Source organism: Pantherophis guttatus, chromosome 3, assembly GCF_059756535.1.
Source record: "Pantherophis guttatus breed Tessera chromosome 3, ASM5975653v1, whole genome shotgun sequence".
Lineage (NCBI taxonomy): Eukaryota > Metazoa > Chordata > Lepidosauria > Squamata > Colubridae > Pantherophis > Pantherophis guttatus.
In genome coordinates this window covers 22,798,736-22,870,824 of record NC_142065.1, presented here as the reverse complement: position 1 = coordinate 22,870,824, position 72,089 = coordinate 22,798,736, and the positions used below count along the sequence as shown (strand labels likewise).

The window sequence follows — 72,089 nt, the reverse complement described above, 5'->3', positions numbered from 1 at the left end:
CTGGAGTGAGAACACCGGGTTGATGTGTTCAATGATCTATCGATCTGTTTACGTGGCTGTCATTCTCAGGAATCTTCTCCAACAGCAAAGTTCAGAAACATCAATAGTCTCTTCCTATCTTGCTTTTTTAAAGTCCAACTTTTGCTTCATACAAGATCACAGGGAATACCATGACTTGCATGATTCTCATCTTTGTAGGCATAGACCAGGGGTGTTAAACTCAAGGCCCGGGGGACGGATCTGGCCCATGGGGTACTTAGATCTGGCCCATGGGGCCACCCTAGAAACAGTGAAGGACCGGCCCCTGGTGCTTCTGCCAGCAAAAACGGGCTCCTGAGCTCCATTTTTGGCTGCCAGGGTCTTCTTCAACCTACTGCCAGTGAAAACAGAGTTCTGTTTTTACTGGCAGAGGGTTGCAGGAGGCCCTAGCAGCCGAAAACGGAGTTTGGGAGCCAGTTTTCACTGGCAGAGCACTCCGACCACCACAGATGCCCCCAACACGAATGATGTAGAGCTGGCCACCCCCATCCTGGCCAGGCCCCCCGATCCCCCCGAGATCAAACACAACCCTGATGCAGCCATCAATGAAATCGAGTTTGACACCCCTGGTATAGATGTATCATGGCTTTTGAATGTCTTTTCCCAGGACTTTCATTGCTGTTCCACCAAGTGCTGGTCTTCTCCATATTTCTTGACTGCTTGTTCCTTTACTATTGATCATTAATCGTAAAAGGCAGAAACTACCTCATATTTCAATATCTTCATTGCCACTTCTAAGGTTGGCTGTTCTACCTGTTGTCATTAGTTTGGTTTTCTTGATAATTGAATTTTAGTTTCATTTCTCCCCATAGGGCTTTTTGACTTTTAGGGATAGAGCTTGTAGATCCTTTGCATTTTCTGCCATCAAAACAGTGACATCAGCATAGTGCAGATGTTTTGATGTTTTTTCCCTGCAGACCACACCTACCCAATCCAGCTTTCCTTAATACAGTATATATTCAGCATATAGGTTGTACAAATAAGGAGAGAGGATACAGTCTTATTACACTTCTTTGCCAGCCTGGAGTGGAGCACTCTGTTTCATTATCTTCTGTCCAAATTGGGGCTTCTGACTTATATATAAGTTTCTTGTGAGGACAATTAGATGTTCTGGGACTCTTATTTTTCTGCCCACATTCCACAACTTGACGTGATTGACACAATCAAAGGTTCTTCTATAATTGATGAAGCACATATGAATATCTTTTTGGTATTTGACTTTTTCAATTATTCAGTACCACAGGCTACTTCTGCTGACTGCCGGCTGCCTGGAATTTGGCAGTTCAAATCTCATCAGGCTCAAGTTTGACTCAGCCTTCCATCTTTCTGAGGTCAGTAAAATGAGGACCCAGATTGTTGGGAGGCAATATGCTGACTCTTTACAAACAGCTTAGAGAGGGCTGTAAAGCACTGTGAAGCGGTATATACCATGTTTTCCCGAAAATAAAACCCTGTCTTATATTTTGGCCTTATTGCCATGCTCTCAAAAACCCGATTAGACTTATTATCAGGGGATGTCTTATTTTCGGGAAAACAGGGTAAGTCTAAATGCTATTGCTATTGCTCTCCAGCAGTCATCAGCAATAATGTTTCATCCTTACTATAGGTCACCATATTAATTATCTAGAATGTATACAGGCACTTCAAATATATGCTGAACATATGAACGAGATGAAACATACTTAACATGTTTGGTAGACATGTACAAAAGTTAGAAAATTTTGGATTCAATGGAATTTTAAAAATTTAAAAATTAATATACAGTTGAAACCAGAGGCTTTTCTTTTGGGATTGTTGGATAAACAATTGTAAAAGTCATGGAACTTTGTTTTTTGTATATTGCAATGACAACATGATTATTGTATGCACTAAGATGGAAAGACTCTGCAGTACATGCCAAATGAAAGAAAGGTTGGTGAAAATGCTAGAATTTGCTGAGATGGCTAAATTGACTTCTTTGATCAATGGAAAGAAAACATATTTACATTTATTGCTGACTGGAAATCCCTCATAAACCTTTTGCATGAAACAGGAAAAAAATGAACCTGTGATTTATCATTTTAATTATTAGACAGGATAGATTATAGAAAGAAGAGAGTTATGCTATAACCATAAAGGGGTAAATCTATAATTGTAGTTTTAACTGCTGCAAAAAAGAATGGAATCTACTTCTCTGATTCTTCTTTCTTTCTTTTCTCTTAGTTTATTCCCTTTTCTTGCATCTTATATTTCTCCTTGATTTCTGTTTCTTACTTTATATTAGTTATTATACACATATACTCAGGGAGAGAAAGAGAGAGTGAGAGATTGAGAGAGAGCCAGAGAGATTGAGAGAGAGAGAGAGAGATTGAGAGAGAGCAAGAGAGAGATTGAGAGAGAGAGAGAGAGAGATTGAAAGAGAGCAAGAGAAAGATTGAGAGAGATAGAGATTAAGAGAGAGAGATTGAGAGAGAGAAAGAGAGAGAGCAAGAGAGAGATTGAGAAAGAGAGATTGAGAGAGAGAAAAAGAGAGAGATTGAGAGAGAGAGAGAGAGAGATTGAGAGAGAGAAAGAGAAAGATTGAGAGAGATTGAGAGAGAAATTAAGAGAGAGAGACTGAGAGAGAGCAAGAGAGATATCGAGAGAGAGAGAGACAGACAGACAGACAGACAGACAGAGAGAGACAGAGACAGAGACAGAGACAGAGACAGAGAAAGAGACAGAGACAGAGACAGAGATTGGGATGACTCCTATCTGCATTATGTTGTCCACCAGGAAGTCCTCAATGTATGACTGTAATTGATCCTGACAAATATGATAATGTCATGATGGTAAAATGGGTCATCACATGACCAGACTCAAGTTTATCACCATTTTTTGCATCAGTTATAAAGCAAATGCAGCAGTTCTAAAGTGACTGACCTGGTTATTAAGCAAACTCTTTGTCCTCTATGGCATGTTTTTTTCCCCAGGAATTGGAAGTAAACACCTGGTTTGTTTGTTTTTTGGGGGGGGGATGTACAGATAGTCCTCGAGGATAGTCCCTCACAATTGAGCCCAAAATTTATGTTGCTAAGTGAAAGATAAACATAATTTTGTTCAGTGAATCATGACAGTTGTTAAGTTAGTAACCCGGTTGTTAAATGAATCTGGTTTCCCCATTGACGTTGCTTGTCACAATGTCACAAAAGGGGATCACATGAGCCCAATATACTGCAACTGTCATAAATGTGAATCAGTTGCCAAACATCCGAATGTAAATCATGTGACCGTGGGAATGCTGCAACGGTCATAAGTGTGACAAGTGGTCATGTCACTTTTTTCAGTACCATTGTAACTTTCAACAATCATTAAGTGAACGTTGTAAATTGAGGACTGCCTGCATTTCACAATCACATGATTATGGCGTGCTGCAGATGTCCATAAATGCAGACTTGGTGCCAAGCGCCCAAAATGTGGTCACATGATGTTGTAACCTCAGAAATGATCATAAGTAGCTTTCGATGATTGCTAAACAGCCAGTTGTAAGTGGAGAATTGTCTGTATTAATATTTTATATAAGTTTGCAATTAGAATAGCCTCCCGCCGCCGCTGCTACCGGTTCGCCCGATCCTGGGTGAACCGGTAGCAACCCACCACTGAATAGTACCATAAAATTATATATCAATGGAAAGATAATGTAATCAAGAATGTAATGCAATAACTTTTATGAAGAATTTGTTATTAGAATAATAAGAAGAAGAATTAGAAGAAAAGTGAAACACGTAGAAAAAACAAGATAGACAAAAATTATCACCATATCAATTAATACTTAGTTGGGTAACTGTTAGCATGAATTATGGCCTTACAACGTCTTCCCATGCAGTGAACCAAGTCTTTTAGTTCTGCAGCTGTTATAATGTGAAACCAAGATTGAAGGATTGCTTCTATTAACTGGGTTTTATTGCTGGGTCACTTCTGATTAACAAGTTTCTTTAGTCGGCTCCATAGATTTTCAATTGAGTTAAGGCAGTAGTGGGTTGCCCCCGTTTTGGACTGGTTCGCAGGAACCGGTAGTAAAACCAGTGGGAGGCTCCGCCCACTGACCCGGATGTCATCATAGGTGATCTGTGCATGTGCAGAAGTTTCTGTGCAGGCGCAGAAGAGCCCACGCAGGTGCGATACGAATCGGTAGTAAAGGTAAGTAGAACCCATCCCTGGGTTAAGGTCTGGGCTATTCCCAGGCCATTCCAGCAGTGGAACGTGATTATCTTGAAATTCCCCCCAAAAAGTGGTGTTATTAGCCATCAAACCTCAAAAATACACTTTTCCCAAAAGGTTTCCACAATTTTAGCCACTACTGTAGCAGATACAAGGTAAGACTTTCAACATCAGTTTGAAGGTCTGTCTCCAGACACACTGGATCTGCAAGGCATGGGCTTCCTGTACTGGGAAAACACGCCTGTCCATGCAACTGTTTTCCTGTGCTGGCTGCAGAATTACTGCATCCTGGTTCAGGATGGTTGGGGAGGGCTGGGAGAGAGCAGATTCTTCCTGGGCCTTTCCCCATGTTCTTGTTTATTCATTTCTTTTCCCAGCTTTGAGCCCACAGAGCTGTCATCTGGTGCACCCTTGGAGCCTGCTTCAACACAGCAATTTGCAACCGAGGACTGATTTCTTTGGACTAATTCTTGTGGCTGCTTCCACATCAAAAGCATTTGCGGGAGTGACTCATCCATATGGTTTGCTCACATGAGTGCAGGGACAGCAACTCCCAGAATTCATCCACCGCCCCCAAGGATGATCACATGGCTAAAACCATTGGCATGTAGCGTTTCCTGTGTATGCGGCCACAGGAATGGCTCCAAACATCATGTTCCAGCTGCAGAAGTTAGAAAGGGGCTCTTTTGAACACGAGATAATTAAACATCAGCAGTAATCTCCTAATCCACAAGAGCTGGGCTGTTCCTAGTTGTTGCTGGGTTGCTGGGCAGATACTTTAAAAGAAGCCCCATCACTTAATTCATAGGGTGTCTGCTGTAAATTTGCTGCTGTCCTTTTGTATCAAGTGTAAAACTGAGTGCAGACAATTAGAACATAGAATAATAGAGTTGGGAGGGACCTCGGAGTAGAGATATTCTAATTCAATCCCCTGCACAAGCAAGAGACTTTATATCATTTCAGATAAATGGTTATCCAGTCTGTTTTGAAAACCTCCAGGGATTGAGTACCCACAACTTCTGGAGGCAAGTCATTCCGCTGATTAATTGTTTTCACTGTTAGAAAATTTCTCCTTAGTTTTAGGTTGTTTCTCTCCTTGATTAGTTTCCATCCATTGTTTCTTGTCCTGCCCTCAGGTGCTTTGGAGAATAGTTTGATTAATTCAGCAATCCCTTTGATTTCCTAGCTGTTAAATGCCATGTCTGCTCTCTAAAATAACTACAGGTAGTCCTTGATTTACCACCAGAATTATGACCAGAATTTCCATTGCTAAGGAAGATTGTTGTTAAGTGAGTCACACCTAATTTTATGACCTTCTTTGCCACTGCATTTTCTTTCTTTCTTTCTTTCTTTCTTTCTTTCTTTCTTTCTTTCTTTCTTTCTTTCTTTCTTTCTTTCTCTCTCTCTCTCTCTCTCTCTCTCTCTCTCTCTCTCTCTTTCTTTCTTTCTTTCTTTCTTTCTTTCTCCATGCCACCCATCTCATTGCTACAGCAACTCTATATTAAGCAAATCACGGCAGTTGTTAATGACTCATGGGGTCGTTAAGTGAATCTCGCTTTCCCCATTGACTTTGATCATGTGACTGTCGGGATGCTGTCACAGTCATAAGTACAAGGACTAGTCATAACTTACTTTTTTCGGTGCTGTTGTAACCTCAAACGGCTGCTAAACGAACCGTTGTAAATCGAGGACTACCTGTAAAAGAAATAGGCAAGTAAATCACTGGCCAATTGAAAAAAGAAAAGAAAAGAAAATCCAGGTTTATTTAACATATTTTATCTTACCTTCCCTGTAGACTCTAGGCAAGTTAGGATCAATACATCATATGTTGTAAAACCCCAACAATAAAATAGTTAAATAACTTCATGTTGGCCAGTCCCCAAAAGATATTGTTAGCCTTACACACTGTTCTTTCCAAAGATCTTGCAGAAAAGCATGATCTTCCCGGTTTTCCTATATGACAGCAGAGAAGGAGCTGTTCTGACCTTAGGAAGCCAGCTGTTCTGGAGTGAGCAGGCAGTGATTACGAAAGCTGGTCTCTAAGGTTAGGAACCTGTAGTATGTCCTCATAGCTTGCACGTATCATGTGGGCAAATACTACTAGGAGGCAGTGAGGACCAAAGTCATTTTTGCACATTCAGCCACATTACAGATAATCATCTATGGAGATTCTCAGTCATCCAGTCATGGTTGTCCCAAAGGTGCTTTTTTTCTCAAGAGGCAACTGGACTTTCTAGTTTTTTTCTTTGAAGACATTTCGCTTCTCATCCAAGAAGCAGAAGCTGATTATACAAATCTTTTTTTTAAATAGGGTTTTAAACAAATCATGGTAATTGTTAAGCAAAGCACTCTATCATTAAGCAATCCATTCACTTTGTTTGTTGGAAGCCTGCTGGGAAGATCTCAAAAGGTAATCACAGGACTACCTGTAATATGTTAATGTTTAATTAATGCACTCAGTACCGAATGAATGAATGAATGAATGAATGAATGAATGAATGAATGAATGAATGAATGTGCCGATGATGGATCTTGAAGGTTTTATTCTTTGCTGAAATGACTTTTGATGTTTTTCTGGTGAAACCGGTCTGTCAAGGCAACTTGGTCTACCCAAATATGGGATGGAGCATACTGCTTCTGCTTTCGCCTTTCAGCTCCAGTCCAGGAGCCTTCGCAGGCACTCACTTCTGCGACAAACTATTTTGTGTTAAATTTAAATTTACCGACAAAGAAATAAAGGGAGACTAATATAGCTATTTCAAGCTGTTTAGCTCTCTTCAGATACTTTTGAAGAATGTTGTATAATACAATGAATATGTGCTGTTACATTCCATTCCCAGCTTTTAATAGATAGATGGATGGATGGATGGATGGATGGATGGATAGATAGATAGATAGATAGATAGATAGATAGATAGATAGATAGATAGATAGAATTCTTTATTTGCCAAGTGTGATTGGACACACAAGGAATTTGTCTTGGTGCATACGCTCTTGGTGAAAAGATACATTCGTCAAGAATCATAAGGTACAACACTTAATGATAGTCATAGGGAAACAGTCAATATAAATCTTAAGGATATCAGCAACAAAGTTATAGTCATACAGTCATAAGTGGGAGGAGATGGGTGATAGGAACAATGAGAAGATTAATAGTAATGTAGACTTAGTAAATAGTTTGACAGTGTTGACGGAATTATTTGTTTAGCAGAGTGATAGCGTTCGGGAAAAAACTGTCCCTGTGTCTAGTTGTTCTGGTGTGCAGTACTCTATTGTGTCGTTTTGAGGGTAGGAATTGAAACAGTTTATGTCCAGGATGTGAGGGATCTGTAAATATTGTTACAGCCCTCTTTTTGACTAGTGCAGTATGCAGATCCTCAATGGAAGGCAGGTTGGTAGCAATTGTTTTTTCTGCAGTTCTAATTATCCTCTGAAGTCGGTGTCTGTCTTGTTGGGTTGCAGAACCAAACCAGACAGTTATAGAGGGGCAGATGACAGACTCAATAATTCCTCCGTAGAACTGGATCAGCAGCTCCTTGGGCAGTTTGAGCTTTCTGAGTTGGCACAGAAAGAACATTCTTTGTTGTGCTTTTTTGATGACGTTTTTGATGTTGGGTGTCCATTTTAGTTCTGAGATATGGTAGAACCTAGAAATTTGAAGGTCTCTACTGTTGATAATGTGTTGTCTAGTATTGTACGAGGTGGTTGTATGGGAGGGTTTCTCCTAAAGTCCACCACCATTTCTACAATTTGCACTGTATTACAATTATTACATTTCTAATAACTTTGCAGTCTCTGAAGCTCTCAAATTTGATTTTATGTTCATGTCCTTTTGCTTATTAAGATGTAAAATATTTTATAGTATTTCATTTTATGCTGCTTTGGCACACATATACTGCACAAACTTTTTTTTTAAAAAAAATCTTGCCTTGGATTCCAGATTTATTTTGCAAGAGAAAGACTGCATTTGAACGCTCCTAGATTTTCCAGCTCCTATGGTTGCCACAGCTTGATTGGTGAGTAACTGTATTAAATGAGTATATACTGAGCAGCCTAGCATGGATAAAGCTTTTTCAATATCAAGAAAAGCATAATGCATTTTGTCCATGCAAAAGATAGAGAGGCACACATCAAATTATTTGCTGGTCGATTGGTGACACTCACCTGCATTAGCTCTGCACAGCAACTGCATTTGACTTGTATGTTTATGATGTGATATTCAAGGCTTACTTCAAGTGTTATTTCATAATGGTGAGAATGGATTCAGGAATCTTTAACTCGGGATTGAGTGTAAGGCTTCCGTAACTTTAATCACAATGAGGGGAGGGGGGAGGTTAAGGTTGAAACAGGAGAGTCAAAGGAAATGGGGGGGGGGCGAATCCTATCTCACACTAGCTAGTTCACTTCACAGTTTAAGTAAACAATTCTCATATTCAAGTCATGGGGAGGGGAAGTGTGTCATATAGAGGTGCCTTTCTGCTGCTATTTAGATAGTAGCTAGATGCCTAAGGATTTTGTATGGTTCCTAAATTATTAGTGCAAAAAAAGTCTTATTTAATTTTCAGTAGGAGGTATAAAAGCTACCAATTAATCTAACTGTTATTGTTCTTCTGGGCATGAGGAAGACATTATTTAAACAAATGGTTTCTATTACTTTCAATTATTTTTTTTTTTAAAAAAAAGGTTTCTCACCACCACACCACCCTCCATGGAAGTCTTAGCCGTCTATCAGCTGAAAAGTATACTTTTACTTTGCCCAAAGAGATAAAAACAGTCATCCAAATCTTTGCTTGAGATGGATTTTGCGGTTAAAGTACACACATCAGAGAATAAAAATGTGAATGAGGAGATGGGTCAAATGCTTTTCTTTTGTGCTCCAGTTGATCAGCGTGGGTCACGATGCTCTCAGGATTTTGAAGGCCAGCAGCTGGTTGGCTTCAGACTACTTTTGAAAGCTGGGAGCAGTGGAGAAGTGCTTTGAGTCTGATAAGATGGTAAATTGACTTGAGATATCATGAATATAATCCTGACCAGACAATTTGACCAAATTAAGGACAGAGCAGAACTGACTGACAGTAGGCTAGTATCTATCATAGATATCTGAGCCAATTGTAATAATATCAGCAAATGTCTCAAATGCCTCTTAAGCAGTGCAAAGACAATTGCCCAACTAGAAAGTATTATTTGGTCAATCTTGTTGATCTAAACAGAATTGGGTCTGAATATCACCTGCTTATGAAGCCATTAGGCAATCCCAGAAGAATAAGCTACACCAAAGTTTCTCTACCTCAGCAAGTTTGAGATGTATGGACTTCATTTCCCAGAATTCTCCCGCCAACTATGCTGCCTGCAAAATTTGTCAAGTTAAAGTCCACACATCTTAAAGTTGCTGAGGTTAAGAAAACTAAGCAAGACATTCCAGAAAAAGAAATGGCAATCCACTATTGGAAAAGGCAATGGCATCCCACATTTGCATTGTTACCAAGAAAACGTCATGGATGTGTATGTGATGTTATTAGACGTCAAGTTCAACTCAAACGAGAATTTATCTATAGTGGAAGAAGATGGTTCCAACCATCTTAAGATATTTCATCTTGAATAAGTCCTATGGAGATCACCGCACTGTTATGACTCAGCTGTGCAATAGGGATTTGGTTCCACCTCCAAGCCATCAGTTTGCATCTAGTCTCACCTTGGTTTTGGTTAATGAATCTTGGGGTGCTATGAAAAGGCAAAGATACTGAAAGCTGGAAGTTTACCCATTGCTGGATTAATGAGATTTCCCAGGATGTGTTTTAGCTTCTCTGATAAGAGTTCCAGAATGTGTGATGGAGGCTGTAAGTCAGGAATGTCAAACTCACGGCCTGGATGCATCATGCGCTGGCCATGCCCACCCCCCGGTTTAGGGAAGGGGGAAAAAGTCACGATACGTCATGTGACGACAACGTGATGCTGCACGTTTGACACTCCTGCTCTGGTAATGCTGAAACCATGTGTTTGATCATTCAAAGCTGTAATTTGAAGGAATCTTTTCCAGATGGAAGAAGTGTTAAGAAAAGGTGGGAGGCTCCATGGAATTTCCCAAAATAAATTAAGAAGATGCAGAACTAAAGCTTTGGAGCTCTGGGTAAGCAGCAGACGAGCAGGTGAATCTTTCGATTTTCTCTTGAAATGGAGACTAACATTGATAAAGGGACAATTTGTCCAAGTAATTCCAGGCATATTGAAATAAGGTAACCATTGTTACTTTTTGAAAGCTTTATTGTGTTTTGAGGAAGGCCAGATCAAGAGATAGACATCACTGGGACACCAGGAATGCGACATTGCCTCTTTTTAAAGAAAAACAGTAACAGTAACAGAGTTGGAAGGGACCTTGGAGGTCATCTAGTCCAACCCCCTGCTCAGGCAGGAGACCTGTACTAGGGATTCGAACTGGCAACTTTTCTGATCAACAAGCTCAGTGTCTTAGCCACTGAGCCACCTAGTCAGGCTAAAATTAACTAAAGATTAAGCAAGGCCTGATCTGAGTTTTTTTCTCACATTTTCTATTTCCCCAGGGCTGAGCAACCATTTCACCTCAGCCACCTCTTCCACAAGGCCAGAGCTAAATTCCTCTACAGTGTGAGAAATTGGCTTGGATTCCTACATCAGACCAGTCAGCAGAGGCAACGTTCAGGGATTACAGAAATACAGATAGTCCTTGACTTACAACCGTTCAAAGTTACAATGGCCCTCAAAAAAGTGACTTGCGATTGTTTTTTCACACTTAAGACCACTGCAGCATCCCCATGGTCAAATAATCTACATTCAGATGCTTGATAACTGGTTCATATTTACGACGGTTTCAGGGACCTGGGGTTATGTGATCTTTTTTTACAACCTTCTGACAAGCAAAGTCAGAAGGTTGTAAAAGAGGATCACATAACCCCCGGATCACTGCAACCGTTGTAAAGCAAAGTCAACGGGAAAGCCAGATTCACTTAACAACTGGGTTACTAACTTAACAATTGCCATGCTTCACTTAAGAAATGTTACAAGAAAGGTCATAAAAGGGGGCAAAACTCACTTAACAAATGTCTCACTTAGCAACAGAAATTTTGGGCTCAACTGTGTTCGTAAATTGAGTTATAGTACTTTAAACAATCTAGAAGTTATGATTAAGCCATATTTTAATTGTATTGAATCATTCAATCTTTGCAAACGTACATGTCAAGCTTAATCAGAGTGGCAGGTTTTGTGTACTATTTAGTGTAATGCATTTCAGAGCATTGCAATGGTGAAATCCAATTATTTTTACTACCAGTTCTGTGGGTGGGCAGGGGAAGGATACTGCAAAATCCCTATTCCCTCCCCATTCCTGGGGGAAGGATATTGCAAAAACTCCATTCCCACCTCACTCTGGGGCCAGCTAGACGTGGTATTTGCCCGTTCTCCGAACTACTCAAAATTTCCGCTACCAGTTCTCCGAACTGCTCAAAATTTCTGCTACCGGTTCTCCAGAACCTGTCAGAACCTGCTGGATTTCACCCCTGGAGCAGTGGTATCATACATGCTATCTATGGAACACTGCTAAAACGGAAGAGCACACAATTTATATAAAGCAGGGAAAATCAAGTCCAGATTTTCCGATCGGTGTTGCGAAATGTACTGTAGGGTTACGAAATCTGGCTAGCTCAGGTTTTCTGCTAAAATTAGAGAAATGGACTAGAGTATGTAGAAAACATCCCTGGAGGGAGGGAGGAAGGAAGGAAGGAAGAAATTTTTCAAAGTGCAGACATGCAGGGATGATGTCTTGAATATGTACTAACTTGCTGGCAACACATTTGGATTAAAATATATCAAAAATAGTAGCAAGCAGAGTTGCAAGGGGCTATTGATTACCCCAAATATGTAGTTTTTCATCTATCTCTTCCAACTTCTGCAAATACAGAATGTATTACCGTTGTTCATTTTTGAAGCACTGCTGAGCATCATCTGCCTTTTGGGAAAATGTATCAAGAAATGTGAATAATATTTATGAAATATTTAAAATGAAAATAATATTTATTGTTTTTCTAATATTATAAATATTATTTATTATTTTCCACCTACTAGTAAATCTTGTCTAGTACATCCAGAAATTCAATTTCTTCTGAGGTATTAATTTATTTGGGATTCCCTGGGAATCATGATAATTTTCTTTTGTTCTGTAGGAAGTTAGCACCCATCCCTCTCCTAGGAAAATGAGATATTTTAGGAAATATTAAAAGGGCAGAATATTTCCCCTAAAAGGGAGGCAGAAACTCATCCCCCTCCCACTTTTGTCAATGAGCCATTAAGGCCTGGGCCAGTCTATTCAACATAACAAAGATCTACCTCCTTCAGGCAGAGCCATAGTAGGAATTGCCCAACGCCCTTTCATTACATCATCACCCAGCAAGATTCAACCAAACTTAACACATAGCCAACCTAAAAAGCTAGCTATGACCTCTGAGAGCAACCAATCAGGATATTCTTCCTGTGCCCCAGGAAGTTCAAAGCCAGAGAGGGTATAAATAAAACCCAAGGACTCTAAACATGTCTTTCCCTTTTTGCCCAGGACCTCAAAACCATGTGATTCTGTCCACCATTAAAAACCATCTTTCCAATCAGCCACCATGTTTCCAGTGTCTTTCTCTCCGCTTAGAACGGAACCCAGATGGACATTTCTTCCAACAATTCGATACAGGAAGAATTCATTATTATTTTTCTTTTCAGCTGGAGCACCTTCTTGTCTTCATCATAAAGGGGACTGAAATAAGTTTGGTGGAAGGAAGGACCAGCTATTGAAGTTGATGTGGAGGATACACAACGATCTTTCTAGTGGCCTCAGAGGGAAACCTCAGCAGCTGGAAGAAAACAAATCCTTGCTATCCCTCTAAATTCCGTCCTGTGGGAGAGGGAAGGATTACTTTTTCTCAGTTTTCACAGTCAAAATAAAATCTGCATCTCACTTTGAATCAGGGAGGAAACCAACTCAGTAAGAGAACTGATAAAACTGATAAGCTTGGGAAAAGGAATTAAAGGCCTGTATTTTTTCCCCCTGTTTTTACTTTTTTAAAAATAACTTTAAAAGAAGTGGTTTAACTTTCCTCTTCAGAATCAGATTGCCAGTAGCTCTAGCTCGCCTGGTGTGTTGCTCTGCCGTTAGCTTTGTAGAAATTGCTTGATGTTTTCCCCATGTATAAATGCAATCATCTGCCAATCCCTGCAGATTATAGTATAGGCAGTCCTCAATTTACAACCACAATTGGGATCAAAATCCCGTTTCCCCAGTGACTTTGCTTGCCAGAAAATATGGCCGAGAAGGTTGGAAATGGTGATCATGTTACCCCGTGACATCACAACCAGTGGTGAAATCTAAAATTTGTTACTACCGGTTCTGTGGGCATGGCTTGGTGGTGGTGGGATAATGTGACTGGGTGGGTGTGGCCAATTTTTTTTTTTTTAACTTTTAAAACCATTTTTTCTACAACCTCTTTGGCAAAGAGGTTGTAAAAAAATGCTTTCAAAAGGCTCTGACGATCCCAGCTGAGTTGCCTGATCGGCAGAGGCTTTTTTTCTTTTAAATGCCTCTGACAATCCAAGCTGAGTTGCCTGATTGTCAGAGGCATTTAAAAGAAAAAAAGGGTTTTTTCTTTTAAAAGCCTTTGACGATCCCAGCTGAGCCGCACGATCATCAGAGGCTTTTTTTTTAACTTTTAAAAGCATTTTTTAGGCTGAAGAGGTTGTAGAAAAAATGCTTTTAAAAGTAAAAAAAAAAGCCTCTGATGATTGTGCGGCTTAGCTGGGCATGGGGGGGGGCAGGGATTTTTGCTACCGGTTCTCCGAACCACCTGCCTCCATCGCTACCGGATCGGGCGATCTAGTCCGAACCGGGAGCATTTCACCCCTGATCAAAACCAACATAAGTACAGTTGCCAAGTGGGCCTGGTGGCTCAGCAGACTGAAAGCATTGTGATTAACACCAGCTGTCTGCAATTACTGCAGGTTCGAATCTCGCCAAGGCTCAAGGTTGACTCAGCCTTCCATCCTTTCTAAGGTAGGTAAATTGAGGACCCAGTTTGTGGGGGCAATAAGCTGACTTTGTATAAATATACAAAAGAATGAAGGCTATTGCTTAACGCATTGTAAGCCGCCCTGAGTCTCCGGAGAAGGGTGGCATATAAATCAAATTTTTTTTAAAAAAGTGCCTGAATTTTGATCACATGACCATAAGGATGCTGCAACGGTTGTAAGTGCAAGAACTAGTTCTAAGGCACTTTTTTTAGTGCTGTCATAAGTTTCAACAGTCACTAACCAAATTATTGATTGTAAGTTAAGGATTATCTGTAATGTTTAAAAATTTGAAATTTGCAAAGCTGGATTTTAAAACATGTCAGCTTGAAGCATTGATATGAAGAAAGGAGAGCCTATATTTTGAATTTCAACCATTCTATAATCTGCAGTCTGATGAGATCACACTAACCTAAATCCTGAGTGATGGAAACTCTTATGATCAGTACAAGACAGATAGAGAAAATAAATTCAGCATATACAGCATAATATGCATAATATGTACTGTGGAAATATTTTAGGAAATATTGAAAGGGACAGAATATTATGTTTCCCTGGATGAGGAATGGAGAAACATGTTTTAAAGACAAAGCAGCTTCCTGCCTCTCCCCCCCCCCTTTGTCAATGGGCCAGAGGCAGAAACCCAATCCCACCCCCCCACCTTTGTCAATGGACCATCATTTGCAACACAATAGGACAGGGGTGGGCAAATGTGGCCCTTTTACAACCTGTGGACTTCAACTCCCAGGAGTGGGGAGGGAATGGGGATTTGGCAGTATCCTTCCCCTGCCATGCCCACCAACCCACCAACCCACACAACGCCCACCAAACCACGCCCACAGAACCGGTAGTAAAAAACTTTAGATTTCACCACTGCTTCAAAGATTATTCCAACCTTGCTGTCAAATCATATTTTTAACGAGACAAAGAAAAAAACTGTGGAGTAATTTATTAACTGTATTTAATAAGACTGAATTTAAATTAAATCAAAGTTAGGTTATGTTCTATCCTGGCCCGTCTCTCTGGAGATACATCTTCTTTCAAGGTGTTACTAAAAAGCAAAAGGCAAAACTGAGGCCCACACAGACGCCTGTTTTGTCTAAACAGGAGGAAGGTGCCTGAGGAGACAAATACCTGCACTCAACATTGACCCATTTTAAAAACAAACAAACGTGTGTTCAAACCCAGTACAGGTAGTCCTTGATTTACAACAGTTCATTCAGTGACAATTTGAAGTTACAACGGCACTGAAATAAGTAACTTATAACCATTTTTCACACTTACAACTATTGCAGCATCTTCATGGTCACGTGCAGTGGTGGGTTGCTCCCGGTTTGCACCAGTTCACAAGAACCGGTAGTAAAAATTTGTAGTAGTTCGGAGAACCAGTAATAATATTGGCTGGCCATGCCCCCGAACTGGTCCCCAGTCCGGTTGCCGCTCGCTTACCCCACCTCATCAGAGGCTTTTTTTTTTTTTAACTTTTAAAAGCATTTTTTCTACAGAGAACCGGTTGTTAAATTACTTGAATCCCACCACTGAGGACAGGTTTTTTTTTTTTTTTAAATCAATCAAGAATGTGGTCAAAAGATGATAGATTCACATATTCCGCAGGACGTTAAACTATGATTTACAATCCACAATGGCTTTATTTACACTATTTTCGAAAACACAGCCAAACCGCATTAGCTCACCGCTTTGTGAGAATCCAGTGTAAGTGAGTTTGGAGGCGGGAAAGTGACAAGGCTTTTGAGTTGATTCATCATCATCAAATCTGCAAGTTGAGCAGCATCATGAAGCTGTGGGAACTGAAAGGACACCATAGTTGAAACCTTTGGTAAAGAACATGGATATGTTTATATTTCCTGCAACCTACCGCTTCTTTGGGAGGATTTCTTTCCAGTGAAATCACGACTGAAATGTCATCCTTGCAGAGCATAAATTCAGCTCGATAATTCAGTGGCGGTTTTCCAGGTCTGGGATCACAATGCAATCCCTTAAAAAAAAAAAGGACATGACTCCTTTTTTACCGAGTCTGGAATTCCCCCAGAATATGATTGAACTGTTGAACCTTCAGACAGGTCCAGACATTGGTCAATGCGGTAACCAAAAAAATCTTCTTCTATTTGCAATATGTACATTCCATTCAATCTCAGTTCTGCTGACTAACATGCTGATGCGTGCACTTTTCCCCCTGTGTTAATAAACATAGAGCAGCTTCCTTCATTTGGTACCAACCAGCTCCTGGGCCCTGCGTCAGCTGTTTGTAGAACGGAACCTGATTTCAGATTCTTGATTTGAAGGCTGGGCAAATACAACAGTTGGGAACTTGCATGTACTATGTTAGTGGAAAACTTTATCCTTTCTTAGGGTGCAGGTAATACAGGTAGTGTTTGATTTATGATCACTATTGAGTCCAACATTCCTGTTCCTAAGCAAGACAGTTTTTAAATGAATTTTGTCCCATTTTATGACCTTACTTGCCACATTTGTTAAGTGAATCACAGTATTGAGGTCCGCCGGCGGCCTGTGGAGCTGGAAGCACAGTCGGACAGTGAGGAGGTTGGGGAGGAACATGGGCCAGTCCTGGAGTCATGGGAAGGCTTGGATGAGGGCTCTGCATTGGAAGCAAAGAGGAGGCCAGGGCCATCTGGGAGCTATGTGCGGACTCCGGAGCCTCCAGAGTCGGACATCAGCGAGGCAGAGGAACAGGGGGAGCCAGTTCCCAGTGCGCGTGTGCGCAGAACTGCCAGAAGGCAAGAACAGTTAAGAGAAAAGGGACAACTTTGGGAGTAGGGCTTGGAGATGATTGGCCCCTCCCATAAGACATAAAGGAGGAGCAAAGGCATGTAAGCTTTTGCAAGAAGCAACTTTGTTCATGCTGGTTGGTTTAAATTCTGAAGCTCCGTTTTGACTCTGTGCTCCATGTGGCCTTGCAAAGCTAATTGCCAATTAGGTCTTTGGCATCATGTCAAGGGAGATAAAGGTGGGTGCTTATTAGCCTTCTCCCGAAGGACTGTGGCAGACTTCTGTCGGACTCTTTACAAACTATTTGTGACTCATTACGGGCTGTGAATGAACAGAATTTACAGCCGTTGAAATAAAAAGAGGGTTTTGGGGACTAATTGTGTGCTTTTTACTCTCTCAGGAAGCCTAGGTCAGAACACACTGCAGTTGTTACCTTAGTAACACGGTTGTTAGGTGAATTTGTCTTCCTTGTTGAGTTTGCTTGTCAGAAGGTCACAAAAGGGGATCACATGACCCCAGGACTATCATAAATATGAGTCAGTTGCCAAGCGTCTGAATTTTGAACACATGACCATAGGGACACTGCAATGGTTGTAAGTGTGGAAAACAGCCATAAGTTACTTTTTTGATGCCATTGTAAACTTCGAACGGTCACTAAATGAAGTGTTGTAAGTTGAGGACTACCTGTGTTGTGCCCTAAGGATAAATTTGTAAGGCATCTTCAAGGATACTCTATCTATGGGTATGGATCAGGGGTGAAATGCTCCCGGTTCGGACCGGATCACCCGATCCGGTAGCAATGGTGGATGGTGGTTCGGAAAACCAGTAGCAAAAATCCCTGCCCCCCCCCATGCCTAGCTGAGCCGCGTGATTATCAGAGGCTTTTTTTCTTTTAAATGCCTCTGACGATCCAAGCTGAGTTGCCTGATCGGCAGAGGCATTTTTTCTTTCAAAAGCCTCTGACTATCCAAGATGAGTTGCCTGATCGGCAGAGGCATTTAAAAGAAAAAAAGCCTCTGCCAATCAGGCAATTCAGCTTGGATCGTCAGGGCCTTTTGAAAGCATTTTTTTTCAAGCTCTTCGCCGAAGAGGTTGTAGAAAAAATGGTTGTAAAAGTAAAAAAAAATTGGCCACACCCACCCAGTTACATTACCCCCCCCCACCACCAAGCCACGGCCACAGAACCGGTAGTAACGAATTTTAGATTTCACCACATGGTATGCATGTGTTACAGAATTGTGCAAAACATTCAGATGTCTTAGATGTGCTGAGCCTTGACTAGGCTGGCATGTCTGTGTCGCATATGACCTACACCAGTTGCTGCTCTAACTCTGGGCAACCAAAGGGTTGATGGTGACTCTTTCAGATAGTTTGACTTAAAGCTTTTCCCCATTTTTTTCAGCAAATAGGTGACAAAAGAGGGTTTTTTTTCCTACGCAGAGTTGAAACCTGGCCAGAAAGGAAGGGTGTGTGTGTGCGTTGTGTGTACTTGTGCAACAGGAACGTAATCGCTAGAAGGATGCAGCGATGCACCCTCACCAAACACACTTATCTCCCTGAGGGTCACACAGGGACTTGGTTGCTGGCACAGTGACCTCAGACTGTCGTTCCATCTCAGGGCCGCCCCCCATCTCTCATTCCCCACATTAGCCTGTTAACTCTCAGTTAACTCTCTAGCTCTGCTGACAGACAAGACAGCGATTAAGTGCTTGCTGCAAAAGCTCACTTGAGAGTGTCTACATTTCAAACGGTTTGAAGAGCGGCGTCTATTTAGTTAGCTTTCTGCCTTTCGCACGATGGGTTTTGGCTTGAGCAGCCTTAAGTGATGAGAAGAGAAACAGGCTGCCCAAGACAAAGCAGCCAATATTCATCCTGGCATTCTGAGAGCCTCTCATAAGTAAAGTAAAGGTAAAGGTTCCCCTCGCACATATGTGCTAGTCGTTCTCGACTCTAGGGGGCAGTGCTCATCTCTCTTTCAAAGCCGAAGAGCCAGCGCTGTCCGAAGACGTCTCCGTGGTCATGTGGCCAGCATGACTAAATGCCAAAGGCCTACTTGCATTTTTTACATGCTTTCGAACTGCTAGGTTGGCCTCTCATACCATTGTTAAATTCAATCAATCAGAATAGAGCTGGAAGGGACCTTGGAGGTCTTCTAGTCCAGCCCCCTGCTCAAGCAGGAGATCCGATACCATTTCAGACAAGTGACTGTCCATTCTCTTCTTAAAAGCCTCCAGTGATGGAGCACCCACAATTTTTGAAGGCAAGCTGTTCCACTGGTTAATTGTCCTCACTGTTAGGAAGTTTCTCCTTAATTCCAGGTTGCTTCTCTCCTTGATTAGTTTCCATCCATTGTTTCTTGTCCTGCATTGTTTCTTGTTCTGCCCTCTAGTACATAGGTTTTTAGTCCGTATGTCTGGAGGAAAAAAAGGTGAATGCGGGACAGAACCTTAAAGTGGCCTCTGACTAAGGAAATGTGTCACTAATTAAAAGAATGGTAACTTGCACAAAATGTCCATGCACCAGAAGGACATTGAGAAAGCATTGTTATAATTTAAACAGAATGCAATTAAGTTTGCCACAGGAGGGAATGATGACTGTCCCTTATCCTTGCTTTTCGGTTTGCACATATTCATCTTGTGTAATCCATCTCTCTCTCTCTCTCTCTTTTTTTTAACTTTCTTTTTATCTCACCTCTGGTTGCTCTAATTTTAAACCTCTTGGGGCAGAAACCCAGAGCTTGGGTCAGTGGTGAAATCCAATTTTTTTTATTACATGGGCGTGGCTTGGTGGGCACGGTGTGGCTTGGTGGGCGTGGCTTGGAGGTGTGGCAGGGGAAGGATACTGCAAAATTTCCACTCCCTCCCCACTCCAGGGGAAGGATACTGCAAAATCCCCATTCCCACCCCACTCTGGGGCCAGCCAGAGGTGGTATTTGCCGGTTCTCCAAACTACTGAAAATTTCCACTACCGATTCTCCAGAGCCTTCAGAACCTGCTGGATTTCACGCCTGGCTTGGGTTCTTTCTTCTTTGTTTTTGTTTTGCTTTTGTCATAAAACAGTCCACGAACACTGAGGATAACAAACCCTTATGCTTCAAGGAAAAAGTATGATTCTGGCTTTGCAGAACTACACCACCTGTGCAATTAATACAGACAATTAATGCGAGTTTTCAGGCCACAATGCATTGCTAGGATTCGAAGGTGCCACAAAAGGAAAAAGGGGAAAATGGGCTCTTTGTTGGCTCTGCTGCTGCAGGAGAGGACTCCAACTCATGAAAAGTGCACAATTGATGGTTTATGCTGCATCGGAGAAGTTGTGGGAAGCCATTGTGGCTTGGGGATATCTATGGAGCTGCTAAAACGGGACAATGATCCTTTTAAAGAGGCCCACAAGCTGCATGACATTCACAAGATCGAACTGAGCATTTCCTTTGATATCTGAATGGCCCTCACAAAGGAACTGAACATTATTTTCATCAACCACCTCCTCTTTTTCAAAAGAACTACAGCTAATCGTGGGATCTGAATAAAAGGCATGTTGTCCTTTAATTTCCTGGAAGGTCTGTGACCCTTATGCTGGCACAGTAGGCAGTCCAGAGCTTGGCTCCTGCTGACCAGACTTATCACATTGTTTAAAAGTAGTTTGCCAAAAATAAAAGTCGTCTCACAGCATGGAAGCAATCTGTTCATGCTGGTAGATTCAGAGGACCAGAGATCAGTTTGGTTGAAGATGCATTACCTTCCATACTCATGGCATCTCCTTCTTCCACCCCATTCCATATCCCTCAAACTGGACTTAAAGGTAATGTCTAAATGCCAGCTTCTCTAGAAGGCATACTGCAAAAATCAAAGTAAGAAAGATACATATCTCCTATATCTCTCAACTAAATTGTCCCCCAACACTATGCTGGAAGTGACTTGTAACAGTAAAGAAATATTCTTTTAACACTTTTTGTGCCAGGGTTCCAAGTAACACCCACAACGAAATAACACTCCGAGACTTGATGTTCCTCAATGTTCCATTTTATTAGAGATGTCACATTGGCACATCTGGGAAAACCTGAATCTGAAAGTTTCCAAGTTTTCCCCACCCAAAGGAAAAGTCCAAGATCCTACCCCTGCACCCACATGTCCATCACATGGTCCAATCAGGACTCTATCCCAACTGGAAATGCCTCCCAGTTCCAGCCTTCCAGATGCAGGACAAGATGTCCTTGACTCTCTGAGAAAGGAATGTTATTATGACTAGATATATCACCCTTGCTCCACACAATTCCCCCCCTCCCAGTTTCCCACGGTAGTAAATGTAGCAGGCCTGAAGATCCAACGAAAAAGAAGCCTTACAGGCCTGAAATTTTGTATAATGTATACCTGAGAAATCGGAAGCATATTATCCAATGTTCTCTTTTGAATAGTATTCAGATTCTGGAATTAACCTGGGCTGATCTTCCTCTAACATCCTCTAAGTAGCTCTCTTTGTCCCGGTGTCCTCTTGTTTTGGATTACATCTCCCATTATGCCCAACCAGCCTGTTCATTAATCTCACTGACTAGAGATAATGGGAATTGCAATATGAAACCTCTGGAAAGAGGTCAGGGAAAGCTCCTCTTTGTTATTTGGAAACATCTTTGCCTTCAGCTGGACTTCTGAGGAAAAATGAACTAATCTAAGCAGCCAGAATTTCTGGATTTCTGCTGAAATTGGTTGCTGAAGCACCCAACTGGGAATTACTGTTATGATCAAAAACTAATTCTGGAAACAAAGCCATGCATTGTGTGTGAAGGACTTCATTTTTGGATCATGACCATTTCGATAGAAGAACGTCCACTCGCATGCAGTTCCCAGGAACAGGGTAAAACATAGGTTCTGTATTGGCTAAATAAAGTCCTGGTGTTTTGTCCAAAGACAGCTGGGGATTTTAGCTTCACAATGAAGTTAGACTTTTGGAGGATTTTGCAGATGTAATTGATTCCTTGGAAATCAGAAATCAGAGATATAATTATGTCATCTTGCATTTGATGTCATGTTACTACAGCTATTAGTCACTTAACAATCACAACTGGGAAAAATAACTCCATCGTTAAGTGACATAGTGGTTAAGTGAAATATCATGTGACTCTGTTGGACTTAGTTTTTATTCGTTTTATTTATTTATCCAATTAATATAGCCTCCCAAACCACGAGCAAGTGATTCTGAGCAACATACAGCAAAACTAAAATATCCATCATTACAAATATTAAAAACCTTTCAAAAACAGGTAAAAAAGTATAATGGACAAAAATGTTAATAGTAATGGTAATAATAGCTAAAATTATTGTCATTACAGATATTAAAAAACTTGTGAAAACAGCTAAAACAAGAATAGACAAAGTAATGTTACTGGTAGTAATGGAGCAAAGCAGTATTCTCCAAACTTGGCAACTTTAAGATTTGTGAACTTCAACTCCCAGAATCCTCAGCCACCCATGCTGGTTGGTGAATTCTGGGAGTTGAAGTTCATAAGTTGCCAAATTTGGAGACCACTGGAGCAAAGTCAACGGGGAAGCTGGCAGGCTGTTGCAAATGGTGATCAAGTGACCACAGCATGCTATGACTGCATAAGGTTCACCTAACAATGGCAACTGGAAGTGCCAGAAGTCCATATGTCACATGATGTTGTACCAGGGGTGAAATCCAGCAGGTTCTGACAGGCTCTGGAGAACCGGTAATGGAAATTTTGAGTAGTTCGGAGAACCGGCAAATATCACCTCTGGCTGGCCCCAGAGTGGGGTGGGAATGGAGATTTTGCAATATCCTTCCCCCAGGAGTGGGGAGGGAATGGAGATTTTGCAGTATCCTTCCCCTGGAGTGGGGTGGGAATGGAGATTTTGCAGTATCCTTCCCCTGGAGTGGGGTGGGAATGGAGATTTTGCAATATCCTTCACCTGTCACACCCACCAAGCAACACCATGCCCACCAAGCCACGCCCACAGAACCAGTAGTAAAAACAATTGGATTTCACCACTGTGTTGTACCATATGATTGCATACCTTACTGATGGAATTCCCAGTCCCATTTAGCATCAGTAAGTGAAGACTACCTGAAATGGTAATATAATAATGTATATTTGGCTACAGCTAGAAGAGAGAAAACATAAAAGGCAAGAGAATTAGAAGCAATATGCTAAATACAGGTAAAGGCTCCTAGGTCATTTCCACGAAGAAATCTCTAGAGCAGGGGTGTCAAATTCGCCACGTCATCTTGATGTCATGTGACAAATCATGACCTTCTTTGCCTTTGCAGAGATGGAGTCGGCGTGGCCTGTGCGTGACACATACGGTCCGTGGACCATTAGTTTGACACCCCTGCAAGTCTAGAGTCATCCAACTATTACTATAGTATACCATAGTAACATGGATAAGCTTGATAGTTGGGTGATGCCAGAATGACATTATAATGGGGAAAGGACATTTTAGTTTTGCTTTTATATTCCATGACACATATTCAAGAATCGTCAGATGTTTCTCAATCAGATCAGCAATGATATGCATACTTTATAGAAGCACTTTTTTCCCCTTACTACCACTCTTGTATTCGGTGGTGGTCTTAGTGAATATAACTATACATTCAATAAGCACGTGCAGTTCCCACCTCCAACTGAATGCTGTCCTAAAATACTATTCAGAAATCTCAATATACACATATATTTGGCATGCAAAGTCAGAGTACGACACAGATTTCCGGAGCTGAGGAATTCTGGGAATTGAAATCTGCATACCGTATTTTTCAGAGTATAAGACACACCTTAGTTTTTGGGGAGGAAAATAAGAAAAAAACTGATTGGCAGGTGAATCGGCCTCCCGGAATACCCCCAATCAGCTGTTCCCAGAGGTGAATTTTAGCAACAGGTTCCTTGGTTGTGAGTTCTGTGCCTTGCTTTTTGCTTTTTTGCTTTTTTTTCTGCCTCTGAAACTTCTGAAACTCTGTTTCAAAAAAACCCCTTTTTTTTTCTCCCTCTGAAAGCCTCCGAAACAGAGCTTCAGAACAAAAGCCTATGAAGCTCCATTTGGGGGCTTCTGTTCTGAAGCTTCTTTTCTGATGCTTTTTTCAGCCTCTGAAACCTCCGTTTGAGAAGCTGGACGGGTCTACATTCGGAGTATAAGACGCACCCAGATTTTCACCCTCTTTTTTGGGGGAAAAAGGTGCGTCTTATATTTCGAAAAATATGGTATCTTAAAATTGCCAAGGTTGAGAAATATTGAACTACAGCCGTGTTTCTCAATCCTTAGCAGCTTAAAGATGTGTGGATCTCAACTCCCAGAATTCTCCAGCCAGTAAAGCTTTGCATTCAATCAAGATCGGTTTTAAGCAAAGCTGGCTGGAGAATTCTGGGAGTTGAAGTCCACACATCTTCAAGTTGCCAGGGTTGAGAAATACTGATCTACAGGATTGGGGAAGTAACAATAACAACAATCACGGAGGTTACTACTCTACCAATGCTTGGGAATACCTTCTTCCAGGCATCCTTCAAAACATATTTGCAGGTAGTCCTCGACTTACAACCACAATTGAGCCCAAATATTCTGCTAAATAAGACATTTGTTAAGTGAATTTTGCCCCATTTTATGACTTTCCTTGCCACAGTTATTAAGTGAATCACTGCAACTGGTAAATTAGTAACCCGGTAGTTAAGTGAATCTGGCTTCCCCATTAACTTTGCTTGCCAAGTCGCAAAAGGAGATCACATGATCTTGGGACACTGCAACCATCATAAATATGAATCAGTTGCCAAACATCTGAATTTTGATCACATGATCATGGGGATTCTGAAAAGGTTGTAACTGTGAAAAATGGTTATACGTCGCTTTTTTCAGTGCCGTTAACTAAACGTCACTAAACGAACTGTTGTAAATCGAGGACTAGCTATATTGGGATGCTGACGACCATTATCTCATTATTTTTCTACAAAAATAATGATATGTGGTGCTGGTGGGATACCTAGTCTTCTCCATCTACAGATAGTCCTCAATGTACAGCCACAATTCAGCCCAAAATTTATGTTGTTAAGTGAAAAACTTGTTAAATGACTCTTGCCCCATTTACAACTTTTCTTACCACATTTGTTAAGTGAATCACTAAAGTTGTTAAATTAGTAACACGGTTGTTAAGTGAATCTCATTTCCCTATTGACTCTGCTTGTCAGAAGGCTGCAAAAGGGAATCACATGACCCCGGGATACTGCAACCGTCATAAAACATGAATCAGTTGTCAAGCATCCAAATGTAAATGATTTGACCACAGGGATGCTGCAACGGTCGCAACTGTGAAAAATGGTCATAAGTCACTACCTGTAGTCCTCTCCAACGAATGCATATTCAGACAGTCCAGGGCAAGTGCAGATTTTTTTTTTTTTTGCCACTTATCCTCGTTTTACACCAAAGGAAGAGTCTGAACAGGCAGCAAGGAAAGTGGGAAAGAATCGCAGAAGAAACTTCTGTCCAAAAGGATCTTTTCCTAACTTTCTGCTCCAGTTGGTCGGGGTATCTTAAAACAAACAGGGACACTTCCAGCTGCTGCCAGGACAGCGCCCTTTATCTACCACTCGGGTGAACGTTTGCTTGGCGGGCCGGGAAGATCAAGCACGGAGGCGGAGTGCCGCAGGATTCACGGAAGGCCAGAGAAAGGGCGAGCCTGAGTCAGGCACAGCCTCCGCCAGCAGCTGGTGGTGAGGGAGATGCTGCCGGCTTTTCAGGCGATTTCTACCGGCCGCTCTGTTCCTTTTTTCTCCCTTCCTAGCTTGAAAAAATGGTGGAAGAACAAATAGGCCCGCATTTCTCAACCTTGGCAACTTTATGATGTGTGGACTTCAACTCTCAGAATTCCTTAGGCTGCATTTCAATGTGTGTGTGTGTGTGTGTGTGTGTGTTGGGGGGACATCTAGGTGTGAGTTGTGTCACCCTTGAAGAACCCCATTTCAGAGGTTCGCCTGGGGCTCAGAGAGCTCCTCTTACACCTCCACAGATGCTCCTCCTTTGCTGTGATGGTCCTGCTCCCTGGTCTGTAGCCATTCATAGGAAACCCTGAGATGCTTCCATTCCCCACTATCCTGTCAGAGCTGAAGAAGCTTCTTGGATGAGAAGTGAAATGTCTTCAAAAGAAAAAAAACCAAGGAAGTCCAGTTGCCTCCTGAAAAAAAGCATCTTTGGAACAACCTGAGATGCAATGAAACAATTTCAATTCCCCCTCCCCCTTTTTAATAATAAAACAGCAAATCCTTCTAATGCCAGGAAAACCTGATGAAGGACTAGCTCTTGCTCCAGAAACAAATATGATTTGGGTATTATCACTGTGAAAACATGCAAGATAAACAGCAGTTCATAGATTTGGCCTACTGCCAACTTCTCAAGACAAAAATCCCCTTTGTGTGCTATCAACTTTTTTGTCTTCCAGCCCCGGATCCGAGGGAAGTCTAAATAAGAAGCAGGTTGGTAGATTGAGAACAGAATATTATTGGCTTGACTAAGTGGAACACTTAAAAGTGACTGCATGAGGAAATGAATAGGAGGGGTATACAGGTAGTCCTTGACTTAACCATAATTGGGACCAGAATTTCCATCGCTAATCACACAACCATGAGAATACTGTGACAGTCGTAAGTGTGAGGATTGTCATAAATCACTTTTTTCAGTGTCATTGTAAATTCAAACGGTCACTAAATGAATGGATTGCAAGTCGAGGACTACCTGCACTGATATCAGAATGGATTTATCCGAAAGGTATGTCTATCTGTCTGTCTGTCTGTTTTATTTGATGTCTACCTTTAACTATATAGTTTCAGCCACCATCTTGCCTTTTTTGTTCCCTTCCTTGGAAATCTGTGGCAGCTATTTTGTGACATTTGTGCAATGTTCATAGCAGCTATTTGCAACAACACACAAGCAGCTTGCTTCTATAATTAAAAATTCACCAATTAACCCTCCATATTTGATGGGCTAAGCCTTTATTGGTAATAGTAATAGTTCAGCAGGATTTCTACATTCAGAATAAGTCTTGTCTGCAAAACACCAGCAACGATTGCCAGGATTAAGTCTGTGTTAATTTCATCATTCTCTACAATTGTCCCAATACATTCAGAAAATAAAAACCAGATTTCCTTAACCTGATGGCCTCCAGATGGGTTGTATTTCAGTTTCCTAATTCCCAGCCTCCATGATCAATGACCATTATGGATGTTGAAATCCAACATCTATAGAGAGCACCAGGATGAAGAAGAAGCTGATGAAACAATTTAAGATTTTTTTAAAAGTTCAGTTTTTCAAGAGTTTAAGTCTCAACTTCTGATATTTCAACCACTTAACGGAATTAATGAGATGTTTCTATGATTGTATTAGGGCATCCAGAGAATATGTTTTCAGTGCTAATGAACCAAGTATTTATTTTATTAATTAGATTGCTACCCCACCATTCCATCAATGTCAAGGTGGCTTACATAGAGAATTTTCTTCATTTCATCCCCACAACACCGCCCTGTTAGGAAGGATGGGGTATGAGAGAGTGAGTTATCCAAACTCAGTGGGTTTCCATAATTGGGAGTAGTCTTGAATCTTGATTTCCTGGCTTGTAGTTCTCGACTGATGATGACAATTGAGTCCAACATTTATATTGCTAAGTGAGAAATTTGTTAATTGAGTTTTGCCCCACTTTATGACTTGTCTCGTCACATTTGTTAAGTGAATCACTGCAGTTCTTAAATTAGTAACATGGTTATTAAGTGAATCTGGTTTCCCATTGACTTTGCTGGTCAGAAGTTTGCAAAAGGGGATAATGAGACCCCACAACACTGCACCCGTCATAAATGTGAGTCAGTTTCCTGCCTAAGCAGGGGGTTGGACTAGGTCCAAGGGCCTCCAAGGTCCCTTCCAACTCTGTCAAACATCTGAATATAAATCACATGACCAGGGGGATGCTGCAATGGTCACAAGTGTGAAAAAGGGTAATAAGCAGGGGTGAAATGCTCTCGGTTTGGACTGTGTTGCCCGATCCGGTAGCGATGGAGGCTGGTGGTTTGGAGAACCGGTAGCAAAAATCCCTGCCCCCCCAATACCATGCCCAGCTGAGCCGCGCAATCATCAGAGGCTTTTTTTTTTTACTTTTAAAAGCATTTTTTCTACAACCTCTTCGGCCGAAAAAATGCTTTTAAAAGTTAAAAAAAAGCCTCTGATGATCGCGCGGCTCAGCTGGGATCGTCAGAGGCTTTTCAAAGCATTTTTTTCTACAACCTCTTCAGAGGTTGTAGAAAAAATGCTTTCAAAAGGCTCTGACGATCCCAGCTGAGTTGCCTGATCTGCAGAGGCTTTTTTTCTTTTAAATGCCTCTGACGATCCAAGCTGAGTTGCCTGATTGGCAGAGGCTTTTTTTCTTTTAAAAGCCTCTGACGATCCAAGCTGAGTTGCCTGATTGGCAGAGGCTTTTTTTCTTTTAAAAGCCTCTGACCATCCAAGCTGAGTTGCCTGATTGGCAGAGGCTTTTTTCTTTTAAATGCCTTTGACGATCCAAGCTGAGTTGCCTGATCTGCAGAGGCTTTTTTTCTTTTAAATGCCTCTGACCATCCAAGCTGAGTTGCCTGATTGGCAGAGGCTTTTTTTCTTTTAAAAGCCTCTGACGATCCAAGCTGAGTTGCCTGATTGGCAGAGGCTTTTTTTCTTTTAAATGCCTCTGACCATCCAAGCTGAGTTGCCTGATTGGCAGAGGCTTTTTTTCTTTTAAAAGCCTCTGACGATCCAAGCTGAGTTGCCTGATTGGCAGAGGCTTTTTTTCTTTTAAAAGCCTCTGACGATCCAAGCTGAGTTGCCTGATCGGCAGAGGCATTTAAAAGAAAAAAAAGCCTCTGCTGATCAGGCAACTCAGCTTGGATCATCAGAGCCTTTTGAAGGCATTTTTTTACAACCTCTTCACTGAAGAGGTTATAGAAAAAATGGTTTTAAAAGTAAAAAAAAAATGACCACGCCCACCTAGTCACATTAACCCCACCACCACCACCAAGCCACGCCCACAGAACCGGTAGTAACAAATTTTAGATTTCACCACTGGTCATAAGTCATTTTTTAAAATGCCGTTTTAACTTCGAACTGTCACTGAACGAACTGTTGTAAGTCGAGGACTACCTGTAACAACACCTGAACCATTATAGCATCCTGGTACTAAATGTCCTGCTCACAAAATATTCCCTAATGCTTTTCCAAATGGGACAGCAGATACAGCCAGTTTTTTTATGTTATGAAGATTCAGTGGAATTTCAAGCAACACATCAAGAATAGCTTTCCAAGTAAGCTTTCATGTTTGTTTGTTTTCCCATCTTTGCAGGAGAGCAATTTCATGATGTGCAGGGCGGTTTAATCAACATAAGGGAAATGTGAAATCATACAGAAATGCTTGCGGGGTAATATAAAAGAATGAAGCTTAAACATTCCTTTGTATAACTGCCATCAATTAGTGCATTTATTAACCCTAGGAACTACAGGAACTGAATCTTAGCTCTTGTAGCTAGATACGTGCTGATCCTGGTATGAAATGGCTGGAAGTCTTTTCTGTATGGAAAAAAAGGGTTTTCTCTAAAAAAAGAAGACAGACATCTTTTCTTCTTCTTTTTCACCACCAGATCTTGAAATAAGTTACTCTAGAGCGGGGACACTAACTCAGATCAATTTCAGGCCTATAGTTGAATGATCCAATGTTATCATGATAATTCTTAATTAAGTCTATTCATCTTTTCTCCTTGTGCCCCCAATGTATTCTTCCTCTCCAAAGAGACAAGCTATGGTGGCAAGAATCTCAGCTCCATGTTTTCTTTAAAGTGGCATTCTGAATACAGTGAGAGCATTTAACCATTCATTCATTCATTCATTCATTCATTCATTCATTCATTCATTCATTCACTCACTCACTCACTCACTCACTCACTCATTCATTCAAAGGAGTCTTTCTCATGTAGCTTTGGAACAATCAGGTTACTGGGATGGGAGACACAGTACAACATAATTGGAGGTCATCAAGCTAGAGATGATTATCTGAGAATATTTTATATTGTACACATCTTAGAAACCATCAGCTGTAGTCTATCCTCCTTGCCAACTGCAGAAATCCACTAGTGAAGCATCCCAGAAAGTGGTAATTCAGCCTCTCTGTAAACAACAGTGAGTCCACATTTTCCGAGGCAGTCTGCTCCTTTGTTATGGGTTGATGTCCAACAAAAATCTATTTAAAATGTAAAAATATTGTTTCTTCTTTTGTCTTCTGAACAGTATTACCCCATTTTCAGAAAGTTGAAGACAGCTATCAAGTCCCTCTGCAGTCTTCTTTTCCCAGAACACTTTATAATAATAATAATAACTTTATTTATTGTCATTGTACACGTATACACAGTATACCCATACAACGAAATTCACTTAACACTCAAAGACCAGGTCCAGCACACATAACAATCCCCAAACACACTCCCACCCACCACAATTCCCTACCCCTAAACCACCCAAACATCCACACAACAGACCAAGTAATGCTGTCCAACAGCTCACTGATGGTGGCCCTTTAGTTCATTGTTGAGTGCAATTATAACTCTGGGATAAAAACTATTCAAAACTGGTCTGAGTTTTAATTCTTTGATGAGTTTAGAAGATAGGCTTAAGATGGGTCTATGATAATTCACCACGGCCAATCTGTCATGGCCAACTCACCACAGCCAGCTCAATGTGGAACAAGAGTTACATTAATACAGGGGTGAAATCTAAATTTTTTTGCTACCAGTTCTGTGGGCGTGGCTTAATTAGTGGGTGGGGCTTAGTGGTAAGGTGACTGGGTGGGCGTGGCCAAGTCAATGTCACTTCTTTGCCCTTTTTTAACCTACAAAACACAACACAACACAACTGGCTCACCCACAATGTAAAAGCAGCTGTGCTAGACCCAAAATGGCCCCTGCAACAAGCAGGAACCTCACATAGCCACAAAAAGCCCAAAAAACCAACTTTCACACTTTACACACAAAAAATTCCACATACAGCTTTGTGAGATTTTGTATGTTTGTGTAGTTAGAGTGAAACACTACAGAAACACACTAAATCTCAGAAAGCTGCACAAATATTATTTTATTTTTATTTATTTTTATTTTTATATAAAAGCAGCTAAATTTAAAACTTCCTAAACTTTAAATGGCTAGGTCTAAAAAAAGAACAATTAAAAAAACCCCAATTAACTATTTTTTTAAAGCTCCCAAAGGAGAAAAAAACTTACCCAATAGAACAGGGGTCTCCAACCTTGGCAACTTTAAGACTTGTGGACTTCAGCTCCCAGAATTCCTCAGCCAGCTTTGCTGGGAGTTGAAGTCCACAAGTCTAGGCAGGAAGGCAGGCAGGCAGGCAGAAAGAGCTGCTCACCGATGAGCTTGATTGCAGGCAGGGAGATTCAATTGCTTGCTGATGCATGGATTGTGATCGTCATGTGATCAGCAGCTAAGGTAAGCAAACTGGAGGCTGGGAGAGGGGGTGGGGGAGAAAAAAAGAAACTTTTTTTTTTTTTTACATGGCTCTGGCGATCCAAGCTGAGTTGCCTGATTAGCAGGCAACTCAGCTGGGATGTCAGAGCTTGGCTGGTCAGAGCCATTTAAAAGGAAAATGTGCGATCTGATGATCGCGGAGCTCAGCTGGGCATGGGGGGCGGGGGCAGGGATTTTTGCTACCGGTTCTCCGAACTGTCCGCCGCCATCGCTACCTACTCGCCCGTGCCAGTCTGAACCGGGAGCATTTCACCCCTGCATTAATATCAAAGAAATAATGGAATAGAATCATTTAAAAAATGATGCAAAAGGAGGGACAAATGAAATGTGAATGGCAAAAATTAAAATAACTTTTTATTTATTTTAACTAATAAAATAGAATTGTTAAATTGTCCCATGGTGAGTTGTCCCACGGCGAATTGGCCGTGGTAACTTGGCTGCGGCAAGTTGGCCATGGTGAGTTGGATGTGGCAAGTTGTCCTCAGCGAGTTGGATGTGGAAAACTGTCCCATTCCTGCTCAAGATCCAGATGGATCTCAAAAGACTTGAACGCTGGTCCCTATCTAACAAAACGAAATTTGATGTAGAGAAAAGTAAAGTCTTACACTTAGGCAAGAAAAATCAAATATACAGCTACACATTAGGTGAAACCTGGCTCAATAGCGGTAACTGTTCGAGGGATCCTGGAGTCCTAGTGGACAATCATTTAAAAGTGAGCCAGTAGTGTGTGGCAGCTTTTTGTATGGAGGCTTTTAAGAAAAGACTGGACCGCCATTTGTCTGAAATGGCATAGGGTCTCCTGCTTGAGCAGGGGGTTGGACTAGAAGACCTCCAAGGTCCCTTCCAACTCAGTTATCCTCTCTGCAGTCTTCTTTTCCCAGGCCAAACCCACTCAATTGTTGCAATCATCCAATCATTCTTCAGACCTTCTATTATCTAGGTCTCTCTCCTCTTGACATGCTCGTTTGTCAGTGGCTTTCTTAAAATGAGGTGCCCAGCATTAGGGACAATAGTCTAAATCCAGTTTGATCAGGGCAAGGTCAACTTGACACTGTATTTCTGTTCATGCAGCCTAGAAATGCATTTGCTGCTTTTCTTCTATGGCATTATTCACTATACAGATAAACCCTATCAGCGAAAAAAGAGGTCATGAGATCACAAGTGCTGTACAATAACAAATTGATTATTAATTTTCCCCCTTGGCCTCTTGGAAGAAGTTTGTTCACAGAGATACCCGTTTTTGACCCCTGCAGACTTCTGAACAGAATGACAACCTGGCCCTTTTTCTAAAAAAAAGAAAAAGAGAGAAAGAAAATATTTGTAAGGGCAAATAAGGAACACGCAGAAAGCAAAATGAGTTAATGAAAGCTTAGTGTGCAAATGCTCTCTGTTCTGTATACAAAAGATTTAAGTAAAGCCTTCATTTGCTAGCCTTCCAATTCATAAAGTATGGCTCCATTTCATAATCCCACAACAGACAGGAAGGAATTCTATATTATTTACTTCATTTCAGAAATATCACTAAAGCACATGGGTTTTTTTTTTTTTCCAAATAGTGGTGCTTCCTTCCCCACCTCACCCCTGTTGTCAGCATATAAACAGAGGACATTTGTTTCAATGCAGTTTTTTAAATTATCAGAGTGAGCTGTTGAAAATGGACCTGAAGAATTGTTTTGTCTTAAAGCTCCTTGCCCACCCCACCAGTATTTACATTTTAACAGGAAATGTTCACCCATGTAAAAATGTCACAAGGCTATCAAGCTGATGGATTCAATCTGTAGATCAAGCACAGACTTTGTAAACAAGCATTTAAAAAATCCCATAGCAACATGTAAGACACTAATTTAGGCCTGAAACAGGTATAATAAAAATGGAGTCCACTTAACAGCAAACTGAAGAGCTATCTGAGAAAGGCCGATTTCATATAATCAACATTATCTTTTCATACCCTTGCATCAAAATGTTTAAATCAGTGTTTTGCAAAATTAACAACTTTTAAGGTGTGTGGACTTTAACTCCCCTGGCAGAGGAATTCTGGGAAGTGAAGTCCACACATCTTAAAAGTTGTTAAGTTTGAAAAAACACTGGTTTAAAAGAAGCGAAAGGCACATTCATATACGTCATGTGGCATCTTGCTACTGTTCGGTTTGTGGCACATTGCTTTCATTGCTCCTTGCAATCCACCTGGCAGAGAATGAAGCTAGCAGCCAAGTCTAAAGATAGCAGATTTAGCAATAAATATAGCAGTGTTTCTCAACCTCAGAGAGTTTACAATGTGTGGACTCCCAAAATTCCCCAGCCAGAATGACACAAGTGCATGCATATAGTTGCGTACCCCACCATGATAAAACTTTACACTGAAGGACACGGAGTTAACATGGCATCCCATCCCCCTTTTCCTGTTCTTTTTCAGAGGAGTTAGTAGTACTCCCTATTTCCTTATTAGTCACTTTATCTTAAGTGAAAAGTAGTTCTTGTCTTACCACTACAATGGAGCCCAAAATTTCCATGGCTAAGCAAGTTAGTTGTTAAGTGAATTTTGCCCCCCTTTACGAACTTTCTTGCTGCACTTGTTAAGTGAATCACTGCAATGGATAAGTTAACAACAGTTGTTCAGTGAATCTGGCTTCCCCATTGACTTTGCTTGTCAGAAGGGGATCTCATAATCTTGGGGCACAACAACCGTCATAAATACATGCCAGTTGTCAAGCATCCGAATTTTCAACATGTGACCATGGGGCTGCTGCAACGATCTTATGTGTGGAAAATGGCATAAGTCACTTTTTTTCAGTGCCTTTGTAACTTTGAATGGCCATTAAACAAATGGTTGTAAACCAAGGACTATCTGTATACATTTTCACACCCAGTGTCTGTCAGGTCTCCTTGATTTTCACCTCAGAAAAGAATCTCTTTTGTGGAAGTCCATAATTAGGGACAAAGAAAAGATGGGGATCCCCAGAGAAGCCTCACTGTGTACAGGTGGTCCTCGACTTATGACCACAATTGACCGCAAAATTTCTGTTGTTAAGTGAATGTTGCCTCATTTTACGATCGTCCTTGCCCTGGTTGTTAAGTGAAACACTGTGGTTGTTAAAGATAGTAACACGGTTGTTAAACAAATCTGGCTTCCCCATTGACTTTGCTTGTCAGAAGGTCGCCAAAAGTAGTCACGTGACCCCAGGACACTGCAGCCATCATAAATATGAGTCAGTTGCCAAGCGTCTGAATTTTGGTCATGTGACCATGGGGATACTGCAAGGGTCATAAGCAGTGATGAAATTCAGCTGGTTGTATCCAGCTTGGGCGAACTGTTAGCGGTGGCGGTGGGAGGCTCCGCCCACCCGCCTGGACATCATGACGTCCTGTTTTTGACCCTGCGCATGCACAGAGGCTCTGCGCATGCGCAGAGTTGGCGCACGTGCTCACATTTGTGAACTGGTAGCGAAGGTAAGTAAATTTCACCCCTGGTCATAACTGTGAAAAACGGGCATAAGTCACTTTTCCCAGTGCCTTTGTGACTTCAAACAGTCACTAAATGAACTCTTGTAAGTTAAGGACTACCTGTATCACAATTTGAGCGTACATAAAATTAGCTTTGGCACATACATGAGGACTTTCTCTCTCTCTCTCTCCTATAAGTGCATTTTGTGGTATTTCTCATGGGGGGGTTGTAGGGAAGGAGACGACGATTCTGTGACTCTGCTTTGCTGGGAAGCCTGATGGCATCCAGTGAACAAGGAGAGTGCTCTAAGCCTTCTGGCCTGAATTATCTGCTAACACAAATAATCAAATTCCAGCGACCACACGGCTCTGGCGCCACTAAACCAAGGGGGAGGCTTGGCCCCGGCATTACATTAGCAGGTGGCAGCTCCGGCTTGAACCACACAAGATATTCTGGGGCAGTAGAATTCTGGATGGGTCTCTAAGGGAGCCGGCAACCCCGCACAGTATCGTGGGAAGTTTTTAATGGCTCGCTTAAGGCTAGGCCTCTACAATGTTTATATTAATACTTGCTCGCTGGATAGCCACTCATTTCGGTCTCAGCTGGAAATCTATCCAGCAGCTGAAAAACATCTGGTCATTAACCCTAGACAACATCTAATCTGGTAGCCCAGGATTGGAGATTTCTGGAGAGGGAGTGAAAATATGAAGGGATTTTTTTTTTAATTTGAGGGGAATAAGGAGAGAAATCTCTGTTAGGAAAAACCAATTGCAGTTGTCAAGTGTTTCGTTTGCTGCCTTTGGAGTAAGGATGGAACACCCATGCACACACCCACACCCATACACAGACACACACACACATACGTACACATGATGTAGAAAGAATAAAGGAACAGGAGTCAGCAGTTTTGAAATCTATTGGATTTCAAAGATTACCGTTCTTTAATTACCATCTTTCAATCTTATCTACATCACAGAATTGTGGCAAGCTATAAAGGATAAGAGGAAGAATCATATATATCAGGGGTATCCAACCTTGGCAATTTTAAGGCTGGTGGACTTCAACTCCCAGAATTCCCCAGCCAGCATTGAATTCTCCCATTCAATTCTGGGAGTTGAAGTCCACAAATCTTAAAGTTACCAAGGTTGGCCACCCCTGATATATAGAATCCTGAGAAAACTATCCAGAGAGTCTGGGGTTAACGACAGTAATTGGAACCAGAATTTCCTTTGCTAAGTAACACAATTGTAAAACACAATCCCACATGAATACATAATTGCTTGGTGAAGGCAAACCCAGCACTCCCCATTGCTATTGTTAAGTGTGGATCATTAGTTGTTAAGCAATTCTCAGGTGGCTCAAGTGGCAAGTAGGCCACTATTTTATTTATTATTAAATTTATATAGCAACACTGCACCACAAATTAGTTCACCATGTTTTAGCCTAGCATGTTAATGTGAACCCAGCCTTGTGCTTAGTTTATTGCTCAGCCTACTGATGTTACCGCATCCTACAACATGTTCTGAATCTCTCCATTCTCTGCCATATTGCTAATTTAGGAGTTAGCAACATGGCATCTACATGGACTACAACTCACTATAAAATAATAGATGGCCAAAACTATCTTGACTATTGATATATCTGCTGAAACCTCAAGCAAGATTTTGGAAGGATCACATTTCAAAATACTAAGACAAACTCTTCTAAGAGATTTATTTTCCACAAAGTCTCATGAAATGTCAATAATTTATTTTTAATTTGGGAGTAGCACCTCTTGGGGATCCAGTTCATACTGCACGTATCATGTTAGTTTTGCCCCCGGTAGCAGATATTTTTGTTCTAACTTGATATAATCAAGACACCAAATTGAGAATGTAGCATTTACTGGAAAACATTCCCCCTCCCAGTGCCAAGTTCAGTAATACTAGTTGTCTTATGACCAGTATCTTTAATAATACATTATTGTCTCACAACTATTATAAGTAGATTACAATTATTGTTATAATCCGTTTTAATGCATAAGACCAATTGGCTAAGAATCTTTTTCTTATCGACTGAATAAAATAATGTGTACTATTCAAAATCAAGTGTACTTTATGTTTTTGTGACAATTCAACCACAAGATGAAATCTTCAAGTTTTGTAGAGGAGTATAGTTTATAAATGAGTTATAATTCCTGCATTTCTGTTAGGAGTTCTAAGTGTGACAGGATGGCGAGTGGTGCTCACCTTCTCTATTCTTATCATAACCACTGAAATCCATTCACCGGATATTGCTGGTTTGAAACTCAGATTCAAATTTCACAGCCGAAGGAAGCCTTTGTGTTTTGTTGGAAAAAGCAGTGTCAAGGACTTTTTTTTTTTAAAAAAAATGTTGTGTCTATATTTTAAAGAACAAAACATGTAAGCTCAGGGCGGGAAAAAATTGCATACACACGTAGAAATCTGTTGAGTTAGATTCAAGTGTAAAATCTCCAACCTCATCAGTACCCTCACCTCCCATAGCTTCACGTCTTGGCATGAATGAATGGCATAACTGTGCCAACCTTCCAATTCAGAGATTATGTAGATTAAAGAAAAATAAGAAATAAAAGCAATGATGTAATGTACAGCGTTCAGATGCATTACTTAGGCAGCATCGTTGACCAAGACTGCTGAATTCACAAATTTTCAAAGGAGCCGGAGAAGATCTGCTTTTTCTTCTTCGCAGAGGTAATACCTCCTGCTCAGAAATGTTGCTGGGTTTAGGAGCTTGCTTTTCCAGAGATAGTCTTTAGAAGGTGAGAAATTCACTGCCGGAGATGTGCCAACACCCGGATCTCTCTGAGAATTCAGTGCAGACACCGTGGCACATTATTCAGTGTCAGGTGTGGCTGCCAGAGACAGATGTATCTACTTTAGTATTTCCAGAGGAAATTCTAGGCCCAGAGATCTCTAGCAGATAATCGCAATTTCATTTCACAAACATGTCAGCAACTTTTTGCTCCTTCAACTTACAACTGGCTTGTAAAAGTGTTCTTGAGACTTGATCAAGTTCTTTGCTGACTGAAGTGGCAAGAATATGTTCTTTTCACCATTTATCATAGGTCATCAATTGGACTCAATGTTGTGTGTGGCCAAATTTGTTGTGATATTTCTTGTATTTGTACATTAGTGCAATGGCCCCCAACTTTTAGGACACCAGGGACCGATTCTGTAGAGAAAGGTTTTTCCATGGATCGGAGGGGGCGAGGTTTCATGTGCTGCCTGTATCCTGTGGATGGGGCTTCGTTTGTTTGCATGGCCCCGTTTCTGGCATGCCATGGCCCGGTGCCAGTCCACAGAGAGGGGGTTGGGGACCCTTGCATTAGTGCATCCACTAGAATAAAGAAATTGTCAGTAGTATTTAGAAAATCCCAAAGTAATCATCATGGTAACCATGAATACCAAAGCAACTTTGTTATGAAAAAGCACCACAACTGCTATCGAGATTCAATTCTTTCTTTGGATCAGGAATGTATGAATGGGCATTGCTGGGAAAGGGCTGCTCTGCAAGATGATCAGACTTTATATAGATCAGCTATAAAAAAAGGTGATCTCCAAAAACATCTTGTCCTTGATTTTTAGTTCTGAATTTTAATTTTCAAACATTTTGAAGTCAAAAAATATTAGCTGGACACAACAGGAGTTACACTCCAACATTTCTAGAGGTTTTCCATTTCAAAAACGTGGATACAAAAAGATATCCAAACCCCAGATGAACCATTTCAGGCAAAAACTAACCACAACTAGGCAGTGATGGGGACAAGAAGGTTGTACAGCTAAGAAAGTGAAAACTAGAGTCAAGCATGCTCCCAAAGCCGCTTTGCAAAACAACACAAATCTCTTACTTGTAAAAGGCAACCAGTGCTGCTTTCTTGCTTCATTTCATCTGCCTTGACCAGCACTTGCAAGAGCTGAGAGAGGATTTCAAATCGGGGAGTCAGAAAAATCTTTACTGCCCTACCAACTTTGCCAACGCTGATGGAGCCAAGCAAAGCAACATAAAGTGCTGGTTGAGGCAAATTGTAGGGCTTAAAAAAAGACGATTGTGGCGCAAAGCTCTTTGTCAAGGTGAATCCAAAGTGCTTTGTACAGAGCTAGTAAGCGCAACTGTGGCTATTTTGACTAGCATTGCCCAAAGCAGCAATTCTTTGCATGAGATAAAGGCCTTGCAGGTCATCTGGAAGGAGTGGGAAAAACAATACCAGAAGTTGAAAGAAAATTGTTGGGTGGGGATTCAAATCCTTCTGCTTAAAAGTCCCACTGAATTTGCTGAATTGCTTATTACAACAGAGAAAAATGACAATGTACAGCAACAGCTGGTGTTTTGTTTTGTTTTTTGCTGGAAAGTTTGCTAGCACCCCCTACTGGTATGTTACAGAAATTGCAGGTTTCTTTAGTCGTTTCACCCAATCTTTCCATTCCCCACAAATTCATAGAACTGAAGAAATTTCTAGGATGAGAAATGAATAAACAACCACCAAAGTCCATTTGCCTTTTGGAAAAAAAAAATCACTTTTGGGACAACAGTGACTGGATGATTGATAATCTCCATAGACATCCAGTCTTTAGTCTTACACTATGAAATGCTACCACTGTAGTTGAAACCAAGATCAGGAACCTTTGTCAAACAATGTATTTCCTAGTTGTGACTGCTACAATAAATGGGAAATAACTGCAATCAAATTTCTTGTTGCATGCCAATGATAAAAATATTTTTGGCATATTCCAGTACATTGTTGTTGTTAGTTGCGAAGTCATGTCCGACCCATCGCGACCCCATGGACAATGTTCCTCCGGGCCTTCCTGTCCTCTACCATCTTCTAGAGTCCATTTAAGCTCATCCAGTACATTACTAAGGCTATTATACCGCTGCCAATACAGTAACATATTTGGGTTGGGTTGGTAGGCATATCAAAGGAATTTGCATAATCTCCGTTTGGGAAGAGGCTACATTTGTTAGTTTTATGTTAGTTGGGTTATGGGTTAGTTAGTTTAAAAAAAAAAAAAAGTCCTGTGAACAGGCAAAGATGTTTGAAAACATACAGGACACATTTTTGTTCATCTCTTGTATCCAAGGAGGGACAAGACTTCCCAAGAGGGGAAGTCAAGATAGCAGCACAACTGATACAGGTAATCCTCATTCAGTGACCACTTGGTCAGCAACTGTTTGAGGTTATGACAGTGCTGAACAAGAGGGCTTACCATTCCTTGTAGTTCCAGCTGTTGTAGCATCCCCACGGTCACAATTTGGATGCTTTACAACCAGCTTGCAATTATGACGGTGATAGTATTCTGCAGACAAGTGTTCTGCAGTGTTGTGTTATGTGGTTGCCATTTGCAATCTTCACTGCTGATTTTCAACCAGCAAAGCCAATGGGGAGGTCATAAATGACCACAGGACACTACCATTGTGTGGGATTTGCCCAACAACAGCTAGGACTACTGAAACAGTTGTCCTAAGCCAGTGTGATGTCACATTGTACTTTATGACTTTACTTAGCAACCGAGTTGCTGGTCCCAATTACCATAAGTGAGGACTACCTGTAGAGTCAGAACTTCAACTGCAATTATCCCCTTGACTTTTTTTGATGCGCACACATACCTTACACTGCAGATGGCCCCAACTCTTGAAATAGGATTTCCAGGTCTTCACAGATCTCCCCATGGCTCCTTCTGAACAGCATACAATGCAAATTGCAGTATCATGTGCAACCTAGTAACCCTCAAAACAAAAGTATATTTTAAAACATTTCTGTGACAATTGCTCTCCATTATTTAGGACACTGGTATATATGTGTGTGCGTGTACTTGTAGATATCTAGGACATTTACAACTTCTGTTGTTTAATGTGTTAAAACTGACAACTAATTAAATGTTGTACATGACAACTAAATAAATCCCTACATGGATTTATTGGCAGAGGCCTATCCCAAGACTTCATATTTGGAATAAAATACCTATAGGAAGGTATACGTGACATTAATCACTGGCAGACAGGGCCGGATTTAGATGAAAAGAGGCCCTAGGCTATTCCACTTATGAGGCCCTTTCACCTATAGTGAAAGTGTAATTTTAATTTTGCTAACAATTTGAATGTAGGCCCCTCTTGATCTTGAGGCCCTAGGCTGAAGCCTAGTTAGCCTATAGGAAAATCCGGCCCTGCTGGTAGATTTAATTTCAGGTAATCCTCGATTTACGACCACAATCAAGGCCAGAATTTGTTGCCAAGTGAGAAATTTTTTAAGTGAGTTTTGCCCCGTTTTACGTCTTTTCTTGCCACATTTGTGAAGTGAATAATTGCAAATGTTAAATTAATAATAAAGTTGTTAAGTGAATCTCCATTCCCTTCCCAATCCAAGGGAAGTTACTGCAAATTCCCCATTTCCTCCCGATCAGCTGGGACTCGGGAGGCAGAGAATAGATGGGGGCGGGGCCAGTCAGAATTTTTACTACAGGTTCTCTGAACTACTCAAAATTTCCGCTACCGGTTCTCCAGAACTGGTCAGAACCTGCTGAAACCCACCTCTGAATCACGTGACCATGGGGATGCTGCAAAGGTTGTGTGAAAAATGGTCATAAGTCACTTTTTTCAATGCCGTAGTAACTTTCACTAAATGAACTGTTGCAAGTGGAGGACTACCTGTACTGGAGTGAAGTTGTTTTGATTCGATTCAACCATGTGATTACAACTTTCTTGGAACGTTTTTTATCACACTTGTGATGAGCTGGAAAATGTGCCATACAGAATTGTGTTAGAGCCATGTAAAGATTTTTAAGGACTGCTTCAATATTTCAGGTGACCCCCTTTGCCCATCTCTTCTATAAAGTGCTAGACACCACTTTGGAACCTATTCTCGCAGAACCAGCAGCAGAGAGAGGATTCTGAAATATTTTGTACAGAAGCCTCATCCAATTACTGAATGTAATTGTGCCCAAATGAATGTTGTTCCCCAATCTTTCTGGCTTTGGGGGGGGGGGAGAGTATAGTTCTGCACAAGCAGTGGGCTCTCATATCCGCTGCTCATGCAAATGGAGCACGCACATACATGCTTGCTTGTTGCTTCCACAAGCGGGGATGCGTCCATGCGCCCATCACTTCTGTTGCCTGGTTCTGAACAGCTCAAGGCTCGGTAGAGGGCCGCAGCCTGGGGGTTGGGGACCCCTGTTATAAAGTCTCCTGAGATAACTTTACATTTGTAGTTGTACAATCCCCGTGTCAAACCAAACTGCAGCCACTTCACATTTGTCTATGATAATCCTAATTCCAACAATTTTACAGAACAATCCCAAATTACACCTAAATAACAGATCACAGTATCAAAGTATTTTCTGAACACTATAGCAATATTACATTTAATAGCAGCAACAATAAATCAAAATGAATCGGGCGAGTTCCAGTAACATCCACGATAGTTGCCTAAGCATTGTTGGTGTCCTCTAAAGATCAGGGTAATCATTTCAATGGGACAGTCACACTGTGTGTCTTCCCTTTGCCCCAACTCTGAGAAGATCTCCACTCTAAACATAAATACAATTACAGCACAGTAATATTAATGCACACTTTTTATTATATTAAAATCAGGCAATGGTCTGATACAATAAAAAGGCTGCTCATGGAATACTGTTAATTTTTTTTTAATTACAGAGGATGTTAAATCCTTACAACTAATATGCTCCTTAAAAGAGTTAATGGAAACATCAATTATTCATTGACTTGATACTTCTGCTTTTAAACGGTGACTTTTGCTTTTTGTTTTTACATGAACACTGCGTTTTTAAGTTTCGTTAAGAGGATACATTGGATTGTTTGCATTTAAGCTTTGCATCCACGTTTCAGCAGTCAGTGGTCCAAAACAAGGAGTCTGAAAAAGAAGTGATTTGCCAAGAAGCCTCACCCACCATGCATGGCAGCGCCATCTGATTCTTTAGGAAAGAAAAGCATCTCCCTCTCTGCAGAACACAATCTCCTCTTCACAAAGTGGATTTGTCTTTATGCCGGCAGGCTGCTACGGAGCCTCAAAGTTACGCATGCCGATGAGCAGTTAACATGGCATTCAAGCAGAGGTAGTGACCTTCAGCTCAGAAAGCTGGAGTGTTTGTTTCAAACATCCGTGTAGAGATCTTTCCGGAATATTTAGCCATTCTTAACAGACTTAAGACGCTCCTGGTAAATTACTGCTCTTTCATTGTATCAAAACCCTGTCTAATATGTCAGCCATGGCTAGCTTTCTGGTATGGAAGCTGCCACAGGATAGGAAGGGAAGGCTGTTTGTGAGCAAAACCAGACATTCTTGTTTTCTCAGCTGGTGAAGATTAATTTATAGACCCTACCCATGCCCCACCCCAAAACTGACAAGCATGAAGCAATAATAATAATAATAACAATAATAATAACAATAATAACAATAAAATCAGGCAGTTTGCCAGCCACTTACCTCTTTTGGCCAAATGTAAAGCGTCATGGAAGGGGCAAAAAGAAAGCAGCACCCCAACCATGACAGGAAAGACAGAGAGGAAAGTCTGAAAAGATCCCCCAGATCTGTCATCCCAAGGCCCTCATTCCGGGGGGGGGGGGATATACAATCTATGCCTTAGCAAAGGTTTTGGGAGAAAGAAGAACCTGCCCCAAATGGCTGTGTAAGCATTCATTAAAAGCAGAAAAATAAAAACCAACCCTAGAGACATTCAGCGTTTTACTAGAGCTTGCACAAAGGGAGGGATGACCGAAGATACCAAAAACATCCCATTAGTAGTCCATACAACCCAGACACAGCTGGTAATTGAAACCTTATGGCACAATCTTTTGGGAACATTGTCTTGGGCAAGCCCCGTTGGATCAAAAGAGAACTGCGCAAGAATCAAGGATATTCTGGCTCAGACTCTGCTCTTTTCAAAAGGGCTTGGGCAAGATCACGATCTGCGGATTGTGCTCTCCATGTCTACTCTAATAAATAGCCCTGAGCATCAACTCTATTGCAAACACACAAAAAGAAAGGGAGAGAGAGAGAGGGAGTGGGAGAGGGAAAGGGAGAGGGAGAGGGAGAAAAAGAGAGAGACAGAGAAAGTGTGTGTGTGTGAGAGAGAGAGAGACGGGAGAAAAGATATAAACCCAGGCCAAACACACAGCAATGTGATTGTGTGATGTATGCTTTTTATGCTTTTTCACAGTCGAGTTCAATGTGACACACTGGTCTTTGACAGTAATAAATTTAAATAGACTTTTCTTGATACCAGAAGTTCAACTATGTGGACAGTGGTTACACAGGACAGCATTATTTGTTATAGCACAACTTATTTTCAAATGGAAAAAAAAATTAGTATCATTTACAGTATCTCAAGATAAACTTTCCTTTGCAATGGGAACTTCCTTTCCAGTACTTGGAGATCTACAAGATGCATCTAGAAAATTTACTACTGTGGAAAATGAAGAGAGCTTAAATTGAATGATGGGGCATGATTTTTCTTTTTGTTTTTCATTAATTACTGTAACATTGTCCTTCAGGTGGTTGAGGAAGTTTCATATTTTCTTTAGACATCATTAGACGCCGGAGCTCTTGCAGAACAACTTTGATACTATAAGAATTCTGCCATTTTGCTAGGACTGATATGGCTCTTGGATCAACCTGGCGGAAAACAATGAACAAACTTAGGTCTCAAACAGCTTCATGTCCCTTATTTCAACAACTAAAACAGTCAGGCCTAGGATTAAAGAGCTACAAAATTTCACAAACGCAAAAGGGCCCTGACTTGTATTACTTGAATACAACTAGATACCCCCAATCTAGTTGATGTATCACACTGTAAAAATGAGACAGTTCTTAAATACAGGTAGCCCTTGACTTAAAACTGTTCTTTTAGTGACCATTTGAAGTTACAATGGCACTGAAAAAAGTTACTTATGACTTTTTTTTTTATACTTATGGCTGTTGCAGCATCCCTATCAGGGGTATCAAACCCGCTCGCATCGCAGGCAGTATATCGCAATGTTTCTTGCCTTTGCGGAGCCGGGGTGGGTGTGGCTTGCGCAGGGCCGCCAATTTGACAGGCATGGGTTACGTGATCAAGTGTCACACATTTGTCAACTAACTCATATTTATGATGGTTGCAGGATCCTGGGGTCATGTGATTTACCTTTTGTGACTTTCTGACAAACAAAATCAATGGGGGAAGCCAGATTCACTTTACAACCATGTTACTAACTTCAGTGATTCACTTAACAACTGTGGCAAGAAAGGTCATAAAAATGGGGCACAATTCCCTTAACAATTGTCTTAGCGGCAGAAATGTTGGGCTCAACTGTGGTCATATGTCGAGGACTACCTGTAATATGAATGCCTGTGTCATGAATATTCAAGTATTAAGGAAGCTGATACCAGTTCTTTAGATTTCATACATTGGCTACAATGTTTAATACAATCTTTAAAAGCAGTAGACAGTTATTGAATCAATCAACTGAGGCCAATTCAAATTTGTAGAAAATGGGCTTTTAAGGCTTATTTGTTTACTCTGCACACAGTCTGTTGGTTTTGGAGAGCAGAGTTGTATGAAAGTAGGAGGCAAAAAAAATCAAAGATGCCTTTTTCTTCTATCAATAGTTTTTATTAGTTATGTTCTGAAACTCATATTCCCTTTAATACCTAGAATATAAATGAAAAGTCTTTCTTTCTATTATTTCATTATTTCTTGAATTGGTATATTCACAACTTCTGGTGATGTATAAGATCAACAAAATAAAGATAAGAATCTTTTTTAAAAATCAGTTGAAAACATGTACAACGTAACAGTATAAATAAAAAGTAAATTTCTATTAAAATTATTACTGGAAATAGAATTTGAGCAATAGCAGTAACCAGCAGCATTTAGCAATAATTCGCACAGCATTTTAGTTACCTACCCTGTTTTCCCCAAAATAAGACGTCCCCTGATAATAAGCCCAATCAAGCTTTTAAGTGCATGGCAATAAAGCCAAGTGTTTATTTCAGGGTTCAAAAAAAATTATAAAACAGGGTCTTATTTTCGGGAAAACATGGTATATTTTCATCAAAATAAGGGAATGATACAAGAATAATCTACCTTTACCTGTTTTGTTGGATTTATTACAGATTTTAACTCAGAATATAGGAAGAATTAAAAACTGTCAAGAGTTTAATATAGAAACAGAGCATTATGTAATTAATATGTTTGCAAATGATATGCTTATTTTTCTTAGGCAGCTAAATAGAGGAGTAATTATTATAAAGGATTAACAAATTAAAAAATAACTCAATATTTAATAAATATGAACTCTTCTGCACCAGATTGAAACAAATTTAAGACATGGGATAGGTTTTATTATCATTGGTTAATAAAAGAGTTGTGGTCAAAGTAATTATATCGTAAAATAATGTTTTTGTTTTAATATTCTCAATCCCATTGCCCATTACTTAACTTTGTGTATGGAAAATATTTTTTTTCATTACTTACACATAACCTATATTAAAAAATTATAGTTAGACAAACAATGCAGTATACTGAAAACTTTATACTCCTTGATGATCTCTAAGGCTTCAAATAGATGTTCAATAGGATAGAGAGTATAGGCCCCTGCCAGATCCCTAACTGCCACAAGGGTCAGAAAGCTTCCTAAAACCACTATAGGGAGCCAACTACAGAGATAGGAGAGGAACCCCCCCCCCCAAAAAAAACAGGACCTCCAATTTCTGATCCAGATGGTCAACTCAGAAGGATTCCATGTTTAATTGCATCCTCCTGCCTTTTCTCTGGAGAAGGTCATCTGTCAGAACTATCAAGCCATCTTTGGAATGGAACTAGACTGGAATAGGGCTAGATAATCCAGATCCAGATCCTCTAGAACAGGTGTGTCAAACTCAACTTCATTGAGGGCTGCATCAGGGTTGTATTTGACCTCAGGGGGCTGGAGTGGGCGTGGCCAGCATGACATCACTCATGTCGGGGAAGCCTGTGGTAGCCCGAGTGCTCTGCCAGCAAAAATATGGGCCCCATTTTCGGCCGCAACAGCCTCCTGCAGCCCTCTGCCAGCAAAAATGAAGCTCAGGCAACCCCCTCATAGCATACCGTGGTTTTTCCTTTCTGGCTCAGACTTGACAAAGCCATAGCTAATCTCAAGCGGAGGATTTGGGACCTAGAACTAGCATTTCCTATTTGCCTTATAGCTCAACAATCATACCGTTTTGGTCTGTTCTCAGATAATGGGCAGATTCACCAGCATTTTCTATGAAAACCATATTTGTATCCTATAATGCAGTAATACAAGCCTATAGCTCATGTAATGTTAGTGTGGTGATACTAACTAAATGAAGGGCAATCTTACACCACCAATTGTTAGGTTGCCAAATTTCTAACAACAGCCATGGCTCATAGAAATGAACAGGTTCTCATTCGTTATTAATTATCTCAGGCTTTCCAGTACAAGTTCTTTTATTGTTTTATATTTAATATACTGTTGTATTGTTATGTTTTTAAAAACTGATCTCAAGATTTAAAATATTGAATCAATTAAAAAACTATAATGCCTTCATCAATAAATTTGTAAAATATGTAGTTTCTCAAATGTTTACGACAGAAAAATTGCAAAACAGAATAATAAATAACTAGCTGCATGTTTACAGAAATGTGCTGCTTTCCTATTCTGCTTAAAAAGCTGACATTACTGTTAGGATAGAAATAGTGAAAAACTTACCACTCCATTAGAACTATTTACTCCATTCATATTAATTTTCGTTACAAATCTTACAAATGGGGGTGCTTCAGGATATTTAGGGCCACATTCTATTTTAAGGCTATATATTCTGTTTTCATAAATAGTCTGGGGGGGGAAAAAAGAAATATTTCTGTCAAGTAATCCATAACTGAAGGACCATCGCATATAAGATCAGTTTCAAATTAGCTATTTTCTTTCTTTTCCCCCACCCTCCAAATGAACATAATTTGCATGCACATTTCATAATACAGTAAAAAAAAATGATAACTACAGATGGACAAGTACATCTAAAAAATACAAAGATGTATTGCCTAATTCTTTTTTCTTTTTTTACTAATTATTTATCTGACATGCGCAATTCCATGTGTTTCTCAACAAGTGGTTGTCTTTTTAAATTAACAGGATGTACCTGCTACTGGAGGGAGAGAACCTACAATTTGGCACTTTACTAAATCACTGCTTGGATGTAAATATTCTATTTTGCAACCAGAAGGAATTTCATTTGCATTCATCCTTGGTTATTTGCATGGCCTGTAGTCTTTTCCTCTGAACTAAAAACCACTGTGTTAGAAGTTCTTTCTGTTATTCAATATCTGATTTTGGAGGATATGGAGAACTGATGGAAAACTGTATGTTTTCTGCTTACCTTGGGGTATTGGGGCCATATTCCAATTATGTTTATGTTTATGTTATATTTATGTTTATTAGATTTCTATACTGCCCTTCTCCCGGAGGACTCAGGGCGGTGTACAGTCATATTAAAACACATATAAATTTACAAAATTTAAAACAATTTAAAATTGAATATATAAAAATTTGGCCCATAGATTAAAACAGACATACACCCACTCTAAAATTCATATTATGCCAGGCCAGCTTGTTGAAACAAAAGGGTCTTCAAGATGCGGCGAAAGGTGCGCAGGTCAGGGATGAGACGAATCTCAAGGGGCAGCTCATTCCAGAGGGCTGGTGCCCCCACAGAGAAGGCTCTCCCCCTGGGTGTCGCCAGTCGGCATTGTTTGGCCGACGGCATCCTGAGGAGCCCCTCTTTTTGGGAGTGTATTGGCTGGTGGGAGGCTGTTGCTGACAGAAGGTGGTCTCGTATATACCTCGGTCATTAAATAACTATGTTTATACTAGCCTTCTCCAAGAACTACAAAAGGCAAAATATGTACAAAATATCTTCCATCAGATGCATTCTAAGATCCTCAGTATAAATTATTGACTTGTAAATTCCATTTGTTATCAATATGCTCTTATTTTTTCTCCAAAGAACATTCTGGCTTATAAATGGATATATTACAAGTCCAGCATGACAGTAATTAGGATACAATTTGAATTGCAACTTATTTTGATAAAAAATAATAGATACTTCTCAAAACTAGTAACCACATAAAGATGAACACTAGTTCCAAACACAGACAAAATTAAGTATACCCATAATAGGTATACATGATGATATTTTAAAAATGTGGCATTGTTTCCAGACTAAACGCATTTAAATCAATTGGCTGTGATTGACAGCTGGATTCTTTTATCCTCTTTATGCCATGCTGATCTGGGACCTGATGGTGACTAATAAATTAAGACTGCACCACAAAAGAAGCTCCATTTAAAATTTATTGGAAAAGTCAAGTGATTCATATATTTTATAATGTAAGAATCAAGTTCATGAAATAATTAATAAAAATCAATAAAAATCAATATAAGTGTCTAAACAATTATAAAAAAATTGTCTTAAGTTATAATCAGCAGCAAAAAAGCATATTAATCTAGATCAGGTGGAAATGTGTTAACTTTCAGAATGTCCTAGGATAAGCATACTTAAGCATCTAAATAAATAATTGAACATATAGAGAAATACTTATATCTACCATTTCATATTATAAACTTTGTTTCAAGATGAGTTCAATTCATAGTGTTTTTATGACATGTCCGTGCATTCCTGAGGAAAATTTAAAATACTTAACATGGTTTTCAGCTTTAGAGAAAAATTAGAAAAGTTAAGCAAACTTCTGAAGAGAAATGACATATTCTCATTTTCTGATTGGCTGCTCTATTTGTGATGTTATCCTAGAATTTCATTTGGTTGCTACTTCCTTGGATGTTCATTGGGTGGTTTTACCACTTGGGGCTTCCCAATTCAAACTAATGTTATTTTAATGGTTGTTAAATCAAAAACAGAATGTCTTGGAGACTATGCTTCCTAATTAAATTTCTGATATCCTGATGCTCCAAACAATAAATCAAGACATAAATCTATCCATCCAAATGTCCTGCTCTTGACATTCTACAAATGGCCCTTGAGCTTGTTTGGAAGTTCAAGCAGGGTAGCACATTGTATATTGTATGCCCTGATTTAGGCATAGTATACTTTTATCTGGGGTAGTAATTCTCTTTCATGGAGAAGCAGTTTTGGGAGAGAGACACATGGAGCACTGAGAGAGGAAGAGGACACACCCCTAGTGAGCCAGATCAAACCTGGTGATCAATGGGGCAGCTACCAATCAGATTTCCTCACATCTATGTTTTCGATATAAAAATCACCTTAAGAAACTAAAGCTAAACTGAACAGCTCTTCTATAATTTAATCACAAAATTTGCTTCTATACAGCATAATGCTTTGTTATAATGTAGTTATTTTATAGGTAAGAATATTTAAACAACATCAATGAAAATTATTCCTGACATTATTTATATCTTTTAGGTATCATGCTTTATATTCCTTCATGGTCAGATGGGGGTGCTATAAGCAAATATAAAAATTCAGAGTTTTAAGTCGTCAATTTTAATTATGAGGAATTGTACTATCTTTACTTCTTTACTTCTTCAGATTTCAAAGTAACATGGCATATGATTTACTATCTAACTTTCTTTCGGCCTGTTCATTACTTTTTATTTTTGCAGCTTTTCATCTTTCATCTGAAGAGACTGAGAAATCCTACATGAATTCTTTAAAGCAGTTTTGTTCAGAGTTGGGTCCTCAAAACAAGATGAATAGATCCATTTAAAGTAAATTTGCTTCAAAGTACCATTTATGAAAGACATCCACAATTTATGCAGAGCATGTGGCATTCAAAAGTATGTTCATATCCTACTTTCTCATCTATTATTGTAAAGCTGAACTTTTCCCCACTGAGTTTTGCCTTAGTAATTTTTGATTCATTATGTGCAAAAAAGAAATTGTGATTAAATTACCCAGTTAGTCAAATAATCAGTTGAACAACAATTAATTTAATGCTATACTTTAAAAACACAGAAACTGAAATGGAATCTCCATATCATTTAAAAAGGCAAAGAAAAGAAGTTAAGCATGGGATTTACCATTATATAACCCTCTCATACAATGAACTGCTACTATATATTACAAAATCAATCACAAAAAATAATGTATCCTATTACAATACTAGAAATCAGATTTTTAAAAAACAAAGCAATAGTTTTATATCTTTAAACTGATGCTTACCCTTGGGGGCCCAATAATCATGCCTGTCCATCTTGTAAGTGTCATATCTTCATCATCTTCAAGACCCCAGCTAACTGTTCCATCTCCTACTCCTTTCTGGCCTTCTTCTAGCTCTTCCAGCAGTCGAAAATTACGAGGAACTTTTACTCCTGGAAATAAATCAGATTGGACTTTTGAGATTAGAATGGTTGTTGGAAAAATAATATTGAGTATGGACTGACGTGTCTGATTAGTGTGCTAAACATTTAAACAGAATAACAGAGTTGGAAGAGAACTTGAAAGTCTTCTGGTCCAACTCTATGCTCAAACAGGAAACCCTATACATTTCAGACAAATGGTTGTCCAATCTCTTAAAAACTTCCAGTGTTGGAGCATTCACAACTTCTGGAGGCAAGTTGTTCTACTGATTAATTGTTTTCACTGTTAGGACATTTCTCCTTAGTTCTAGGTTGTTTCTCTCCTTAATCAGTTTCCATCCATTGCTTCTTGTCCGGCATTCAGGTGCTTTGGAGAATAGATTGACTCCCTCTTCTTTGTGGCAGCCTCTTAGATATTGGAACACTGCTAGTCCATGTCACTCCTAGTTAATAATTAACAATATAACTCTGAATACAAATTAAATCCCAGTATATCCAAAGGACTTGCTTCTGTGTATATGAGTAGTTAGAAAATAAGGCTGCAGCTAAAAGAAGCTATTAGTTTAAGCACCAAAGCAGATATTAATAAATAATTAGCAGCAATTATGTTTATAATTAGTTTGATAACAATCTGCATCCAAGATTATTCTCTATGGAAGATGCCTATTTGATTTTACATAGAAGTTACAAGACCTTAGAAAAGAATTAAAGAACAATTGGACTAGTGATTTCATCTACAACTCATTTTACGTGGCAAATTAACCATGCCATGGGGCGGAGAAACTATTATGTCATTGCAAGATGTTATAAAATAGAACAAGTATCTCTTGCGTTAAAGCTGTAAATAAACACAGAAAAATAAATATGATTGTCAATATATATATATATATATATATATATATATATATATATATATATATATATATATATATACACACACATACACACACACACACACACAAACACACACAGCAAATGAGAAAAAAAAAACCAGCTTCTTTCAATAGATTGCTAGTTTGCTCATTATTATACACTGCTGCACAGAATGGAACAACACTTCACCAACTTCCACAATGTGTTTACCAGATGTGTGGCATAACAAGGGCTGTACTGGCTAGAATTGGGAAAATGTGGCAAGATATTTTAAAAGCACCAAATGGGAAATGCTCTTATGGATATGACATATTGGATATGAATGATCCTTAAAAGTTATCACCAACATTATGTTGGAATGCATATCTAATAAGCCTTTAAGCTGCTTATTTTATAAGTCTAATGGAACAGGAAAAAGAAAATCCCAACAGAGAGAATTCCCCCCCAATAAGCCTGCTGGACTCTTCCTTAAAACAGAACAAGTAATAACCATTCTATATTATTGCTAAGAAAAGTACATGGATATGGCCATAGGATCCCCAGGAGCTGATCTTGGCTGAAGGAAAAAAAATATATAGATAGGTTGAGAGCTTTAAATGTATTTGACTATTTTTTTTCTCTAACGCATTCATTCACAGGCATAAACAAAATTAAGCATTTGTCAACCATAAAGTCGATATACTATTGCTAAACATAGTTTGTTTCCAATTACACCTGAAGTACCATCTGCTCCCCTTTCTAGAAAAACAAGAACTTAATAAACATTATTTTGTTCCTTGGTAACATCAGCATCAACAACTGTAACCTAAGATCAATGAGTTTAAACTGGAGCGAGTCTTTGGGAACTGCAGCTAGTATTTCACATCTACTATACTGAGAAGTCCCTATCTATTTAAATGCAATGCTTCATCCCATTCATTTTATGTACAGAAATACCTGCAGTTAGGACCACTAGGGACCAAGGGTTTGCTGAAACAATGCAGACTTGATGTATTGATCGAATAGAGCTGAAGAAGCTTCTTGGATGAGAAGCAAAAGGTCTTCAAAGAAAAACCAGAAAATCCAGTTGCCTCTTGAAAAAGCACCTTTGGGACTACTGATGGAATAATTAGCAAGGAAGAGTCTGCACATATCTCCAGGAGCAGGAAGTTGCAAGAAGCTAAAATTGTCTGAAAGAAGTTCTGCTGGGTAACTCATACCCATGAACCTCATGAAGGGTGGGACGGGGACTTTCAACACGCCCTCTTTTGAAGACGAAAGTACAGATTCAATCCTGGCAAGGCACAGCTTGACATATTCCAATGCTGTGTGGTTTAGGTTTTTAAAGGTAATGACTAGCAATTTGAATTTGACTAGAAAGCCTTAGCACTAGTTGCTTGGGAGCTGTTCACATAGCTTTTAACTCCGACTCTGCTGTTGTTTTTCTCACTTAATGTGGCAGTTGCCAAAGAGCCAGAAACAAATCTCCTATAATCCAGAATTCTGGCTCAGCTGCTGCTTTCCATATTGCAAAACTGGTATCAGTAGTGGCTAAGATGCTTCTTTGTTTCCTCTAGTGACTATCCATGATGTTGACCCCATCTGCTTAGCTCACCCTCCACCAGCGCACACATTGCTGTCAAAGGGCATTGTTCTTTTTCAGTAATTTTCTGGCAGGGTAGTCAAAGCCAATACCAGCATCATCTGTGGAAAACTTCACACAATCAACCACCTCTCCAATTTCACATTCTCCTCATTTATAAAGCTTCTTTCCCACCTTTGATTCTATTCAATTACCACTCTTTCTAACTCTTCCACCTTCCACTCCAGCAAGTTTCATTTCTCTGCACTTAAATCCAGAAGAAATTACACTTTAAAGTAAAATCTTGCATTAAAATTGACAATTACTGCATTAAAACTGACTAAAATAGGTATTTACCTTGAAGCCATCTTTCAAAATACATTTTAATTAACACACACACACGAAAACATTTTGAACTGTCCTAATATCTCTCAAAGATGCTGAGATCTTATTTTGGGCTAAGCTCTTCTAAGCAGGCCTCAGATTCCATTTAACTGTCATTCTTGTCCTCAGTTAAGTGGCTTCTTCTGGTAACTTCTATTTGTTATTTTAATGCACACAGCATTAAATTTTGCTGCTTTTAAAAAAGGATATAATTTTATGATTGTATTGACTTTAAGCCATCCCTGCATGAGCATTACTCATTAATGAATGGTTCCTGAGCGATACGCAAGCATAAAAAAATAGGAGATCAGTAATGCCTAAAGTGAGGATGTAGAACTTATGGCTGTCCAGATGTGGCAAACTACTGGAGCAGGGTGAAACATTGGGGAGGTGAGGGTACTTATGAAGTGACAAAACTATTGAGGTGCCATGACTTTTCAGAGACTTGTCACAGCTATTTTGAGGGTCTTTTTTATGTCTTCTGAATATTTTCAGAAGATACTTGGATACACTGCTATTGAAATAACTCAAGGTGGTGAGCATATCCAACACACCGTCCTCCTATTTTCTACCACCACCACCACACTGTGAATTATATTAATATAGGGGGAAAAATACACATGACTAATGCCAGTTCCTCGAATTGGAACTTAAAGGTTTCATAAGCAACACAAATCGCTACAATATATTCTTGAAGACTGCCAAGTGTACACCTATTGGTTTCTCTGCTAACAACATCTGAATGGTTTATTATTACCCAGAACTCAAGATCTTCACAATAAAGATATCCAGGAAGCCCAAATATATTAAACTGGCATTGATTTAGCAACAGGAAGATATTTTATACTATTGTTTCATCTGGGTGGAAATCCCTCTCAATGGAGATTCTACTCTTTGCCTATCTGAATTGCCATAGGAAGACCAGCCTTTTGCATGCAAAATGTACTACTGAGCTGTATAGCCCCTCTAATTTTATTCTAGTTTATCTGGTATGAATGTATGGTCCTTAATGTAGATACAAGCAGCCCTTTCAAAATCTCTCTGCAAGTGACTACTTCAGAATTTACCTGAATTCACTTAAATAGTTCACTAGACACGAGAGAAAGATGAAAAAGAATAATGGAGGGATAACAGAGTGAGTGAGAAAACTTACTTGCTAAATTATAGCTCCATAACTTATTCCCAGGAACACTCTCTCTTGAATAATTGCAGCTTTTAAATACCTTGGCGTAATTTTTCAAGCTCTGGAGCTTGGGGCGAACAAATTAGAACCATTTCTGCCAGCCAGAGCTAACAACAGTGCAAGCATCCTCCATAGTTAACAACATTGCCAAGGCCATTCTTTTTTCATTCCAAAGAGGGCAGATGTGCATTTGCTACCATCAAGCTATTTAAAGGTAAAACTGTATTCCAAATGCTGTATGATATACAATATGCATCTATGATAATCTGAAACCCTTAGACCCGGGGTGTCAAACACAAGGCCCGCGGGCCGCATCTGGCCCATGATGTGGTCAGATCCAGCCCGTGGGGCCATCCTGAAAAACGTAAGGGGCCGGCCCACGTTGCTTCGGCCCGTCTACCCAATGCAAAGAGGAAACATTGGGCCAGCGTGGCTTTGGTCCAGCCTACCCAGTGCAAAAGGGAAACGTGCCAGCAGTTTGGGCAGTGGAGCCAAGTTGGCCACACCCACCCAATCAGCACGCCCAGTAAGTGGCATCAAGCTGGCCACACCCACCCAGTTGACCACATCCACCCAGTTGGCCAACACCCGCCTGGCCCCCCGAGGTCAACCACAGCCCTGATGCGGCCTTCAAAGAACTTGAGTTTGACATCCCTGCCTTAGATACTCTTCGATTTATTTTTTTGCACGTGCTCTTCCCCGTCCCGAGCTGTGTTCAAATGTTTTACACTGCATGGAAAGTGATATGATTCCAACGGAGGCAACACATTTGTCAGCCAGGCTAATTTACTCCTGTTTTCCAGTGGCTCACTGGTTTTGTTAACTCTCCTTGATGGTCTCTCATCAAAGTGGAGAAGAAAAATCTCAGCTGACCTGTGTCAAATGGACCTGTCTCCTGCCCCTAGGTTTAGACAATGCTAAAACCACAATCTGTTGAATCCAATGGATTTGGGTTTGGTGTAGCCGTTAAGGCGCTGGTCTAGAAACCAGGAGATTGTGACTTCTAGTCCTGCATCAGCTATAAAAGCTGCCTGGGTGACCTTGGATCAGTCAATCTACTGAGAAATGGTGTCCTTATGGTCTGAATGAACCTGAGACTTTATTACATGTATTTTTCTGCTACTTTCTAAGTTAATTTACATGCAGGCATATCTTTATCTCCTGCTAACAAAAACTGAATCTGTTTGAGGGAGAGGGGAGGTCTGTGGGAAAGCAGATCAGAAGCCTATAGTCTAAGTAGCATGCTAAGTATCTATCTGCAGTGATTTCCATAAAGCCTAAAATGTCCTAATCTTGGAAGTTATGACATTATGATCTTTCTTTTTTGTTTTCATTTTATTCTTTTTTATTTCTATTTATGTTAATTAATAGTTTTTTTTCTTCTTAGCCTTTTCCGGTAAGTGCAGGCTGTGCTTTTTTTCAGATCAACCCAGTACTGATCCATTGGTTGTGACAGAAATTGATCGAGCGGCTTGTAAACCCAAACCTGATGTCATGGCCTGAGAGTGAGTGACTGGCCCAAAGTAACCAGCCAACTTTCATACCTAAGGCAGGACTAGAACTCACAGTCACCTGGTTTCTAGGCCAGCACCTTAACCAGAACACCAAACTGCCTCTTTTAATTAATCCGTGTTATTGCTATTAAATATGTATTATAATAAGAACATTTTATTGTAACTTGTTTAATTTTTTCCCTTTCTCCAGGTAATTTTTTAGATTTTATATAAGTGTTACACACTGCTTTCTGGTACAGCTGGTCCGCAACTTACGACCACAATTGAGTCCAAAATTTATGTTGCTAAGTGAGAAATTTGTTAAGTGAGTTTTGTCCCATTTTATGACTTATTGCCACATTTGTTAAGTGAATCACTGCAGTTGTTAAATAAGTAACATGGTTGTTAAGTGAGTCTGGGTTCCCAGACTCACTTTGCTTGTCAGAAGGTAGCAGCATGACCTGGGGACCCTGCAACCGTCATAAATACGAACCAGTTGTCGGCATACAAATATAAATCACATGACCATAGGGATGCTACAATGGTCATAAGTGTGAAAAATGGTCATAAGTCATTTTTTTCAGTGCCATTGTAACTTTAAATGGTTACTAAACAAACTGTTGTAAGTAAAGGACTACCTGTATTTGGTCATTGCTTTTATATATTTTTTAAATTTGTATTTCACTGACTGTAATTTAGTATATTTGAATGACAGTTCTTGACAAACATATTTCCTACATCTTATCTAATGACTGAATTCATAGATGCAGCTAGTTCAGAGTCATTTCTAAAAGTGATAAAGATCACTTTTAGCCTTGACAATAAGTGTGATGCAGGGGTGGGTTCTAAAATTTTTTACTACTGGTTATGTGGGCGTGGCTTATTTTGTGGGCATGGCTTGATGGTCATGTGACTCTTTAGGATTTAGCAGAGGTACTGGTCTACCAGGCTTTTAACTGCTTGCAGAACTGTACCAGTCTACTCATTTGTTTTTGAAGGCACCGGTCTATCCATTTATTTTTGCAGGCACCGGTCTATCCATTTGTTTTTGGAGGCACCGGTCTACCACCACACTGCCTTTTAACACTGATCAGCTGTAGGGCAGCCCTTTGAAGCCCCGCAGCAAGAATTTAAACAGTATTTTTCCTTATAACCCGTCAGCTGGGACTCAGGAGGCAGCAATAGATTGGGGGTGGGGCCAAATAAAAGGTAAGAATAACACGGGGGAGGGGGCGGGGGGCAGAACCGGTTCGGTGATGTCATATCGTCACCACTACTGGCTCAGCGGAACCGGGAGGAACCCACCACCGGTGTGATGCCTTGAAGGCCATCTGCAGGGAGACCAGAAGGCTTCCTTGTGCACTTGATTCACCACTATAAAAACATAGATCAGGATTAGATACATTAGAAATCTCATCCAGCAAAGCTCTTTTTATGTCCTTACTGCTAATAGGCCTGGCCCCAGAAGAGTGTAATGTGGGGGGGAGGGGGGAGAGGAACCTTTCACACAATGTAATGATAAATTGTTTCTCAAGTACCTTAAAGTCCTATCCAGCGGTGACTGCTACCCTTGTAACCGGTTTGGCCAAACTGAAAATGTGAGCACGTGCACATGGCATCGAAAAACCGGCAATTAGTGCCAGGACCGATGGGCGGGGCCAGCCCTGGTTGGAACTACTGGTTTGCCCGAACTGGTAGCAACCCACCACTGATTCTATCCTAATTATAGAGATAAGGTCTTGGTTCTAGGTGAGCGCAAAGCATCTCATTTTGAAGGATTTCTGGCACAAAATATCAGAAAACACCTCATTTTGAGTGCAAAACTGCTGTCTTGAATGTGGATCACTTCCAAATGCTTGAAACAGTTAATTTCATACACAAAAACGGTAGTTTTAAACCCTTGAAACCCTTGAACAGGGTTCTGCAAAATTTCAGATTTAAAATGGTTCAATACAAAGTATTTCTGCATGCCTTTATTCTTTTCCCAGCTTCATAGTGATATGAATATTAGGGATAAGTTCTAGGAAGGCTTGATACAAAATTTGGGAGATCTCTTCTTTGTGGGACCTGGAACAAAAGCCAATTCTTATCCTTTAAAAGCAACAGAAAGTCATGTCTGCTAAAAACATGACTACACATGAAAAGTGACAAAGCCCAAATTAAGTCAGAAGACATATCCTTGAAAATAACCAGAGAAAATGGCCTGCCTCAACATTAAAAAGAGCTATTATACTGCCCAAGGGCTGAACGATCTTGAAGTTGACTTGCAGAAGATATAATGTGTATATTAATGCTTTACTGGAACAGTTTAATAGGAACAGAGTATAACTTGGCAAGATTGTTATTTCAACAAAAAGGTGAAAATTTACATTTTGGTAGTGTCATGGCTGTTTGAGTTATAGGCCTAGCTACAACATAAAAAGCCTACAAAGCAGTTAAGCATTTAATATTTAATTGCTCACTGTCCAAAGTTGGACTAAAAAATTATTCTGGTCTACTAACCAATATAAATGTTAAGTTGGCAATAAAATTCAATCCTTTGGGTATTTCTTTGCAAGGTTTGCTGATCTAAATAAACATTTTCAGTTTTATAGTAGTTCTTCACCTATTATCTGTGTATAAGGCGTTTTCCAATGCTAGTCAACACAAATCATATTTATGCCTTGGTTTCCAAGTTGAAGAGGCAAATTTCTCATTCAGTTTAAATCAAGTTAGGCTTTCTTTTAAAGCACTGAATTAGAGCAGAATAAAATCTGGTGGGCACCGAACACTCCCTGTGGTTCTTAATTTTCCTCCATTATTTCTCAGACAAACAGAGCAAAGCTTTTAAAACAAAGCAATGATTCCTAGCCTTTCAAAGCTACAAACAGGTGATTCGAGATCTGCAATTTTGGCCACTCTTACTGTCCATTTTTCCTTAGCAAGTATACAAATGGAGGCTAGGATGCCTGAAGATGCTTATCATTTAGCTTAACTCCCTTGTTTGCATGTGCGTGTCATGTGCATGCTCGCTTTGCTCACACGCGGTGCTTCTGCGCATGCAGAGCATCCGTGATGACGTCCGGGTGGGTGGGTGGAGCCTCCCGCAGCTGCCGCTACTGATTTGCGCAAACTGGTAGAAACCCACCACTGGTTTACTTCCACTTTTTAAAGGATCATATCAAGTAGTGAAGTTGATGATGTTACTGATACAATCCATTAAGAGCATACTGCAGTAAAATGCTGATTAATAGGGCTATGTAACACTTCAGATACAAAGGCAAAAAAGTCTTTCGGAATGTGCCAAGGGCATGAAGTTCCCTATACCAGGGGTCTCCAACTTTGCTGGCTGAGGAGCTCTGGGAATTGAAGTTCTGAAGGTTGGAGATCCCTGCCCTATACAATACGTGGTTTTCTCCCCCTGCAATCATGCAGCAGCTGTGGACAGAGCTATGGTGGTCCCTGGAAAAAGCATGGCTGCTTTAATTGTGGTAGATTGTGCTTTAAGTAGCTGTGGACAGGTGCAAAAAAAGCATCCCAGTGTGGTCTGAAGCATTTTTTTGCCTCTGCAACCCAAACAATACTCAGCCTTACTGATCGTGCACTATAATTTCCCAGCCAAAGACATTCTGAACAAATCAACTTGATAAACACTAAGCAGTTTTATGTAATCAATGCATGGGATCTTGAAAGTAATAGACAAATATTACAAATATTATATATAATCAAAACATAATTTAAATGAAAAATTTACTAGAATATTTTTGGAACCTACTGATTTAGCATCTGCCGATTCAGAAAACCACTTAATTTACTTCCATAATCTACATTTAAAAAAAATCTATATAACATTTGTAATATTTTCATATAATACAATTTTACAAATTTAAGACAAAACATTTCCTGTCTATTTTATCATCAAATGTTCATTTTTCGACTTCTAATTGCCATTGCCAGATTCAGAGAACTGGAGAACTGGAAGGATTCTAATTTGTATAATTAATTTAGAAGATACACATCAGGTACACATTTCCAAGTATGGACTGAACCAAATCATCAAGCATTCTTAATGTTATAATTATATCTTCTATTAAGTTTAATCCTGAATGTAATTCAGTGGACAGAATATGTTTTTCTCTCCCCCTACCTTCCACAATATTACAGAATAATTTATAATGTGCATTCCCTCCTGTTGACAGCAATGATCAATCAATATATTTTTTTGTTGCATAAATCAATTATCTTACCTATTTTTAGGAAGACTTGGGTATTTTTCATAATTCTATCACAATTTAAATCTAAATAGAGAACAGAGACTTGAAAATATATGAAGCTGAATTATCATTACAGGATTTACAATACATGTCCAGCACAAACTGGTGCATATCAACTCAGAAGTAACTGCCACTCACTTCTGTTGGGTTTACTCAGCCAGAGGAGTAAACAGAGGAGTCCATTACTTTGGATACCTTTGCAAAAGTGGTGAAATTCAAATTTTTTTACTACTGATTCTGTGGGCGTGGCTTGGTGGGCGTGGCAGGGGAAGGATACTGCAAAATCTCCATTTTCACCCCACTCTGGGACCAGCCAGAGGTGGTATTCACCGGTTCTCCAAACTACTCAAAATTTCCGCTACCGGTTCTCCAGAACCTGTCAGAACCTGCTGGATTTCACCCCTGCTTTGCAAACTCTTTTTAATCTTAATGGTAGATATGCATAGTTGTTTTCTCACTGTTATGAAATGGTTTGATCTGTAGTGCATGTCTCATCTAAAATTAGCATAAAATCCACAGTTATCTGCATAAGAAAGCAGCACTCTAGTAGAGTTCTCCAGCCCACTATATGAAATGATTCTAAATTCTGTTCTTTACTAACCCTACATCAGCAATACTTTACTATGTGGTTTCAAGCAGAGTAAACAAACCAGCTGAAAAATGTCAGTGATTTGACCATAGATCTATTGCTGCTACAATGATTGACATTTGCTGTTCCAACAGAGACAGCAAAAGAAACAAAAGGGGACTTTACATTACACCTGTCCTGATCTTTGTATAACCCAGAAAGGAGGGAAAGCAAAACAAAATGAAATTATGACAATGGATAATACAGCACCCGCATCTTAGTCTGAGTGATCGTCAGAAACCCACAATTAACTTGTGGCAATTAATTCTAAATCTATAAGCCTGCTCCTTATTATTTATTTTCTAACTGAGAGTAGAATAAGTAAGTATCCACATCATTGTAGAAATTATTCATTTATGGGGAAAAAAAACCCTGAAAAGAATAGATCCCTATTTTTACCATCACAAAAACATTGTAAGGAAACAAAATGTGCGCAAACAATATCATCCGACAATTTTTTTAAAAAAAATACTTACGAAATCGCCTTCTGCTACCGATAGCCTCCCACCGGCCAATACGCTCTCACAGAGAGGGACTCCTCAAGGTGCCGTCGGTCAAACAATGTCGACTGGCGACCCCCATGGGGAGAGCCTTCTCTGTGTGGGCATCCGCCCTCTGGAATAAATTACCCCCGGAGATATGGATGATCCCTGACCTACGCACCTTTTGCCGTGCCCTCAAGACGTTATTGTTCCAACAAGCTGGGCTGGCCTAAATGTTAATTTTGATGGGTTGTTTTTATTTTTTAATGATGTCGGGGCCAAATTATTTAATATATTTTTAATTGCTTTTAAATTTTATATATGTGTTTGTTTTATTTTTGGGCTGTGCACCGCCCTGAGTCCTTCGGGAGAAGGGCGGTATAAAAATTAGATTAAATAAAATAAAATAAATAAATAAAATATGAAAATAATAAATTAAAAAGAAATTTTAAAAGGTTTGATGGACCACAATTTTTTTTTTTCCTGCAATCAGTTTTCTATGTTTCTAATATAACCAGAGAAACTAGCAGGCATATGTGCTCTACAACTCCCTACACATGCCATTATAATGTACAGTGGCTGACATGGCAAGATAGATGTTTCTTTGAAAAATGTTGGTGTCTATAGCTCCTCTCAACACAGGCTCTTAAAGCAATTCTTAAATGGAAGGGGAGATAATCCTTGTTTAGCAACTGCTTTGGATAGCGACTGCGGTTACAAAAGGGATGAAAAAGTAACCTTGTGACCAAGCCTGGCCTTCACGGCCTTCACAAGTCACTAATGCGAAGCTGAAGTAAGATCATAAGCACAGTCACAGTTTCACCTAGTGACTGCTCTGTTCCTTTACAATCAAGTTGCTGGTCCCAGTTGTGACTAAACAAGGGCTACGTGTATTAATAATTTACCTTATTGTTCCAGTCAACTTGAAACTGCAAATCAGCAGCTGAAATAATTATAGATGTACTGAATTGGCTTAGCAACCTGAAATGAAGCAGAATGACTTCTCAATTTCATAACTCCGGTTATTTTTCTCATAGCTAACACAATTGTCAACAACCAAAATGATGTATTTATGCATGGACATCACCAGATGGAGTACAGTAGGGTAGGGTAGGGTAGGGTAGGGTAAGGTAGGGTAGGGTAGGGTAGGGTAGGGTAGGGTAGGGTAGGGTAGGGTAGGGTAGGGTAGAGTAGAGTAGAGTAGAGTAGAGTAGAGTAGAACAGAACAACAGTTGGAAGGGACCTTGGAGGTCTTCTAGTCCAACCCCCTGCTCAGGCAGGAAACCATTTCAGACAAATGGTTGGCCAGTCTCTTCTTAAAAACTATTATTACTAAAGGAGCTCATTTATAGCATCAAAGACATTAGCCAGGTACTGACTGTGGAACAGATCATTACCTTGTCATATGGTAGTTCCAGTTAAGTTAAAGAAGAAAGCTAACCAGTTTCCACAACGTGATCTTGAACATATACTTACCATTTTCAAAAAGAACACCAGGAAGCACTTTGAAGTCTTGAATGTCATTAGTAGAGAATCACAGGAACAGAGGAATGAACTTAAAGAAGTTGTTAAAGATTAATATGGAAATAAGAGTGTCCAAAACCCAAAAGCAGAAGAAAATAAACTGGGTATCAGAGTAAAGTATGGAAATTGCCAAGAGAATAAAAGACATGAAAGACAAAAATCTCAAAAAGGAACTGAACAAAGTTTCAGAAAGCTGTGACAAAATATAAGACTCAAGTACATTATTGCAACAAAATCTGTTAAGACACTGAAAATGGAAACAGACATTGAAAAACAAAGAAAATCTTCTGAAAGAGCTCTGAATTCAGGAGATTCCATCTTTGAATTGGTATGGACACCAATGGACAGAGTATCTAACTCAAAACAGATCAAAGATGGATAGAATGTACTGAAATACTGTAAAGATGTCAACATCCAAAATACTTTAAAACATATTCCCTACTTACAAGAAATTCTAATACTAGAAGATAAAATTAGATCAGCCCTCTGATTATTAGCAAGTTAGAAGGCTACAGGAACTGATGGAATACCCACAGAAATGTAGCAAGCAATAGAAGAAGAATCAATAAAGGTCCTAACCAAGTTATGTGAGCAAAAATGTAGAATAATACATTGGCCAGCCAATTGGAAAAGGTCAAGTTACACTCCAGTACCACAAAAAAGGAGACTTTTAATAGAATGTGCAAACTATCATAAAATATCCTTAATTTCACATGCTGGCAAAATAATGCTTAGGAACATCCAACACACATTAGAACCTCATATGGAAAAAGTGAAACCAGGCATTTAATCTGATTTTAGAAAAGACCAAGGAACATGAAATATTATTGCTGATACACCCTGGATAATTGAAAAAGCCAAGAATACAAAAAATAAGTCAAGTAAATGATTCATTGATTATAGAAAGGCTTTGCATTGTGTTGATGATGTCAAACTGTGGAATGTCTTTTAGAAAAATTGGAATTCAAAATATTTCTCTGTTCTCATGCAAAACCTATGTGCAGGTCAGGAATTTATAGTATAGACAGAGCATGACAAAACAGATTAGCTCTGGGATGGCACAAGAGTGGGACAAGGCCATGTGTTCTCCTCTTATTTATTCCAGCTATAAGCTGAATATGTATTAAGGGAAGTAGAATCGGAAAAATATATAGATAGTCCTCAACTTATGACTACAATTAGGACCAGAATTCCTGTTGCTAAGCAAGGCTGTTAAGTTAATCATGCCTGATTTTACAACCTTTTTGCCATGGTTGTTAAGTGAATCATGGCAGTTAAGTAAAGCAACATAGTTGTTGACTGAATCCAGCTTCCACCATTGACTTGGTTTGTCAAAGCTGGCTAGGAAGATGGCAAATGGAGATCACATGACCCTGGGAAGCTGCAACTGTCACAAATGCATGCTGGTTGCCAACGCTGATCATGTCACACAGGGGGAATGCTGCAATAGTCCTAAGTAAAAGGATATATTGCAATGTTTCTCAACCTTTGCAACTTTCAGATGTGTGGACTGCAACTCCCAGAATTCCCCAGCCAGCCATGCTGCCTGGGGAATTTTAGGAATTGAAGTCTGCACATCTGAAAACTGCTTAGGTTGAAAAACACTGATCTGCTGTAAGTCACTTTTTTCAATGCCACTCTAACTTCGAAACAGTCGCTAAATGAATGGTTGTAACTTTTATGAATATTTTATGAACAGGCCAAACTTAACTCTTTCTGCATCACAAATCAATATCCAAGTTAGTGTATAAACCACTGCTATAATGCACTACCACATCTTAATCGTTTTAGGCCAGTACTGCAAAGTTATTGTATCAAGAACAAAGTCCAATATGCTGATACAAAGGTCGAAAATAAAGATCTCAGCGATTCAAATGTAGCTGTTGAAACAGTAGATCTGTAAGAAGACATTTCCAAAATACAACCTCCAAACAGGACATTTGACCAGAACAATGAAACTACTTCCAAACTGCTAAAATGAATGCTGACACTAAAAACTGTAGTATTATGAGTTAACTTAAGAGTTTTCATTTCCTCATGCAAAAATTGTTGCTATTGCTGCTATGTATTTTTGTTGAACAGAATTATTTGCTCAGATAGGGATACCTAAGAAACAGTGTGATACAGTGGTTAAAATACCGGATCTGAATTAAAGAAACAGCATATCTTTGGCCATTAACAATATTTCCTCTTACCTTACAAGAATTATAAGGAGAGAAAAAATTAAATCCATGAAAAGAAGATGCAAATGTAATAAATATCTGATCATGTAACTTTATTATAATTACTATAATTATTATAATTAGGTATATTTTATACCTTTTTGAAAAATATCCTCAAAGCAGTTTACAAAATAAAAGTATAGAATACAACAAATTAAAAATGTGATACAAATAAAAATAAAAATTAAGTCCATTAAAATATAACAGAGAAAACAGTGGAATAAAACCTTCAAAGATTAAGAACCCAATTAAGAAATAGTAATAGGGGAAGGCAGATCCTGTCTTTTGTCCCTACTCATCTGACAGATCTAATTGGCAGGCACATGACAGAGGGCTTCCATAGCTAATCTTAGCATTCAGACAAGTTCATACAGGTTTAGGATGGTCCGCTACTTCCTTTGTCAGTGGGGTTTTGGATTATCAAAACAGTGTGCAAATACAACTTCAGAGCAGGGCACAAGCCAAAGAAGGATTTGGGCATGCTATTCTTGTGAACTCTGAAGAATAGTACTTTATTGTAAAAACCAAAGGACAGTCATTTTGGTTGTGTTCAGGAATACATTCAATAGTATAACAAAATGATTTTGAAATGAATTATAAACTTCATGCATTTGGATAACATACATCCTAAGCATGGTTTATCAGATAGGAGCAATGCAAAGACAGCTATATCAAATCAGTAGGTCAGCTTCAATCAGACATATTACATTTAAACCAAACCATGGACAGCTATTTTCTGGCTGGGTTGTTGGGGACAAGGTAAGCCAATAGTTGGAAGCAGGAATGTTCACTGATATCCAAATCGGTCTTTGCTGTATTGTTCAACAGGTCCACTATAAATACAATCAAATAATAAAGATGTCAGGCATCACCCCATTGTCACTATCAAAATACAGGATGCGACAATTCTTGATTTCCTTCATGTCAAGGGGAAAAGCAACTCTAAAGTGGCTCAAGATTGCTTTGACAACAAAGTGGTTAAATCAGCATTAAATGCAATGTACTTATCTTTTGATTTTTATTTAAAGTTGTCAATAAATAGACTATAAAGAAGAGTTTTATAAACCAAAATAATCGCCAGTTACACTTAATTTCTTCTATATAAATTTCAAACTGGAAACTAAAATGTGACAAAGAGAATAACTTCTTATGAGCTCAAGTGAAAGATTTGTTACTTATTCTACTAGGTACATGAATATTACCGTATTAACAAATGTGACATAGACAGAAATTCTTTCTCTTCCAATTTATGTAATGTGTTCCAGTCTATGACCAAGCATTTCCTCCAAACTAAGGACCATGAAATAGCTTCTTCCTCTAAAGATACAGTACATCAGATTCCTACCCTAAAAGATGCTTCCTTCCTGTTCTGCCCCAGCACGGGCAAGCTACTGGATAAACTAAAGCTTGGTGATTTGCCACATTTCTTGTATAAGAGAGGATTCCAGCTGGATCAGATAGTAAATAAATGCTTTAGACTCTAGGAACAATCAACTAAATACTGTTCCTAGTTTTAACCTAAATGGACAAGTACAGTAGTCTAATCTCATAGAAGTCAGTTATCTATAGTAATATGGAGGAATAAAGGATGTCCTTATTAGGCTGGAGTCCTTGTGAACTTTCAGAAAAATAATTCTCAATAAATAGGATTTATGAGCCAACATTCATAGGACTGCATATCAGTGCTGAAATCCAAATTTTTTTACTACCAGTTCTGTGGGTGTAGCTTGGTGGGCGTGATCTGATTGGTGAGTGTGACTTGGTGGGCGTGGCAGGGGAAGGATACTGCAAAAACTCCATTCCCACCCCACTCCAGGGGAAGGATACTGCAAAATCCCCATTCCCTCCCCACTCCTGGGAGAAGAATATTGCAAAATATTCATTCCAACCTCACTCTGGGGCCAGCCAGAGGTGGTATTTGCCGGTTCTGCTCAAAATTCCTGCTACCGGTTCTCCAGAACCTGTCAGAACCTGCTGGATTTCACCCCTGCTACATATGTTAGCATTTCTTATCACTTCACCTATATAGACATCAGGACAAAGATGCTGGGTTGCCGCAGAATGCTTTTTTACTGAAAAATGTCTGCTTTAGAAATATCATATTTATCCTTTACTCTCTCGTTTGAAACAATCCTCTGCACAGAAAGATCTCAACACCCAAGCCTTTTTGATCACTTTTTCAACGGAACACAAGAAAATTCCATTTTAGGGATGGAAGCTTTTAATTTGCCAAAAAACATTTTTGTTACTCACTCTTATATGAAGTATTATGTAGAACAGGTTTTTCAACATTTTATTTGGCATCAGCCCTTTCTGAACCCATTATTAACTCATTGAGACCCTATCAAGAATTATTGAATTATAATATCATGTGATCTATATCAGTGCTGTTCAAGTCTGATTCTCCAGACATACTGGACAATTTCCTCCATTTATTTGTCTAATATCCTTTTAAGCCATCACTACAACTTCTGGCAATAACGTTTACTACTTTGTACTGTAGACAAAGATGTAGGCTTCCTGGAAAATTTTGAATCAATTGGAAAAATTTTCTACACAAATTTGTTACCAGCAGTATCTACCCACCTGAGCAATTACTTTCCCCAGAGACAACCCTTTCTTAATTAAGCTAAGAACCACCCCACTATGTGGTTATAGGCAAAAAATATCAGGTAGCTACTTCTTCTTTTTCTCTACGTTTTCTCTATAATAAACAGCGACAGGAAAAGCTGTGGGGAAGTCACAAGTTATAACTGGAATGTAAGGGTTATGTGAATACTCATCAAATTCAGTGAATGGTAATAAGCAGTTGTAGAATAGAAATCTTGCATGGAAACACCTCCAGATTGTCCTCAAAATCTCTGTTGCTTACAACAAGGCAGCAAAGACTGCAGTGTCGTCTTAAAACCAACTGAAACCACTAGTAGTATTTAAAAACTTGGCTTGAATCCAGATAACCAAGGATAAAATCAGGGTAGATAAAAATCAATGCTTTTAAAAAAAATAAATTTAAAAAATCAGATTTTTAAAAAATTTAAACCAGATTTTTTAAACTTTTTATCTAATTTATTTTAATAAAATGCTTTTGGAGTAAAAATCTATCTAAATATAGTTTTCTATTTAAGATATATTAATAATTTAGTTTATTGAGCATGAAATGGAGTTTAGTTATGTAGCATGAGGCTGTATAATCTGCAATATTTACATTTTTGGTAAACTCATTCAACGAATCCAAGCTCTGCAAGCTCAGATAACATGCACTGCATTGATGCATTCACACAATTTCACAGTAACCATGAGATAAATCATAAAATAAAGTTCAGGAATATTCCTTTATTCCATTGTTTTGCAAATCTATGTACACCACAAACTGTATGATTGTTTGAAGAGAAATGCATCTGTACCACTAGGCTCTAAGTGTGAGGAGGAAGGGCAAGCAGTAAAAAATGAAAGTGAAACCTTCTAAGCAGCTTATAAATATAATATTAGGGTACCTGGCATTTCAGATCCATCATGGCAGTGCCTGTTAGCGGGCATCCACTCACCTGCTGCCTGCCATGTCCCTCACCTTGTTGTGTCACTGCCGCATTACCAGCCGCCCCATTAAAGTGAATGGGACTGGTGGTGAGTCAACAGCGGGTCAGAGGAGGAGCCGCTGCAGGACAGAGATGACAGTTGCTCTTTAAAAATTATGATTTAAATCGAGTTGATTTAAATCAAATCCACCCTGGATGAAATCCTATCCAGCTACAAGGTTCTCTCAGCAAACATATCTTCAATTACCAAAGATCTATCAAACAAATAACAAACATTTATAATTCATGTCTAAAATATTGTTTTAGAATTATCACTTTTGCAGAATACAGAATAAGAGATTTGAAAGGGACCTTGGAGGTCTTCTAATCCAACCCCCTGCTTAAGCAGGAGACTCTATATCATTTTAGACAAATGGTTGTCCAGTCCCTTCTTAAAAGCCTCCAGTGTTGGAGCATTCAAAAATTCTGAAGGCAAACTGTTCTACTAGTTGATTGTTCTTACTGTCAGGATATTTCTCCTTAGTTCTTTTTCCTTTATTCACTTTTCAACCATTGGTTCTTCTGATGCTTTGGAAAATTGGTTGACCCTGCTCTTCTTTATGGCAGCCCCTCAAATACTGGATCACTGCTATTATGTCACCCCTAGTTCTTTTCATTTTTTACCCAATTCCTGCAACCATTCTTCATATGTTTTAGCCTCCAGCCTCCAATCATCTTTGACATAGTTCAGGATTTATTTATTCATAAAATTAATTGACTGCCCATCTTACCTCAGGGTAACTGAGACTCTATAATGCTGGGAACAACAGACAGGGTATATTAGCCTCAAGATAAAAAGTAACTTCCTATTAGTGGACCCTACAAGGATCTTACTAAAAAATCTACCTAAACCGAGGTTCTTACATTCAATTAGGACTTGAAATGCCAAAAACCATTCAAACAGTGGCAGTGGAGAATATAATGCAATTCAGGGTTCAATGATCAAAAGGCACAGAAAAGGCAAAGTGCCCTCTGGCACTTACTCTCCACCCTTCAAGATTCACTGCTTCTGAACATGGAAGTGCCAAAAAGCGGCCAGAGTTTACATACATCTCCTCCTGCATCCCAATCATCTACTTTTTTTCTGATTTCTGGTGCAATCCAAACAGGACAGCTCCAACTCCCATCACCCGTACAGCAGGGGATGATGGGAGCTGAAACCCACCAGCTGTACAACTAAAGGAAGCAGTCAGTCTCTTAGAAGAAGATTTCCTTAGACCAGGGGTGGGCAACTATGACCCTTTTATGACTTGTGGACTTCAATTCCCAGAATTCCTGAGCTAACATGGCTGGCTCAGGAACTTTGGGAGTTGAAGTCCACAAGTCTTAAAGCTGCCAAGTTTGAAGACCTCTGCCTTAGACTCTCTCCACCACCAGAACCTCTTCCTTTCCATCCTCTCCCCCACGCCCTACATAGGCTCCCCACTGCCCCTCTCCCCCAGCCTCAGCCTCGACCAAGTCGCCCCTTCGCCAGTTCCTGCGGGATACCAACTCCCCAGGCCACCGCCCCTCGCTCCGACTCCCACGCCTGGGCTGTCAAAACACGGCCGGCCACTAGATGGCGATAAAGACTAAAGCCTTTCACGTCTCTCCTTGCCAGAACCCTGCCGGTCGCCTAGATGGGTTCCAGCCCATATACGGTAGCATGACCCTCGGGCCCCAGACACACCCAGCCGGCGAGCCCGTCTGGTTGGGAGCCCGCGGGGACGCCTTCTGAGCCCCCCTCCCAGGAGAAGCGACCCCCCGCCAGAGTCGCCAACCCCCTTCCTCCCTCCCCGCCGAGGAGCGCCTTCCTCTCACGGCCCAAACTGGCCTGGGCTACCGGTCCCCGCTCACCCGAGCCCGTGGTGGCCGCCATCTTGCGCCGCTGTCGCTCCAAGCCCGCCCTCCCCAACCGCCCACGTCACTTCAACGCGGGAAGTGAATTGCTGCTGCGGCTAAGGCAAGTGGCTGCGGCAGCCGGAGAGCGGGCGGGCGCAAGACAAGGGGGGGGGGTAAGGCGACCGCCGCAGGCCACCCAGACCAAAGCCTCTCTCTCCCCACTTCTGGGTCGGCGTTTGTTTTTCTGGTGCAGATATACCGTTTGGGAAACGAGCACATCCGGGAGGGCAAGTTTCAATCTCTAATGAGGCGTTGTGAGGGGGTTAAAATTTGGGAGCAGCCGTGGAAGGTTGGGTTTGTTTTTTTTTTGGAGGGGTTTTTCTTTTTTGGAAGAAAAAAGATTGGTGGAAAAGACTGCTGCCGGGGTAAATCTGTAGCTTGAATGGAGATTAACGGAGATGTAGAGCCCGCGCTGACAGAACAAATCAGGAAGCGACCTAATACCGATTTAAGAGTTTCCTTCCTGAAAGCCTAATTTCCAACTGGTTTGCATAATAGCTGGTTTTCATGCGAATTGTCTGTCCTATTATTGCACAGAAATTAGCCCATCTCCTCAACGCTGCTTTTACACTGGATTTGTCTGCACACACACACACACAAAGAAAACGCATTTCCTTCTGTAGAATGCGTCAGTTTCCCCCAAGAACACAAAATTCAAGCTGGTCGGATAGGAC

At 39.9% G+C, this 72,089-nt stretch overlaps 1 protein-coding gene across 3 annotated transcripts; it reads right to left on the bottom strand.

Moving 5' to 3' along the window:
- Window positions 1-42,577: 42,577 nt before the first annotated feature.
- On the bottom strand, window positions 42,578-71,514 carry UBE2V1 (ubiquitin conjugating enzyme E2 V1). 3 transcript variants are annotated; one of them, XM_034413795.3, is made up of 4 exons: window positions 71,371-71,514; window positions 51,220-51,368; window positions 47,733-47,858; window positions 42,578-44,655 (listed from the first exon to the last, which is right to left on the bottom strand). In XM_034413795.3, exons 1-4 carry the CDS (start codon window positions 71,390-71,392, stop codon window positions 44,509-44,511), a joined length of 444 nt encoding a protein of 147 aa, XP_034269686.1. In that variant the 5' UTR covers window positions 71,393-71,514; the 3' UTR covers window positions 42,578-44,508. The 3 variants fall into 3 exon arrangements, with proteins under 3 accessions (XP_034269686.1, XP_087745224.1, XP_034269688.1); XM_087889098.1 differs by having other exon boundaries at window positions 71,348-71,429; XM_034413797.3 differs by lacking the exon at window positions 71,371-71,514 and adding an exon at window positions 63,119-63,189.
- Between the last annotated feature and the right edge of the window lie 575 nt (window positions 71,515-72,089).

Bases quoted from the DNA above. Each gene is read 5' to 3' on its own strand.
- UBE2V1 (XM_034413795.3), bottom strand. From the start codon at position 71,392: ATGGCGGCCACCACGGGCTCGG. The intron at 51,369-71,370 runs GTGAGCGGGGAC...ATTTATTTCCAG, and splicing joins GGCGGCCACCACGGGCTCGG to GAGTAAAAGTTCCTCGTAAT. The intron at 47,859-51,219 runs GTAAGCATCAGT...TTCCCCCCCCAG, and splicing joins TGATTATTGGGCCCCCAAGG to ACTATTTATGAAAACAGAAT.